General features: G+C 42.0%; 1 protein-coding gene across 1 annotated transcript; it reads right to left on the bottom strand.

Annotated features, from left to right (window-relative positions):
- Nucleotides 1–15832: 15832 nt before the first annotated feature.
- Nucleotides 15833–70372, bottom strand: AHNAK (AHNAK nucleoprotein). The gene is made up of 6 exons (XM_073658478.1): nucleotides 70217–70372; nucleotides 44548–44625; nucleotides 39468–39618; nucleotides 33402–33589; nucleotides 25052–32719; nucleotides 15833–24877 (listed from the first exon to the last, which is right to left on the bottom strand). The coding sequence occupies exons 3-6, from the start codon at nucleotides 39616–39618 to the stop codon at nucleotides 16709–16711; spliced, it is 16176 nt and encodes a 5391-aa protein (XP_073514579.1). The 5' UTR covers nucleotides 44548–44625; nucleotides 70217–70372; the 3' UTR covers nucleotides 15833–16708.
- Nucleotides 70373–72089: the final 1717 nt, after the last annotated feature.

Raw genomic sequence — 72089 nt, 5'->3', positions numbered from 1 at the left:
GCAGACCGGAGAGGTCCTTTGCTGGGGACAGGACTGCCATAAGACCTGTCTGGTTCCCGTCCATCCCGTCCGTCCTTCTCCTACCCCAGCTAATCTACCTGGACTTCCGATTCCTTATTGGTCTTATGCTGATGTCTTTAATAAAAAGGAGGCAGAGACACTACCCCCTAATAGACCATACGACTGCCCCATCGACCTGTTACCCGGTACTACTCCTCCTCGTGGGCGTATTTATCCATTATCCGCTGCTGAGACCCGGTCGATGTCCGAATATATTGAGGAGAATCTGGCCAGGGGATTCATCCGGAAATCTACCTCCCCGGCGGGAGCAGGCTTCTTTTTCGTCAAAAAGAAGGACGGCTCTCTCCGTCCCTGTATAGACTATAGAGGCCTTAACCAGATCACGGTGAAGAATAAGTACCCCCTTCCGCTCATTCCGGAGTTATTTGATCGTCTGAGGGGGGCTAGAATCTTCACCAAACTGGACCTCCGTGGGGCGTACAACCTGGTTCGTATCCGTCAGGGGGATGAATGGAAGACGGCATTCAACACCCGGGACGGCCACTATGAATATCTGGTAATGCCCTTTGGTCTCTGTAACGCTCCTGCCGTCTTTCAAGAGTTGGTCAATGACATCTTCCGGGACCTTCTCTACTCCTGCGTAGTGGTGTACCTGGACGACATCTTGGTCTTCTCTCCGGATCTCCAGACTCACCGGAGGGACGTTCGTCAGGTCCTGCTCAGGCTCAGGCAGAATCACCTCTTCGCTAAATACGAGAAGTGCCTCATTGAGCAGACCTCGCTTCCGTTTTTGGGCTACATTATTTCTCAGACCGGCCTACGAATGGATCCAGAGAAACTGTCTGCCATCGAGAAATGGCCTCGACCGGAGGGGTTGAAGGCCATTCAGCGGTTCCTGGGCTTCGCCAACTACTACCGCCTCTTCATACCACACTTCTCTTCCCGGACTGCCCCAATTTCCGCGCTCACCCGTAAGGGTACTAATCCCAAAGAGTGGCCGCCCGAAGCAGAGGAGGCCTTTCTTTCCTTAAAACAGGCCTTCTCTTCCGCCCCGGTGCTGCATCGCCCGGACGGCAACAAGCAGTTCTTCCTGGAAGTTGACGCCTCCTCCTCTGGAGCCGGAGCGGTACTTACTCAAAAATCATCTTCCGGATGATGGTAACTTGCGGCTTCTTCTCTAAACTCTTCTCCTCCTCAGAGCGCAATTATTCCATAGGAGACCGAGAGTTATTGGCCATCAAACTGGCATTGGAGGAGTGGCGTTACCTGCTCGAGGGGGCTCTTCACCCGGTAATAATCTACACTGACCACAAGAACTTGGCTTACCTCCAGCATGCCCAGAGACTTAACCCGCGCCAAGCCCGGTGGTCCTTGTTTTTTGCTCGCTTTGATTTTGTTCTTCATTTTCGCCCGGCTGACAAAAACGTCAAGGCGGACGCCTTGTCTCGATCCTTTCTGGTGTCTGATCTCGAGGAAGATCCGAAACACATCATCGATCCCGCCAGAGTAATGCAGGTGGCTCCCGTGAGTCTAAATCGTCTCCCTCCCGGAAAGACGTTCGTATCAGTACCTGATCGGGAGAAGATCCTTCACTGGGGTCACTCGTCTAAACTGGCTGGCCATGCCGGTCAGAAAAAGACCCTCCAGCTTATTACCCGGCACTACTCGTGGCCTACCCTGCACAAGGATGTAATAGACTTTGTTTCTGCCTGTGTGTCCTGCGCCCGCAACAAGGTTCCGAGACATCTGCCAGCCGGTCGCCTCCTTCCGCTTTCTGTACCTGCTGCCCCCTGGCAGCATATAGCAATGGACTTTATAACTGACCTCCCAGTCTCTGCCGGTTGTACGGTCATTTGGGTGGTCGCTGACCGCTTCTCCAAGATGGCTCATTTCGTTCCCCTGCCAGGCCTCCCGTCTGCACCCGAGCTAGCTAAAGACTTTATTCGTCACATCTTTCGTCTTCATGGCCTGCCCCGCCACATCGTGTCGGATCGTGGGGTACAGTTCACCTCACGCTTCTGGAGAGCCACTTGTAAACTGCTAGACGTCACCCTGGACTTCTCTTCCGCTTACCACCCACAGTCCAATGGTCAAGTGGAGCGGATCAATCAGAACCTGACCAGTTACCTCCGGCACTTCGTTAATTCCCATCATTCAGACTGGGTGGATCTCCTACCATGGGCCGAGTTCTCTTATAACAATCACGAGAGCGAATCCTCCTCCAAATCCCCGTTTTTTGTAGTCTTCGGTCAGCATCCTCGGATTCCTTTTCCTGTCTCCACCTCTGTGGACAACCCGGCTGCGGAATCTCTCGTTAGCAAATTTTCCTCCATTTGGGAGAGTACCCGATCCGCACTCCTTCAGTCGTCCGAACGGATGAAAAGACACGCTGACAAAAAACGCCTGGATCCTCCACATTTTCGTCCTGGAGATAAAGTCTGGCTCTCATCTAAATATGTCCGACTCAAGATACCTTCTTACAAGTTAGGGCCTCGGTTCATCGGTCCTCTGGAGGTCATCAGTCAGATCAACCCGGTGGCCTATAAATTGAAACACCCGGCCAACTTACGGATCCCTAACTCCTTCCATGTATCTCTCCTCAAACCTGTGGTACTTAACTCTTTTTCCAAGTCTACAGGTACGCCTCCTGCTCCGGTTTCTGCTGAGGACGAGTTTGAGGTAGAGAACATTCTTGCCACCAAAAGGGTAAGAGGAAAGACCTTTTTTCTAGTAGATTGGAAGGGGTTTGGTCCTGAGGAGAGAACGTGGGAGCCCCGGGAGAACATCCATGCCCCTCTTATCCTTGCTAAATTTCTGTCTGGCCTAAAAAAGGGGGGGCCTAAAGGGGGGGGTACTGTAGCGCCGGCGTCCCTGCCCTCTGCTAGGCAGGGACGCTGTTCCCCTCACCTCTCTGCTCCGTGCCCGGCGTCCTCCTCCCGCTCTGCTGGCAGCGCGCGCTCCTTCCCGGCCACTGTGCTTAGGGCGCGCGCGCTCTCCCTCCCTCTTAAAGGGGCCGCGCGCGCCGTCCTAAGGAGTCCCCGGCCAATGGCCGGAGGACTTCACCATATATAAGGCACCTCCTCCAAAATGGAGGTGCCCGAGCAATGTTGTTGCACTGTTCACTACTCTGCTTCAGCCCTCAGGTCCCGTTGCCAGTTACCTGCCAGATACCTGCCAGATTCCTGCCAGCTTGCTGTCTTATTCCTGCCTGATATTCTGCTACCTGCCTGCTAGCCTGAGGTCCGACGGTCTGCCTTACAACTCCTGTCAGTCTGTCTAAGGACCAGCTTGCCCGCTCACCTGGGAGCGCACATCAGCTACCTGCCTGCTTGCCTGAGGTCCGACGGTCTGCCTTCCAACTCCTGTCAGTCTGTCTATGGACCAGCTTGCCCGCTCACCTGAGAGCGCACATCTGCTACCTGCCTGCTAGCCTACCTGGAGGCTCCGCCGTCACGTGCTGTGACCACCTGCCTGTCCAGTGACTCCTGCCCGCTCACCTGGGAGCGCTCATCTGCTGCCTGTCTCCTAGCCTACCTGGAGGCTCTGCCGTCACGTGCTGTGACCACCCGCCTGTCCAGAGACTTCTGCCCGCTCACCTGGGAGCGCTCATCTGCCGCCTGTCTGTTGGTCTTCCTGGAGGCTCCGCCGTCACATGCCGTGACCACCCGTTTATCCAGAGACTCTCACCTGCTCACCTGGGAGCTCACGTCTACCATCAGCCACCACAGGTCGTACTAACCCTTTACCCAGAGACTGCCCCGGTCACTTGCCGTGACCATCTGCCTGTTCATCCAGAGACTGCCCCGGTCACTTGCCGTGACCATCTGCTCGTTGATCCAGAGACTGCCCCGGTCACTTGCCGTGACCATCTGCCCGTTCATCCAGAGACTGACCCGGTCACTTGCCGTGACCATCTGCCCGTTCATCCAGAGACTGCCCCGGTCACTTGCCGTGACCTCCTGCCCGTTCTTCCAGAGACTGTCCCGGTCACCTGCTGTGACTGCCTGCCTGGTCGCCACCCGCTCCCTTACAAGGACCGCCCCCTTGTATAGTAGCTCAGAGGTTCCGCCTCCCAGACCCGTTACAACTAGGTTGCAAAGAAAAGGCCCACTCCTGAGGCTCTTTGCGCAAAAGTGACATTATGAACCCTATGCGCTGGGATTCATCCCCAGAGGACTTGGGTCTCAAACGAAAATACAATAAGCAAGCATTTTTAAATGAAAAAAATTCTCGGTGTTCACCAAAAAATAAATCCGGCAAACGTACCTTAGGCTCCAAGAAATGTGCTCCAGGACAGTTACTCACGTGCTGACGGAGCTCGGCCACCTCCAGAGAGAGTCCCTGCAGGCGTTTAGCCAAATCCAGAACCGACACCATGATGGAACAGAAAAATCTTTCCTTAGAGAATTTGCAGGCTGGACTTACTGTTATGTTCTGCTACCAGAGCTAAGGAAAGAGAGGAGATCTGTCCCTACGATAAAACTCAGCTTAATCCCTACGATGTAACAGGGGACCTGATCCTGCGATCAGACCTGCTAAAGTCCTAAGCTAGTCTGTACGGAGACCTATAGATGTGGGGAAGGAATCCCTACAAGTACTAAGGACTGGGAGGAAAAAGGGACACCTCCTAACAGAAATAGTAGCAGACAGACGAACAAACAAAATATATAGAACATAGAGGTCCGTAGACCAAGCAAACTAACAGAGTTAGATACAGAGCACAGGCTAGCTAGAAAGTAGTTATGCAATGAAGTCCAGCAAAGCCAGAAGGGCGGAGCAGGACTAAATAGGCCAAACAAGGTCATGTGACCAGCAATAGAAAAAACCTAAGAGCAAGGTTCTAACAATATCTCTGTACTTGGCCGCATTCATGTTTCCTTTAATTGCAACCAGTCGTCCTGTCCCTGCAGCTGAAAAACACTCCCATAGCATGATGCTGCCACCACCATGTTTCACTGTTGGGATTCTATTGGGCAGATGATGAGCAGTGCCTGGTTTTCTCCACACATACCGCTTAGAATTATCACCAAAAAGTTCTATCTTCATCTCATCAGACCAGAGAATCTTATTTCTCATAGTCTGGGAGTCCTTCATGTGTTTTTGAGCAAACTCTATGCGGGCTTTCATATGTCTTGCACTGAGGAGAGGCTTTCGTTGGGTCACTCTGCCATTAAGGCCCGACTGGTGGAGGGCTGCAGTGATAGTTGACTTTGTGGAACTTTCCGCCATATCCCTACTACATCTCTGGAGCTCAACCACAGTGATCTTGGGGTTCCTCTTTACCTCTCTCACCAAGGTTCTTCTCCCACGATTGCTCAGTTTGGTTGGACGGCGAGGTCTAGGAAGACTTCTGGTGGTCCCAATCTTCTTCCATTTAAGGATTATGGAGGTCACTGTGCTCTTGAGTACTGCAGAAATTCTTTTGTAACCTTGGCCAGATCTGTGCCTTGCCACAATTCTGTCTCTGAGCTCCTTGGGCAGTTCCTTTGAGCTCATGATTCTCATTTGGTCTGACATGCACTGTGAGCTGTGAGGTCTTATATAGACAGGTATGTGCCTTTCCAAATCAAGTCCTATTAGTTCAATTAAACACAGCTGGACTCCAATGAAGGACTAGAATCATCTCAAGGAGGATCACAAGGAAATGGACAGCATGTGACTTAAATATGAGTGTCTGAGTAAAGGGTCTGAATACTTATGACCATGTGATATTTCAGTTTTTCTTTTTTTAATAAATTTGCAAAAATTTCTACATTTCTGTTTTTTTTCAGTGAAGATGGGGTGCAGAGCGTACTTCAATGAGAAAAAAAATGAACTTTTTACAATTTACCAAATGGCTGCAATGAAACAAAGAGTGCAAAATTTAAAGGGGTCTGAATACTTTCTGTACCCACTCTCTCTCTCTGATTTAAGGGCATGAAAATTAAAATTTTGAAAATTGTGAAATGTTCAAAATTTTTGCCAAATTTCCGATTTTTTTTTCACAAATAAACGCAAGACATATCGAAGAAATTTTACCACTATCATGAAGTACAATATGTCTCAAAAAAACAATCTCAGAATCAGCGGGATCCGTTGAAGCGTTCCAGAGTAATTACCTCATAAAGTGACAGTGGTCAGAATTGTAAAAATTGGCCTGTTCATTAACGTGCAAACCACCCTGGGGGGTAAAGGGGTTGTGATAGGTCATCAATGTCTGATCAGCCGGGGGTCTGACACCCAGCCCCCCCCCCCTCCCCCGATGAGCTGTTATCGATGGCAAGAAGTACTAGAGGAGCTGGCCATCTACTTGTAGAGGCTGCAGCTGGGTACTACACATCCGCCTCCTATTCAAGTTAAAAAATTCACTTCACTTCGTCAAAAAATGTCAACATATATAGGTGGATAACACTAATGCATAAATTAGCTAGAAGGATGATCACACTGTACCCGCACCTATCAGTGAGAATTGTAGTTTTTCTCAAGGGTAATGTCTGGCACTCTCATTGACCCTTTTATAGCTGTACTAATTATTATAATTATTTATTACAAATGCAGATCCTAGGATATACCATACACCCTCCACCTAACAAGCGATGTACAGCTTTTATTGCCTATTAGAGCCAGGCTGGAACAAGTGCACTAAGGGCACTAATCTGCATATATGAATTTAAATTCAGATATACCTTTAAAGGGAATCTCTTAATGATTTTTTTTACCCCATCTGAGAGCTGCATGATGTAGGGGTAAAGAACCTGATTCCAACGATGTGTCACTTATTGGGCTGCTTGCTGTCATTTTGATAAAATTACTGTTTTCTCTGCTGCAGATCTAGCAGCTCTCTGAATGCTCAGCTGTGTATAACTCCGCCCACGCCACTGATTGGTAGCTTTCTGTGTACACTGTGCATAGGCAGAAAGCTGCCCATCAGTGATGAGGGTGTGGATGGACAACCTGGCAGCAGATTTACTAGTCCTGTAATGATAATCTCAGTTGATGAAACTGCGATTTAATCAAAACTACACTAAGCCGGCCCATTGAGTGACACATTGCTGGTATCAGGGTCTCTGTCTCTACATTATGTTGCTCTCAGATTAGGTGCCTAATGAGTGGTACCTTTTTTTTTCTAGAGATCCAATGTGCCAGTCATGAGAAATCTAGAATAAAAGATATGGAAATCAGGATGGAAGTGCTCTCGGGCGTGTCAGAGCACTTGGAAGGAAGATGTTTGTAAATGCAGCATGAGCAACAACCAAAACTTTAATGTGTTTGAATAATAAAGTACTAACTTGTCTTCTCTACATGTTCCCTTGTCAGCAGATAGTCTGTGCCTGCCGCTCCACAGATAGAATACAGGCTCTTGTAAACAGCACATACTGTATCTTAGTGTTGAGCAACAGCTGGGAATCTGAAATCTCTGCAACGTGCAAGCTTAAAAAGAAAGAACAAGCCCACAGGATGGAATTGTGATTAAAGCAATTCTCCAATATATTAGCTGCCAATTTTCATCTTTGCCCTTTGTTGTTTTTTTTCCTCTTCTTCTTCCAAGAGCCATAACTTTTTTTTTTTTTTAAATTTCATAGACCTAGCCATACGAGGGCTTCTGTTTTAGGGGATGAGTTGTAATTTAGAATTACACCATTTACTTTACCATATTAGAAAAAAATTCCAAGTGGGGTGAAAAGGTGAAAAAAATGCTATTTCTCTATTTTTTTTTTTTTAGGTTTTCTTTTTACATTGTTATTTGTGCAGTATTCTTCTGGGTCTGTATGACTATACCTATACTAAGCTTGTATATTTTGGTAATTCTGAAATTTGGGGGGAAAAAAAATTAGTTTGCATCCTCATTTTCCAAGAACTAGAACCTTTTTATTTTGTTGATAGAGCTGCCTGAGAACTTTTTTTTTGTGTGGCTTACCGTAGTTTTTTATTTTGACGTAAGTATGACTTTTTGATAGTTTTGGGAGGTAATGGGAATATGACAAGTCAAGTTTTTTTTTTTATCTAATTATGACCTTTATTTTAGAGGTTAAATTATTTTATATTTTGATAAATTGGAATTTTACAGAAGCAGCAATACCTAATATACATTTTTATTTCTAATTTATTAATTTTTCTTTTTATTAATTTTCACTTTATTTTTTCAACCCCCTAGGTAACTTGAACTTACTATCATTTGGTTGGACTATATATTGCACTACTGAATGGTCTATGGTCACAGTTTCCTTAAATATGACGATGATGATGATGATTACTGTCTGCATCTACACAGAGAAGGCAGGTAGGGTGTCTGGTCAGCAATGGTATATGATAGCACCGCACGGTTCCATTTTGCTGTGCTTTAGTGCATCTGAGAATCACATGTATGACAGCTTCGGAGAGAGCCTGCCAATATAGAGATAGCCCATCCGGAAAGGAACTGTGTGTTGTTGCCAAGTGGCCCAAGGCAATTTCCATTGGAACTGTTCCCAGCTGCAAGGGGAGGTCAAACCTCCATGATGCACTTATGATCACGATGATGCACTCATGATCCCCATGAAGCATACTTGACCAGAGGGAACGTGGTAGATTGTACCACTGCCATTCTGGTGCCTGAACTCTGTTGCCATGTGTTAACTATAACCGGCAAGCTTTTTGCTAGAGATTGTAACCACCAAGCCATGTGCCATAAACTAACTGCCAAACTGTGCCAAAGGCTATACGTGTGTATTCAATCAGTGTATGGGACCTTCTTTGTCTGAGTATTGTGTGGGGAGCAAAAAAGGTCCGACAGGGAAAGTCGCATACACTGAATGTTTGAATATAGTGTACAGATTTTTCCTAAGCAGCAGATGAAAGCAGCTTCTAAAGAAGCAAACACTGGGAATTGAAGCAGCACTGCAGCATAGTGTTTGGGAGAGAAGGAAGAAAAAGAATTACAAAAATTCTTAACTTTGCAATGCTTAGAGGATAAAGTAAACATAAAAATGTAGTTACTCCTCAAAAGATTGGTGGGATAGGCGAGGGATCAGCCATCCAAGAAGCAAGAGGAATAATCGCACCAGATATGTTAGTAACTTGATGGCCAAGTGTGGAGAAGATTGTCACCCCACAGATGGCTAAGAAATTGGTGCCTGTGTGCTGTGACAACATTAGGCCACAAGTGTATGCAAAGTGTCTAGATAAGTTTCTTTGGAACATTGTTGCAAAGAAAGGTAATCAGTTTTGACAAGCATAGTGTGAGAGAGCGTGCGTGCTGAACTGTTGAGAGTGACAAAAAGACTGTTGCACAGTGAGGCCATGTGCCCACGATGCAGAAATGCTCCGGATTTTTTCCTGAGTGTTTCTTCATCTCCCTGGCAGAAAAAACGCATGCGGATTGTACATGCGGATTTTACATGCGGATTGTACATGCGTTTTCCTGCCAGGGACAAGCGGAAGTGAAGTGTTCTTCACATGCATGTCCGCATGCGGGTTGTCAACCGCTTTCCAAGCGATTTTAGCATCACTTGGAAAGTGCTTGTCAACTTGGTCACACTATATAAATCCATGCAACCAGCCTGGATTTATATAGTGTGACCCAAGAGAATTGTAAAAAATAAAAAAAATAAAAATATACTTACCCTCTGATGGCCCGCGCTGTCTTGTTTCCCTCCGTTCTCCCTTGCCGGCAGCGGTACACTGAAGGACCTGCCGACGTCAGCGTCACGTGACCCGTCACATGACTATGACGTCAGTCCATCGCGAACTGTCGGCATGCGAGGAGGAGCGCAGCGGGGGCCATCAGAAGGTAAGTATATATTTATTTTTTTATTTTATTCTTTTTTTACAGTTTTCTATGGTACCCAGGTCCGGAGGAGAGTCTCCTGTCCTCCACACCCGGGTACCATCCCCACATTAGAACACATGGAATGCGCATCTACATATACAGTGATGCGGATTCCATGCGGTCTAATGCAAGTCAATGGCGGCGAAAACGCAGCGCTTCCGCAAAATAATTGGTAGTGCTGCGTTTTTTTCCGCAGCGGAAATTTCCGCAGCATGTGCACAGCACATGCGGATTATCATTGGGGGACATGGCAGACCTTCTACCATGCGTTTTTTAAGCGTTTCTGCAGCGCTTTTGCCGCTGCGGAAACGCTTAAAAAACGCATCGTGGGCACACAGCTTAAAGGAGGTGCTGCTGAAGAGAATGCCAGCAGGCTGTCGTAAGTGTCAGCAGAAGACATGTTTTAACACAGCATAGTCAATTCCAATTGTCTACCTTGCTCAAGTAATGGAGAAATTTGCAATGAAAATAAAAAGGGTTTAGACGTTCCAAATAGTGTAATGTTGTCGTGACAACGCAGGCTTGAATGTATTCTGGTTAAAATAGACACGGCTGTTAAGGGAGCAATGTACTTCTGATACACTTTTCTCTGCGCCATTCTGCTTTTTTCTGCACTGATTATATCGAAGAGATCAAGAAAGCTGATCAGATACTTGTGAGCGTCCTCTGGTGGCGGATAGCCTTTTTTTTTTTTTGTCAGAGCAGGGCTTAACGAGCAAGGGTGCACGTGACACTCCTGATGGGGCCCTTTGACTTTGTGTAAATAGTACACTGCTCAAAAAATAAAGGGAACACTTAGACAACACAATGTGACTCCAAGTCAATAACACTTCTGTGAAATCTACCAGTCCAGTTATGAAGCAACACTGATTGACAATCAATTTCTCCTGCTGTTGTACAAATGGAACAGACAACCGGTAGAAAACGCAGCACTTCCGCAAAATAATTGGTGGTGCTGCGTTTTTTTTCGCAGCGGAAATTTCCGCAGCATGTGCACAGCACATGCGGATTATCATTGGGGGACATGGCAGGCCTTCTACCAAGCGTTTTTTAAGCGTTTCTGCAGCGAATAACAAGACACCCCCTATAAAGGAGTGGTTCTGCAGGTGGTGACCACAGACCATTTCTCTGTTCTCAACCTTTTTGGCTGTTGTTTTGGTCACTTTTGCATTTTCTCATTGCTCTTACCCCTAAAGGTACAGGAGCATGAGGCGGTGTCTACAACCCATAGAAGTTGCTCAGGTAGTGCAGTTCATCCAGGATGGCACATCAATGCCAGCTGTGGCAAGAAGTGTAGCTGTGTCCGTCAGCACAGTGTCCAGAGCATGGAGCAGGTACCAGGAGACAGGCCAGTACACCAAGAGACATGGATGGTGCTGTAGGAGGGCAACAGCCCAGCAGCAGGGCCGTTACCTCCTCCTCTGTGCAAGGAGGAACAGGAGGAGCAGTGCCAGAGCCCTGCAAAATGGTCCAAATTAAATAAAATAAAAAAGCGGTCTATAGGGCGCTAAAAGAATGAACACTAGAGGTGAAAATTTTTTTTTTTAGGGCTAAAAAATTAATTTAATGAGCCCTTTCCAAAATGCGTTTCGATAGTGAACTATCTTCCTCAGGTGGTACAGTCACGTGATCTGTGGGCGGACACGTGGCCTGCAATTTTGGAACCTGGAAGCAGTGAGCACGAGCGGCGGTCGGCAGCACACGGCACGTGGTGTGCCAAACTACCAGTACCTTGCGGTAAGATGTGCCTGCTCCTTCCATCCTCACACCAACACCGGAGTTGTGCAGGGGTGCACAACTCCAATCGGTGAGTGGCCTTTTGGCTGTTTCCGTCACATCTACCTATCAGGTCCTTCACATAGCGCGCTTTTTCTCCCTTTCTCTTCCAGAGCCCTGCAAAATGACCTCCAGCAGGCCACTAACATCCATGTATCTGCTCATCAAACTGTCAGAAACAGACTCCATGAGGGTGGTATGAGGGCCCAGTGTCCACAAGTGGGTGTTGCGCTTACAGCCCAACAGCGTGCAGGGTGATTGGCATTTGTCAGAGAACACCAAGATTGGAAAATTCGACATTGGCGCCCTGTGCTCTTCACGGATGAGAGCAGGTTCACATTGAGCACATGTGACAGTCTGAAGACACCATGGAGAACGGTCTGCTGCCTGCAACGTCCTTCAGCATGACCGGTTTGACAGTGGGTCAGTAATGGTGTGGGGAGGCATTTCTTTGGAGGGCCACAAAGCCCTCCATGTTCTAGCCAGAGGTACTCAACCGCCATTAGGTCCCGGGAAGAGATCCTCAGACCCATTGTGAGACCATATGCTGGAGCGATTGGCCCTGGGTTCCTCCTAATGCAGGACAATGCCAGACCTCATGTGGCTGGAGTGTGTCAGCAATTCCTGGATGATGAAGGCTTTGAAGCTATGGACTGGCACGCCCGCTCCCCAGACCTGAATCCGATTGAGCACATCTGGGACATCATGTCTCGCTCCATCCACCAACGTCACGTTGCACCACAGACTGTCCAGGAGTTGGTGGATGCTTTAGTCCAGGTCTGGGAGGAGATCCCACAGGGGACCATCCGCAACCTCATCAGGAGCATGCCCAGGCGTTGTAGGGAGGTCATACAGGCACGTGAAGGTCACACACTGAGCATCATTTCCTTGTCTTGTGGCATTTCCACTGAAGTTGGATAAGCCTGTAATTTGATTTTCCACTTTGATTTTGAGTATCATTCCAAATCCAGACCTCCATAGGATATTCAGTTTGATTTACATTAATTATTTTTATGTTTTATTATTCTCAACGCATTTCACTATGTAATGAATAAAGATTTGCAACTGGAATATTTCATTCAGTGATATCTAGGATGTGGTATTTTAGTGTTCCCTTTGTTTTTTGAGCAGTGTATTTTAAACAACTTAAAGGGTTTCTTCACCACTGAACAACTTTTTTTTTAAATGCTGAAGTGCCTCAGATAAAATAATCCTGGCATAACACAATATGATGCTTGCCTGGATTGTCCCTTTTAACTCATTGAGGATGAAGGGACATATTTACATATTTGTCCCAAAGCTTTAAACTGCCCCCAATGCAGTTATGGTTCTTGAAGTTTTTTTTTTTTTTTTTTTAACTACTGGACAACCCCGTATTACATGCTACAGCGTGCCCGAGATAAAATAATAATAAAAAAAAACACTCACCTTCCAGACCGGTGCCGTTCCAGCCATGCCAGTGCAGTTATATCACAGGACCACTGCAGCTAATCAGTGCCTGCCGATTGGTTGCAGCCTTCACATTTCCATTTAACGGAACTGCTGGTCAAAACTACAGCAAGCAGGTCGGAGAGCGACATTGCTGGAATCATGGCCTCCGCCCCTACATTCTGCTGCTCTCAGATTAGGTGGAAAAGACTTTATGACAGATTCTCTTTATGGTGCCAAGCACTCTGGTGTTCTTCATAAGAGTGCTGCCTTCTTTCCCAGACTTCATTGTCAGGAGGCCCCCATACACATTAGACCTTTGGCCAATCTCCCTGATATTGGCAGGTTCTGCTGACTGTAGTATAATATATATGGGGGCCTTCAGTATTTATTCAAAAATATAAGCTCCTCTCCTCATCGTGCACAGCGACCTCTGCACTTAAAGCATTTTATGATTGTTTTACCAAATCCACATATATGCAAGAAACAATCTAGATCTTTGTGCACCATTTTCTATGCTCTGAAATATGCACAAAAAGTTTCACATGTGTTTCCCATCTGTAGACATTTCTGGCCAGCAGTCGAGGCTTTGGCAGATGATGATTGAGGCATTATTCTGCATGTGTTCTTCTACTGATGAATTATTCCCTGTTTTTGCTAAAAGCCTTCAGAATTACTCAGATGTGGTATCCTACACATATGTGGTGCATGTTTGGCACACACTGGTGGGTTTTGTGGCTGTTACATCATTCATGTGTGCAAAACTTAGCTGCAAATTAGGATTTTTGTGTTTCCTTTGAAATTGGTTTTGGACCCAATTTCAAACTTGATAGACTTTGCTGGAATGTCTGGGAGGCTCCTAGAAAGAGGGGAGACTTCCCGGACTTCCATGGTGCCTCTGAATCCTTCCGGAAAGCAGTGCTTTTGAAGAGTTATAGTGCGTGATTCCAGGATGATCGGTTATCTGGAGCCCCAAGTTTGGGAGCTCCAAGAGCTCAGATTCTTGGATCCGCTGGAAGTGGTATAAACATAGATCCCAACTTTTACAGAATAGAAAGAAATACAAACTATGTTGAGCACATCTCGGCAAACTTTATCCACGCTTCTAGCCACACCCATTTGTAATTTCTTTCTACCCTGCAGGATGAGATTAGAAGGAGTGCTAGCAGTGAGGAACATTCAACAGATGCCTGAGACTGCAGGGTGTCGATTCAAATCCGGGACTATCCCGCTCTATCCGGGACAGTTGGGACTTGAGATGAGCAGTTTGATTCATGGGATTCCGATCCAGCATCCACGACAGTGGTAATGGCGGGTGGTCGGGAATCTCTTACCTTTCAGTATGTTTGGCTCAGGTTTGATTAGTCAGGGCTGACGCATTGTCTTCTGTAGTGTGATCTGCATTGGTGATGTCTTGTAGACAGCTCAAATTACCACTGCAGCCAATCACCAAGTGTGATGGCTCGTGCCATCTAAATCAGCAAATACTATCACTATAACTTATTAGGAAACTATGGCATTAAAGGTAACTTTTGCTGACATAAATGTATGTTCACTGCTCACATTGCAGTGCATTAATATGCAGACATTTGTCAGCTGATTATCTCTCATTGAATAAAGGATTGAGCATACTGAAATCAAGCATACCTGATTCTTCTGTCCCCTAAAATCTGCTGCTTAGGAACGGTTGACCTATGCCATATTGGTCGTATTAAGTCCCCCTTCACATTAGGCTAAAGTTGGCCAGGCCCGGCTATACTGTTCTGATCAGCCAACAGTCTAATATCAACAGTTGATGTTGAATTCAAACGGTCGATCCCTTTATTCTCCCTGGAGACAAAAGCTGCTGCCAGATGAGGTGGCAGAGGCTCTCTCAGAGAGAACACAAGGAGTGCTTGCTGAGCGTTTGTCTCTATGGGGAGTCAGTAGAGATAGCTGTCAGATGAACAGTCATTTGGCCGACAACTTTCCAACATGTATGGGAGAAGAGGGGACTTTAGAATAATCCCACTGTGTTTTGTCAGCTTTAAGGCAGGGGCAGACGACCATATATTCTCCATCCAAGAAAATGGGTCCAATTATGTTACTCACACTAACAGTGATCAGAGTCATCAGATTTTCTCGGAGGTGGAGGAAAAAAAAAAAGTTTCTTCATCTTCTCCATAAAAATCGTTCTGCACTCAGATTTCATCCAAGTGTGGTCCGATGTTTTCCACTGACCCATAGACATGAATGGGTGAATGCCATCCGATTATCAGAGGAAAATTGTGGATGCAGTGAATTTTTTCATCAAACCACTCTATCCGAGGGAAAAAAGACATATTCACAGTCTCATTGAATAACATTGGTCCGAGTGCGAGCCGATGTTTCGTCGGATGACACTCGGACCGAAATGACGGTCATCTGCACAAGCCCTTAGGCTTCATGCAGTTGCAATCTAAGAATGTAACCTCTGCAGTCAACCAATGATTGACTGCAGTGGTCACCTAGCAATACAGCAGAGGATCAGCTACATGGAAGTATGGGGGACTAGAGGGGAACGAGAAATGTTGGAAGCGAAGTAGCCGACGCTTAGTGTGGTTGGATGAATTCAGACTTAGTCGTAAACATTCTAGAACCAACACAGCCAACGGTAAGAAGAAGCAGCCGACTTATTCACTTTGCTTTTTTTGAAGGTGGCAGTTGACAAATAGTGATAATAACATTAACTGCACCCCTAAAGTATCAATAGTCACTGATGCTCCTCATACTAGAACAGAATGTATGTGTGCCAGTGCTTGTGTAAGGACAGGACATTTTGCAACAGAGCACGGACACAGGTTATTTTTATAAAGGTTAGAAGCTTTATTTTTGACTTGAACAATCCACCATAAAACACATTTCTTAATGAAGTGCTTACAGATTTCTGAAGTTAAACTGTTTATTTGAATCATATATTTGCTAGAAATAAAAGCAAATCTTGTTTATGTCCAACAAAATACAAGCGGCAGTTTAGGTATGACAATAAAAAGAAAATCATATAATACAGATGGAAAAAAAAAATAAAGCATTGAACCACTGGCTGCTAAAAACAAGGATGACAAGATGATGAAGTTCAATGTAATCTTTAAATAATGACTGATTTATAACGAATTATATTCACAATTTGGACAAAATACCAATTTTATAAACAGGACGTTTAGAAACCTTTGTTATTTTTGCATGATTTTAAAAAAGGTAAAGAAAAAAAAAATATATATATATAATTGCTATGGAGTTTATATGATCACTTTGCATTCCCTGAAATTCAGCTGACCTTTTGGTTCAATGCAATTTACAGTGTTTCTTTTCTCAATAAATCTGTTTGCATCTATCTGTAAAGCCCCACAAAAGAAAACAGACTGTAAAAGCGAGTTAAAAAAATAATATGGAAAAATATATTTCCATGTACAAATTCTTATACACCCAACAGACCATTAAACCATTCACTGCCAGTCATGTATGCATGTAAAATGGGTTAGGTAGTGAAAGGGTTAATGCGTGTATGGAATTTAATTGACAACCGAGACATTTTTGTCCGTTTTTAGTTTAAATCACTTTTTTTTTTGTGTATCTCTACTTTTTCACTTAAAGAATCATTATATAAAGGCTGCAAAATGTATGTACAAACACACAGATATATATATTTATATACATGCTAAGTTTAAAAGAGAAGTTTCATTCTTTCTTTTTAGCAACGGTGAGTTCCACTTTAGGAAGACGGACACCTGCTTTTGTTGCACTATCGTTGCTTGAGGATGAAGACACTCTGGACTTACGAGAAGCTCCACTTTCTTGGACGTTTTCATCATCGCTTAATGTGACCTCATAAGAACCCTTTGATTTAGATCCCAAGCCACCAAACGTGCCAAATTTGATCTTAGAATGCTTTCCCTTCTTTTTCCCACCCTCTACTGCCAAGGATCCTTCTGCTTCTAATGTGCCACTGGGTGACGAGTGTGTCGATTCATCCTTCTCCTCACTTAAAGAGGAAGACCTGTGTCTCGTCTTTTTGCTAGTAAACAATGAAAACTCATACTTTGCAGTCTTCTCCACGTCAACTGTAGCAGACCCTAAACCTCCTTCAGCAGAGCCTAAACTGGCCTTTGAACTTTGAAGCTCGACCTTTGGCCCAGACACTGAAACATCTGGTAGATTAGCATCACTTTTTGCTTTGGATTTAAAGTTCAACTTGGGCATTTTTATTTTGGACTTTTTAATTTTTATGTCGCTTTCGTCTAAACCCACATGTGCCTGACCAGACTTTGCAAACTGTACATCCGCAGAAGGAAAGTCCACATCAACCCCCATCTCTCTTCCAGACAGCTCCGGTCCAGAAGCTGTAAATTTTGGCATCATAAGTCTGGGAAAGGTAATTTTACCAGCTGAACTTTCTAGATTAAAATCTGGTGTTTTCACATTCCAGCCCCCTTCAACTGTAGGACCAGTCAGATCACCCTCTACTTTTGTTCCTCCTATTCTTAGACCTTCTGGTCCTTTTAAAGATCCTGACAAATCTCCCTTCAAATCTATACTTTGCCCACCAACATTAATTCCTGGAACAGAATATTTACTTCCAGATGATGTTTGAAAGAAAGGTCCTTTGATATTAAAGTCTGAAACGCCAGCTTTGCCAGAAATCTCAGCTTCTGGTTTAGCTACAGAAAATTCCCCACTGGGTAACTTGAGTTGGGGACCAGACAATCCTACCTGAGTGTCAATACCTTTCATATTCATACCTGGTAAATCAAGCCCAGCAGAACTTCCAAAATCTCCTTCAATCTTTGGTCCTTTTAAACTCATATCAAAGCCTGACCCAGATACTTTTGGAAAAGAAACGTCAGCTGCAGGCCCTTGGAGGCTGGCATCCAGCTTTGGGGTTTTGAATTTTGCATCAAAATTACCATCAGATGCACCTGTAGAGAAGCCCGAAATACCAAATTCTGGTATATTCATTTTGCCACTTGACCCAGAAATGTCAATGTTAGGAGGATTTACGTCAACATTTACAGAGCCCCCGGTTTTAACATTTGGTCCTTTCAAATTCACATCAACATCTGGAACAGAAATTTTTGGTGCTGAGGTGCTGACAGAAAGATTGGGTAACTCACCTTCAATATTCATTGCACCAGGTTTGACATCTAGTTTAGGGGCTTTCATATCAATTTTTGGGCCTGACAGATCTGCATCTGGTACTTCTACTTTTGGGCTTGACATACTGAAACCTGGAAGCTTAAATTTAGTTTTCTTCATCTTTAGATCTGGACCTTCAATGCTAACTCCTGATGCTGTTAAATCAGCTTCTGGCATCTTTACTCCACCAACATCTAAATCTGGAGTCTTTATATCTGCTTTAGGGCTTTGAAGAGAACCATCACCCTTTAATTTTGGAGACTTTATGTCAAACTCCACATCAGGAAAATTAATTTTTCCAAATAATGGTTTTCGAGTTTTAGGTGCTTTTAATCCAATCTCTGTCTTCATTCCAGCATCTCCACTTGACACATTTAAATCAACATCAGGGGCATTAAGATTTAGGTCACTGTCTATATCAGGTGCACTTACATCAAATCCACCCTTTTTGCCTTTTATTTTTGGACCACTCATGTGAATTTTTGGCATTTTAAATTTCCCCTTTTTCACTTTACCACTGACACTTACTTCAGGCCCTTCTGGACCAAAGTCTACCTCAGGAGCAGCAACCTCTACAGAAGGGGCTTTGATTTCCCCTTTAGGTGACTTAATGCCAAAACCAAACTTTGGTTTCTTAATCTTTGGTGCTTTCAAATTACCTTCAGGGATATCAACATCTATATTAAGTCCAGGGCCCTTTATCTCACCTTCTAAATTTGGTCCAGTAACATCAATATCTCCTTTTAGATTTGGGGCCTTAAGATTTAGATCTCCTCCTAGTTTTGGACCAGAAAAATCTCCATCCCCTTTTATTTTGGGTCCTTTCAAACCTATTTCTGGCATGGATACGTCTGGTAGATTCAGTGAAGGTATCTTAAATTTAGATCCTTTAATTTTACCATCAGGACCCTCAAATTCCATTTCTGGTACTGATGCTTCTATCTTAGGACTAGATAGGGCTAGATCTCCTGACATATGTCCTTTCGGTGGGCTAATATCTAGATCCACTCCTCCTTTTGGACCAGAGATATCAAATTTGGGCAGCTTAAATTTAGGCATTTTAAGCTTTCCTTCTGAGCCTTTCAAATGTACATCTGGTACCTGCAAGTCAACATCTAGAGCCTCGGCATCCAATTCTGGACCCTTAATGTTAATATTGGGACCTTTTACGTCTCCTTCAAGTTTAGGACCTTTCAGATTAAGATCAACATCAGGCATAGACATTTTTGGAAGCTGAACTGAAGGCAGTTTAAATTTGGAACCTTTAACCTTTCCATCAACATCAAATTCTGGTGTCTCAAGGCCAACTTCTGGGCCCTTTATGTCAATTTTGGGTCCTTTCAAATCTCCCTCAACTTTAGGACCTTTTAGATTTAGATCAACATCTGGCATGGACATTTTTGGAAGCTGCATTGATGGCAACTTGAATTTGGGACCTTTGACTTTACCATCAACATCTATGTCTGGGGGGTCAAGATCAACTTCTGGACCCTTGATATCAACTTTGGGTCCTTTTAAATCTCCCTCTACTTTTGGACCTTTCAGATTCAAGTCAAAATCAGGCATGGATACTTTTGGCAAATTGATATTCATTGATGGCATCTTAAAATTTGGACCCTTCAGCTTTCCCTCTGGGCCCTCAATATCAATCTCGGGTGCTTTTAGATCTACATCAGGACCAGAAATATCTGCATCTATATCTAGTCCTTCCATTTTTTGCCCTGATATACCGAATCTGGGCATTTTAAACTTGGGTATTTTAAACTTTCCTTCGGGTCCTTTCAAATTAACATCTGGTGTGTCTACTTCAAAGTTTGGACCTTCCACATCCAACTCAGGACCTTTAATGTCAATATTGGGACCTTTCAAACCTCCTTCAAGTTTAGGACCTTTCAGATTTAGATCAACATCAGGCATGGACATCTTTGGAAGGTGCATTGATGGCATCTTAAATTTGGGACCTTTCACTTTACCATCAACATCTATCTCTGGGGGGTCAAGATCAACTTCTGGACCCTTGATATCAACTTTGGGACCTTTCAAACCTCCTTCAAGTTTAGGACCTTTCAGATTTAGATCAACATCAGGCATGGACATCTTTGGAAGGTGCATTGATGGCATCTTAAATTTGGGACCTTTTACTTTACCATCAACATCTATGTCTGGGGGGTCAAGATCAACTTCTGGACCCTTGATATCAACTTTGGGTCCTTTTAAATCTCCCTCTACTTTTGGACCTTTCAGATTCAAGTCAAAATCAGGCATGGATACTTTTGGCAAATTGATATTCATTGATGGCATCTTAAAATTTGGACCCTTCAGCTTTCCCTCTGGGCCCTCAATATCAATCTCGGGTGCTTTTAGATCTACATCAGGACCAGAAATATCTGCATCTATATCTAGTCCTTCCATTTTTTGCCCTGATATACCGAATCTGGGCATTTTAAACTTGGGTATTTTAAACTTTCCTTCGGGTCCTTTCAAATTAACATCTGGTGTGTCTACTTCAAAGTTTGGACCTTCCACATCCAACTCAGGACCTTTAATGTCAATATTGGGACCTTTCAAACCTCCTTCAAGTTTAGGACCTTTCAGATTTAGATCAACATCAGGCATGGACATCTTTGGAAGGTGCATTGATGGCATCTTAAATTTGGGACCTTTCACTTTACCATCAACATCTATCTCTGGGGGGTCAAGATCAACTTCTGGACCCTTGATATCAACTTTGGGACCTTTCAAACCTCCTTCAAGTTTAGGACCTTTCAGATTTAGATCAACATCAGGCATGGACATCTTTGGAAGGTGCATTGATGGCATCTTAAATTTGGGACCTTTCACTTTACCATCAACATCTATGTCTGGGGGGTCAAGATCAACTTCTGGACCCTTGATATCAACTTTGGGTCCTTTTAAATCTCCCTCTACTTTTGGACCTTTCAGATTCAAGTCAAAATCAGGCATGGATACTTTTGGCAAATTGATATTCATTGATGGCATCTTAAAATTTGGACCCTTCAGCTTTCCCTCTGGGCCCTCAATATCAATCTCGGGTGCTTTTAGATCTACATCAGGACCAGAAATATCTGCATCTATATCTAGTCCTTCCATTTTTTGCCCTGATATACCGAATCTGGGCATTTTAAACTTGGGTATTTTAAACTTTCCTTCGGGTCCTTTCAAATTAACATCTGGTGTGTCTACTTCAAAGTTTGGACCTTCCACATCCAACTCAGGACCTTTAATGTCAATATTGGGACCTTTCAAACCTCCTTCAAGTTTAGGACCTTTCAGATTTAGATCAACATCAGGCATGGACATCTTTGGAAGGTGCATTGATGGCATCTTAAATTTGGGACCTTTCACTTTACCATCAACATCTATCTCTGGGGAGTCAAGATCAACTTCTGGACCCTTGATATCAACTTTGGGTCCTTTTAAATCTCCCTCTACTTTTGGACCTTTCAGATTTAAGTCAAAATCTGGCATGGACATCTTTGGAAGGTGCATTGATGGCATCTTAAATTTGGGACCTTTCACTTTACCATCAACATCTATCTCTGGGGGGTCAAGATCAACTTCTGGACCCTTGATATCAACTTTGGGTCCTTTTAAATCTCCCTCTACTTTTGGACCTTTCAGATTTAAGTCAAAATCTGGCATGGACATCTTTGGAAGGTGCATTGATGGCATCTTAAATTTGGGACCTTTCACTTTACCATCAACATCTATCTCTGGGGGGTCAAGATCAACTTCTGGACCCTTGATATCAACTTTGGGTCCTTTTAAATCTCCCTCTACTTTTGGACCTTTCAGATTTAAGTCAAAATCTGGCATGGACATCTTTGGAAGGTGCATTGATGGCATCTTAAATTTGGGACCTTTCACTTTACCATCAACATCTATCTCTGGGGGGTCAAGATCAACTTCTGGACCCTTGATATCAACTTTGGGTCCTTTTAAATCTCCCTCTACTTTTGGACCTTTCAGATTTAAGTCAAAATCTGGCATGGACATCTTTGGAAGGTGCATTGATGGCATCTTAAATTTGGGACCTTTCACTTTACCATCAACATCTATCTCTGGGGGGTCAAGATCAACTTCTGGACCCTTGATATCAACTTTGGGTCCTTTTAAATCTCCCTCTACTTTTGGACCTTTCAGATTTAAGTCAAAATCTGGCATGGACATCTTTGGAAGGTGCATTGATGGCATCTTAAATTTGGGACCTTTCACTTTACCATCAACATCTATCTCTGGGGGGTCAAGATCAACTTCTGGACCCTTGATATCAACTTTGGGTCCTTTTAAATCTCCCTCTACTTTTGGACCTTTCAGATTTAAGTCAAAATCTGGCATGGACATCTTTGGAAGGTGCATTGACGGCATCTTAAATTTGGGACCTTTCACTTTACCATCAACATCTATCTCTGGGGGGTCAAGATCAACTTCTGGACCCTTGATATCAACTTTGGGTCCTTTTAAATCTCCCTCAACTTTTGGACCTTTCAGATTCAAGTCAAAATCTGGCATGGATACTTTTGGCAAATTGATATTCATTGATGGCATCTTAAAATTTGGACCTTTCAGCTTTCCCTCTGGACCCTCAATATCAATCTCAGGTTCTTTTATATCGACATTGGGACCAGAAATAGTAACTTCTCCTTTGGGTAAGCTAGCATCTATATCTAGTCCTTCCATTTTTTGCCCAGATATACCAAATTTCGGCATTTTAAATTTGGGCATTTTAGACTTTCCTTCTGGGCCTTTCAAATTGACATCTGGTGTCTCTAATTCAATGTCCAGTCCTTCCAGATCCAACTTCGGACCCTTAACATCAATATTGGGACCTTTTAAACCTCCTTCAAGTTTAGGACCTTTCAGATTTAGATCAACATCAGGCATGGACATTTTTGGAAGCTGCATTGATGGCATCTTAAATTTGGGACCTTTAACTTTTCCATCAATATCTAGATCTGGTGGCTCCACATCAGGGCTGTTTATGTCAACTTTAGGCCCTTTCAAATCTCCTTCAAATTTAGGTCCTTTCAAATTTAATTCTACATCTGGTACTGAAACTTTAGGGCTTGTTATATTTAATGATGGCATTTTAAATTTTGGAGATTTTCCCTTTGCTTCCAAATTAGGAATTTCCACGTCTGGTCCTCGAACGTCAATGTCAGTTTTTGGAACCTTTATGTCAACACTTCCTGATTTACTACCTGAAAAGTTAAATTTTGGAAGTCTAAATTTGGATTTTTTAACTTTTGCCTCAGGTACATCAAGGTCTACTTCAGGTAACCCAACTCCCAATTCTGAGCCTTTGAGACTTCCTCCCTTTGCTGTAACATCTAGGTCACCTTTAACTTTTGGCCCTTTCAGATTAAGATCTACATCAGGCATGGATACACTTGGTTTTGAAAATCCCCATGACGGCAACTTAAATTTAGACCCTTTAACTTTACCCTCAGGTAATTCAGCAGAAAATGAAGGGCTTGGAATCTCTAAACCAGGGCTTTTAATTTCTATCTTTGGATCTTTTAAATCTGCTTCAATCTTTGCATCGGGTCCATCTAGTCCCCCTTTTAATTTGGGACCTTTTACATTCAGATCTATATCAGGCATAGAAACATGTGGCAGATTTAAGTTTACTGATGGCATTTTAATTTTGGGACCTTTAACTTTTCCTTCAGGGATTTCGCCTCCTATCTCTGGAGTTTTTAAATTCACTTTTGGGCTGGACAAGTCAACATCTATACCAGGTCCCTCTGCTGAGAGGCCAGAAAACCCAAATTTTGGCATTTTGAATTTTGGCATTTTTAATTTCCCTTCAGGTCCTTCTATATTACCACTGGGTAGTTCAAGGTCTACTTCTGGTGTTTTAATGTCCACATTAGGACCCTTCACATCCCCTTCTATCTTGGGTCCTTTCAAATTTAAATCGAAATCAGGCATGGTCATTTTTGGAAGATTGACGGAAGGCATCTTGAATTTTGGGCCTTTAATTTTGCCATCAAGATCTACATCTGGTACTTCTAGGTCTACTTCAGGTGCATTAATATCAACCCTGGGGCCTTTAACATCACCTTCTAACTTAGGGCCTCTCAAATTTAAGTCAACATCAGGTAGTGACATTTTTGGAAGATTGATGGAAGGCATCTTGAATTTTGGGCCTTTTACTTTGCCATCAAGATCTAGATCTACATCTGGCCCTTCAAGGTCTACATCTGGTGCCTTAATGTCAACTTTGGGGCCTTTTACATCTCCTCCTATCTTGGGGCCTTTCAAATTTAAATCAAAATCAGGCATGGACATTTTTGGAAGATTTACAGAAGGCATCTTGAATTTTGGGCCTTTTACCTTGCCATCAAGATCTAGATCTACATCTGGCCCTTCAAGGTCTACATCTGGTGCCTTAATGTCAACTTTGGGGCCTTTTATATCTCCTCCTATCTTGGGGCCTTTCAAATTTAAATCAGGCATGGACATTTTTGGAAGATTTACAGAAGGCATCTTGAATTTTGGCCCTTTTACTTTGCCATCAAGATCTAGATCTACATCTGGCCCTTCAAGGTCTACATCTGGTGCCTTAATGTCAACTTTGGGGCCTTTTATATCTCCTCCTATCTTGGGGCCTTTCAAATTTAAATCAAAATCAGGCATGGACATTTTTGGAAGATTTACAGAAGGCATCTTGAATTTTGGGCCTTTTACCTTACCATCAAGATCTAGATCTACATCTGGCCCTTCAAGGTCTACATCTGGTGCCTTAATGTCAACTTTGGGGCCTTTTATATCTCCTCCTATCTTGGGGCCTTTCAAATTTAAATCAGGCATGGACATTTTTGGAAGATTTACAGAAGGCATCTTGAATTTTGGCCCTTTTACTTTGCCATCAAGATCTAGATCTACATCTGGCCCTTCAAGGTCTACATCTGGTGCCTTAATGTCAACTTTGGGGCCTTTTATATCTCCTCCTATCTTGGGGCCTTTCAAATTTAAATCAAAATCAGGCATGGACATTTTTGGAAGATTTACAGAAGGCATCTTGAATTTTGGGCCTTTTACCTTGCCATCAAGATCTAGATCTACATCTGGCCCTTCAAGGTCTACATCTGGTGCCTTAATGTCAACTTTGGGGCCTTTTATATCTCCTCCTATCTTGGGGCCTTTCAAATTTAAATCAGGCATGGACATTTTTGGAAGATTTACAGAAGGCATCTTGAATTTTGGCCCTTTTACTTTGCCATCAAGATCTAGATCTACATCTGGCCCTTCAAGGTCTACATCTTGTGCCTTAATGTCAACTTTGGGGCCTTTTATATCTCCTCCTATCTTGGGGCCTTTCAAATTTAAATCAAAATCAGGCATGGACATTTTTGGAAGATTTACAGAAGGCATCTTGAATTTTGGCCCTTTTACTTTGCCATCAAGATCTAGATCTACATCTGGCCCTTCAAGGTCTACATCTGGTGCCTTAATGTCAACTTTGTGGCCTTTTACATCTCCTCCTATCTTGGGGCCTTTCAAATTTAAATCAAAATCAGGCATGGACATTTTTGGAAGATTTACAGAAGGCATCTTGAATTTTGGCCCTTTTACTTTGCCATCAAGATCTAGATCTACATCTGGCCCTTCAAGGTCTACATCTGGTGCCTTAATGTCAACTTTGGGGCCTTTTATATCTCCTCCTATCTTGGGGCCTTTCAAATTTAAATCAAAATCAGGCATGGACATTTTTGGAAGATTTACAGAAGGCATCTTGAATTTTGGCCCTTTTACTTTGCCATCAAGATCTAGATCTACATCTGGCCCTTCAAGGTCTACATCTGGTGCCTTAATGTCAACTTTGGGGCCTTTTACATCTCCTCCTATCTTGGGGCCTTTCAAATTTAAATCAAAATCAGGCATGGACATTTTTGGAAGATTTACAGAAGGCATCTTGAATTTTGGCCCTTTTACTTTGCCATCAAGGTCTAGATCTACATCTGGCCCTTCAAGGTCTACATCTGGTGCCTTAATGTCAACTTTGGGGCCTTTTATATCTCCTCCTATCTTGGGGCCTTTCAAATTTAAATCAAAATCAGGCATGGACATTTTTGGAAGATTTACAGAAGGCATCTTGAATTTTGGGCCTTTTACTTTGCCATCAAGATCTAGATCTACATCTGGCCCTTCAAGGTCTACATCTGGTGCCTTAATGTCAACTTTGGGGCCTTTTACATCTCCTCCTATCTTGGGACCTTTCAAATTTAAATCAAAATCAGGCATGGACATTTTTGGAAGATTTACAGAAGGCATCTTGAATTTTGGCCCTTTTACTTTGCCATCAAGATCTAGATCTACATCTGGCCCTTCAAGGTCTACATCTGGTGCCTTAATGTCAACTTTGGGGCCTTTTACATCTCCTCCTATCTTGGGGCCTTTCAAATTTAAATCAAAATCAGGCATGGACATTTTTGGAAGATTTACAGAAGGCATCTTGAATTTTGGGCCTTTTACTTTGCCACCAAGATCTAAATCTGGTGCTTCAAGGTCTACTTCTGGTCCTTTTAGATCAACCTTGGGGCCTTTCAGATCTCCTTCAACTTTAGGACCTTTTAGATTAATGTCAAAATCAGGCATGGACATTTTTGGAAGATTTACCGAAGGCATCTTGAATTTTGGGCCTTTTACTTTGCCATCAAGATCTAGATCTACATCTGGCCCTTCAAGGTCTACATCTGGTGCCTTAATGTCAACTTTGGGGCCTTTTACATCTCCTCCTATCTTGGGACCTTTCAAATTTAAATCAAAATCAGGCATGGACATTTTTGGAAGATTTACAGAAGGCATCTTGAATTTTGGGCCTTTTACTTTGCCATCAAGATCTAGATCTACATCTGGCCCTTCAAGGTCTACATCTGGTGCCTTAATGTCAACTTTGGGGCCTTTTATATCTCCTCCTATCTTGGAGCCTTTCAAATTTAAATCAGGCATGGACATTTTTGGAAGATTTACAGAAGGCATCTTGAATTTTGGCCCTTTCACTTTGCCATCAAGATCTAGATCTACATCTGGCCCTTCAAGGTCTACATCTGGTGCCTTAATGTCAACTTTGGGGCCTTTTACATCTCCTATCTTGGGACCTTTCAAATTTAAATCAAAATCAGGCATGGACATTTTTGGAAGATTTACAGAAGGCATCTTGAATTTTGGGCCTTTTACTTTGCCATCAAGATCTAGATCTACATCTGGCCCTTCAAGTTCTACATGTGGTGCCTTAATGTCAACTTTGGGGCCTTTTATATCTCCTCCTATCTTGGAGCCTTTCAAATTTAAATCAGGCATGGACATTTTTGGAAGATTTACAGAAGGCATCTTGAATTTTGGGCCTTTTACTTTGCCATCAAGATCTAGATCTACATCTGGCCCTTCAAGATCTACATCTGGTGCCTTAATATCAACCTTGGGACCTTTAATGTCACCTTCTAACTTAGGGCCTCTCAAATTTAAGTCAACATCAGGTAGTGACATTTTTGGAAGATTGATGGAAGGCATTTTGAATTTTGAGCCTTTCACTCTGCCATCAAGATCTACATCTGGTGCTTCAAGATCTACTTCTGGTCCTTTTAGGTCAACCTTGGGGCCTTTCAGATCTCCTTCAACTTTAGGACCTTTTAGATTAATGTCAAAATCAGGCATGGACATTTTTGGAAGATTTACAGAAGGCATCTTGAATTTTGGGCCTTTTACTTTGCCATCAAGATCTAGATCTACATCTGGTCCTTCAAGGTCTACATCTGGTGCCTTAATATCAACTTTAGGGCCTTTTACATCTCCTCCTATCTTGGGGCCTTTCATACTAAAGTCTGGCTTAGAAATTTTGGGTAGATTAAAATTCATTGATGGCATTTTAAATTTGGAGCCTTTTCCTTTAATGTCAGGGACAGCAACATCTAATTCTGGTCCAGATAAATCAAGGTCAGCTTTAGGAATATTAACATCTAATCCAGTAGATTCTCCACTGGGTTCTGAAAATCCAAACTTTGGCATTTTAAATTTGGGAATTTTCACTCTTCCATCTGAACCTTCTACATCAACACCTACATCAAACTCTGGGCCCTTTAAGCTAACATTAGGTCCCTCTATCTCACCTTCAACTTTGGGTAAGGAAACATCTGCCCCTCCTTTCCAATTTGGGCCTTTCATATTCAAATCAACATCAGGCATAGACACTTTTGGAAAATTAACTGAAGGCGTCTTAAATTTGGGGCCTTTTATTTTCCCATCCATATCTACTTCAGGAGCATTAAGGTCAACCTCGGGTCCCTTTACGTCAACTTTAGAACCTTGGATATCTCCTTCCAGCTTAGAGCCCTTTAAATTAATGTCAAAATCTGGCATAGACATTTTTGGTAGGGATACTGATGGCATTTTGAATTTTGGCCCTTTTACTTTACCATCAATATCTATATCACAAGCTTCAAGATCAACATCGGGAGCTTTAATGTCAATATTAGGGCCTTTTAAATCTCCTTCAATCGTGGGACCTTTCATGCTCAGATCAATTTCAGGCTTAGACATTTTCGGTAGATTAAAATTCATAGAAGGCATCTTAAATTTAGAACCCTTCACCTTAACTTCAGGAGTTTCAACATCTACATCTGGCCCAGTCAGGTCAAGGTCAGCCTTTGGAAGACTAATGTCACATTCAGGACCTTCACCATTTGGCCCTGAAAAGCCAAATTTTGGCATTTTAAATTTAGGCATTTTCAGTTTTCCTTCTGGACCTTCAATCTCCAAACCTGGAGCTCCAATATCAATCTCTGGTAACTTTATGTCAACATTACACCCCTCTAACTCGCCTTCTATTTTAGGCAAAGATCCTTCAGCACTTCCTTTCCAATTTGGGCCCTTCAAATTCAAATCAATATGAGGCATAGAGACATCTGGAAGATTCATTGATGGCATCTTAAACTTTGAACCTTTAACCTTCCCTTCAATATCTAGATGTGGGGCTTCTAGATTTACTTCAGGTGCCTTAATGTCAACTTTAGGTCCTTTCACATCTCCTTCCAACTTAGGACCTTTTAGATTCAAATCAACATCTGGCAATGACATTTTTGGAAGATTTACTGAGGGCATCTTAAATTTTGGACCTTTCACTTTGCCTTCAATATTTACATCAGGAGATTCAATATCCATTTCAGGTGCCTTCAAATCAGTTTTAATATCCAATTCCGGACCTTCTATTTTAGGGCCTAAAATATCGGCACCCCCTTTCCATTTGGGACCTTTCAAATTTAAATCAACATCAGGCATGGAAACTTTTGGCATATTAATATTCATTGATGGCATCTTAAATTTTGGACCTTTTATTTTACCCTCGGGTCCATGTATATCCACTTCTGGTGCCTCAACATTTGCATCCACACTTACTTCTCTTTCAATTTTTGGTACTGAAATACCAGCATCTACATTAGGACCACTTAACTCAATGTCACCTTTAGGCAGTTTAACTTCTGGACCTTCTGTTTTAAAACCAGAAAAGCCAAATTTTGGCATATGAAATTTGGGTGCTTTAACTTTAGTATTTCCCTCCAAATCAACATTTTGAGGATCAATTTGAACTTCTGGTATGTTAATGTCAATTTCAGGACCTTTTAAACTACCTTCACCTTTGGAACCAGACAAACCAAACTTGGGCATTTTAAATTTTGGCATCTTAAGCTTTCCTTCAGCACCTTTTAGATTGATATCCGGTGCTTCTAACTCAACTTCTGGAGGCTTAACATCTAAATCTGGGCACTTAATGTCACCTTTCAAATCTCCTCCAACTTTAGGACCTTTTAAATTAACGTCAAAATCAGGCAAAGACACTTTTGGAAGATTTACGGAAGGCATCTTGAATTTTGGACCTTTCACTTTCTCCTCAAGGTCTACATTTGGTGCTTCAAGGTCTACCTCTGGTGTGCGTATGTCAACTTTAGGGCCTTTTAGATCTCCTCCAACTTTAGGACCTTTTAAATTAACATCAAAATCGGGCATGGACATTTTCGGAAGATTTACGGAAGGCATCTTGAGTTTTGGGCCTTTCACTTTTCCATCCACATTTACATCTGGAGTCAGAAGGTCAATGTCTGGGGCTTTAATATCAATTTTAAGACCTTTCACATCACCTTCAAATTTAGGGCCTTTGATATCAAGGTCAACTTCAGGTGCAGATACTTTTGGTAATTTTACATTTGTTGATTTTTGATCAATGTTCACCACAGGACCAGCAAAATCTATATTTGGGCCTGCTATATCAATTTTTCCTGTGGAGAGACCTGCATCTACATCTGGTTTTTCTACCTTTGTCTTAGAAATTTCAAATTTAGGCATTTTGAATTTGGGCATTTGAAATTTTCCCTCCAAACCTCCAAGACTAATATCGGGTGCTTCCAGGTCAACCTCTGGACCCTCTACTGCTAGTTGTGGACCTCTTCGATCACCAGAAACCTTAGGTCCTTTCAGATCAAAATCAATATCTGCAGCTTTTAGGTCAACTTTTGGACTTTTTATGTCAAATGAAGGAGCTTTCATCTCTCCATCCACCTTAGGACCCTTAAGGCTGAGATCAACCTCAGCCACTTTTGATAAGCTGACATTTACAGACTGTGTATTAAATTTAGCCCCACCAACAGTCATATTCGTATTAATGGTACTGGCATCACCTTTGGGTAGGTTTACATCAACATGTGGACCTTCCAAGTTTGACTCAGAAATTCCAAACTTTGGCATTTTGAATTTTGGCATACTTAGTTTACCTTCTGGTGCATCCAAATCAATTTTTGGTGCTACAATGTCAACTTTTGGCATTTGAATACCGTAACTGAGACCTTCCAAATTCCTTTCTACTGTAGGGCCTTTGAAATCAGTTTCAGACTTTGGGAGTTGTGCTGATGGCACTTTAAATTTTACACCCTCAACTTGTCCACCAACATTTATATCTGTGCCTTCCATGTGAACTGTGGGACCTGTAATGTTTACTTTTGGCTTTGAAATATCTATTCCTTCAGATATTTTTGGCAAAGAGACACTAATAGATTGCTTAGAAAGATGACCTCCTTCAACATTGGGACCTTTCACATGGATGGCACCTTGACCTTCAATATTGGCTTGAGGGCCTGACAGATTAATTCCTCCTTCTGATCTTGATTCTGACACCCCAAATTTAGTCAAATTAAATGTTGGCATTTTCAGCCCTCCTTCTATGCCTTCGACATCTGTGAATTCTACATTTCTCTGCTGACCCTCAATGGAAACTTTCGAACCTTTAATTCCCACATCTTTAGACACAATGTTAACCTCTGGAATTTTACCACCAAGTTTTAAATCATGTTCAAGTTCAATACCTGAAATCCCAGTCTCCATCCTCCTACTAGACTTTTCAGTATCTATACTTACATTAGGCATAGAAATTTTGGGTACATTAACACCCCATGTCTCACTTTTACCCTCAAGTAAAGTTGATCCTTTAAGTTTTAAGTCAGATTGAGCGATCCCTTCATTTGTTTCTGATGAACCAAATTTTGGCATTTTAAACGAGGGTATGTTGATCTTCCCCGCAGAGTTTTCAAGCTCTATATCAGCTCCTTTGAAATCCACATTCTGTCCTGTTAAGGTTACTTTTGAAGTTTTCGATTTTCCTTCAAAGCCTGGGGTGATGTCCACATGAGCACCAGCAGTACCAAATCCATCATGACTAGACTGAATGAGCTTGAATTCACTGTCTATTTTTGGTCCCACATATCCAACTTTTGGCATCTTAATGTCCGCACCTGGCAGCACTATTTCTCCTGACCTACCACTTTCATCCTGACCGTATAGATTTATTTTTTGTCTTTGAATATCTCCATCTCCAGTGATATTAATAAACTGGGACTGTGTAGAGGAAATGTTGATGTCTGTTTCAGGTATTCGAACACTTGTGGTTGAGCTTCCACTTTTCAGACCATCAGGTCCTTTAAAACCAATTTCGTGTTCTCCTCCAAATCTGGACATTTTGACATCAATTTTCTTTTCATAACTCTGGAACTTTGGTCCAGAAACACTTATATCAGGCGCATGCATACCAGCAGATGCTTGTCTACTAACTTGAAAATCAGCAACATTTTCACCTTCTGGAAACTCAAACTGTGCACCACCCTGTCCTTTATATCTCACAGTGCTGGTGTGAACAGTTGAAGAATCTCCTGGCATGGAGAAACTGTATTCTCCGCTTGTCTGCAAGCTTTTCCCAGACACATCCATACCAGGAATTCTAATCATGGTTTTACCTTCTTCTGTCTCCACACTGGATTTTGAAATCTCTGTTATTTCATGACGTGGAATTTTGATTTTGTATTCAGGGCTACTTATATCAATCTCTTTTGAGTCTTTTGCTCCTGTCACATCCACAGTATAAGCAGTGACTTTCCTGGTAACAGTGATGGTCCTTGTCTGGGTCTCTGGTTCTAGACTCTCATCAGACTTCAGACGCGGCTTAATTTTTTTGGTGTAAATTCGTCTGTACTCTTCATCATCTCCACTCTGGAAAAAAATACATAGGTTATTTAATGGACTAACTAATAAAAGAAAGTTTTGACACACATGCATGCAAAACCATTTAGGTGGGTTCTTCACCCATATAAACAATTTCTGATGAAAAATGTGATATACCGAACATGGGAGATGTGGGTGGCTGAACTGTGCCTCAGCTCCAACTAAACATGAAGGATTCAAAGTGCTAAACTGTAATGAGGACCAAAATTTCTTTAGGCAAAACCAGCACTAACAACACAGGCTCGGACTGGACCACAGGGGAGTAGGTGAATCTCCCGGTGGGCCCCTGTGAAGCACCATTTATGAGCAGCAGTGCTAAAACACTTTATTCAATATGTATAAAAAAGGCATAATTTATAAAAGGCAAATGACCCATTTTAATATATAGAAGCTTAAGTAAATTTGTGTACTAGGGTCAGGTTATTTTTGCATGTAGCTAAACAGTGGAGCCCAATTTGAATGGTGGGCCACCGCTCCCCCTTTTGACACTGTAGTCATAGGTACTGCATATTTGGAATATTTAATTCTGATTTTGGTCTTTTATAATAAAGGCAAGGTTTAAGGCTCCTTATTTTAATTGTTTTTCAAGGAACTGTGCTTTTATTAAAAAAAAAATACAAGAACAAAAACCACAAACACATTTTCTTCCCAATATTCAGAGATCACTTACCAGAACAACATCAGGACTTTTCAGGCTGAAGACATCATGCGAGTAGGTCACACCAGGCAGAGGGGATCGGTCCCCTTTTCTCTGTAGTTTGAGGCCCACAGTGTGTTGCCCTACGTTAGCCAGAAGCTTTTCAATATCTTCTGATGACATGTTGTCAAAGTAGACAGTCGCACCTACAATCTGATCACCTAAACATAAATGCAACATATTAATTACACAGAAGGAATTTTCTTCCAAGTGACCTTTTATAAGTTTTTAGGCAAAGCTGGGGTATGTGCACAGGGTTTGAGCATTTTTTATCTAAAAGTGTCTCTGCTCCAGAAAATGCTTTTCTATGTTGTAAAGCCATAAAGCAATTTTGATGGCCATATACCCAGTCTTTTCAGCACTTTTTCCTGCTGAAAGGTTTGAAAAATGAGTGGCGGGAAATTTTTTTTTTTTTTTTTTTTTTAAGTATCTTCTAAAAAAATGCTCTAAGAAAGGCACTGTCCAATCAAAAGACTTCAAAATAAACTTTTTTTTTTTTTTTTTTTAGGACTTCAAAAACAAGTTTTCTAGTGGAAACCGCTTCTGGAAACAAACTTCCAAAAGCTCCTCAAAGCATAGAGTGTTTACTGAAGTGGTTTCCACTAGAAAACAGTTTTTGACCAACTTTTTTTACATTTTTTTTCAATAATAATAATAATAATTTGTTCAGATAGATTTTGTGCTGTGTTTTGGAGACAAAACCCAACAACTTTCCAAATCAAATCTTGTGGTTTTTGAACTTTTTTTTTTTTAATGGAACCTATCATGTTATTTGTATAAGTTAAACTGTCCCCAGGTTGTTGTTGTTAGTGATGCAATGTGCATCACTTAGATGCTTTTTCCATGATAATCACTGCTATAGTAATTTGCCAAAAGCACTTTATATACTTATAACTTACTTGCTCATTCAGTCATAGGGCTGTTCTTTGCGCGGGGGAGCGACACGGCCCACGCGCGGGGGAGCGACACGGCCCACGCGCGGGGGAGCGACACGGCCCACGCGCGGGGGAGCGACACGGCCCACGCGCGGGGGAGCGACACGGCCCACGCGCGGGGGAGCGACACGGCCCACGCGCGGGGGAGCGACACGGCCCACGCGCGGGGGAGCGACACGGCCCACGCGCGGGGGAGCGACACGGCCCACGCGCGGGGGAGCGACACGGCCCACGCGCGGGGGAGCGACACGGCCCACGCGCGGGGGAGCGACACGGCCCACGCGCGGGGGAGCGACACGGCCCACGCGCAAGTGCAGATCACTACCTTACACAATGCCTGCCACTGCACAATGTCACAAACACCCTAATCAAGCTGAAAAGTTCACAAGCGCAGAATTACAATTCAAATTGAGTGGGCAGTAACCAGCATGACTAAATACAGTAAAGAACACCCCTGACTGAATGAGCAAGTAAGTTATAAGTATATAAAGTGCTTTTGGCAAATTACTATAGCAGTGATTATCATGGAAAAAAGCATCTAAGTGATGCACATTGCATCACTAACAACAACAACCTGGGGACAGTTTAACTGATACAAATGACATGACAGGTTGCATTTAAAGTTATTGACAAAAAAAACTCAAATGCAAATACACACTATGCATTCTAAAAGGTATGTTCACAATCTTTTCGCTGAGGTTTTTGGAGAAAAAAAACACTTTTTTTTTTAAGAGTTTTAAATTTCTGAGGAGGATTTGGAGAGTTTTCGCTTTGTTGGGGGGAGGGGGGGCACATCATACTGTACAGAGGACCATGGGGAGGGTATGCGCATTGTACTGTACAGAGGACCATGGGGGGGGGTGCGCATTGTATTGTACAGAGGACCATGAGAGGGGGGTGCGCATTGTACTGTACAGAGGACCATGGGGGGGTTGCTTTTTATTGTATGGAAGATTATGGGGGGCACATTATACTATGTGGAAGATTATGGGAGGCAGTATGTGGGGGGGGGCATTATACTGTATGCAAGCAATTATACAGTGTGAAACTTTGTTTGCAGGGCTGTGTGAGGGCCATTATGCTCTTTGGAGGGCTAGTGTATGGTCATTATACTGTATGTAGGCCCATTATACTGTATGGAGGGCTGTGTGGGGGTCACAGTTGGGGGAATCACACTGTATTGGGGTCCCCATACTTTGCCTTGAGAGTTGAGGTGGGGTACAGTAGGGTCATTATACTGTGCATGTGTGGCACCCCAGGGGTCTGGTTTCCACAGTAACAGCAATGTTATGTCTGAGAGCAGGTGGGAGGTCTCTTGGTCAGGGATCCTATGCATGCCACACCTCCTGCCCAGTCCTGGGAGGGGAAGAACTTCCCCTATATAAACCTAGGGCTGAGGCAGGGTTAGTGTAGAGAAGAAGTAGAGACAGAGAAGAGAAGCAGATATAGGAAAGGAACATCAGGAGCTCTGTGGGAGCAGTGCTATAAAGAGTCAGGGGCTGGCAGCTGCAGAGCTCGCCCTGACTGGGAAGCTATCACCGGACCCGGAGTCCGAGGCTGTGGGGACTAATCTTTACCCAGCAGCAGAAACCGCCCGGCAGGGGATTTCAGGTCCTCTGGCCAAGAAACCCGAAGGCACGGTCACACGCGTGGGACCAGCACCGCCGTCGTGGAGCGGACGCCACTAGAAGGCCCCGAGTCACCGGCCATACGGGTGAGCACCACACGGTACACTCAGGGACGTGGGCTACTTATACCCGCCTCTAGCAAGGTAGCCAGAAGAGTACAGTCAGTTTGGGAGGCCTACAACTCCGCCTGGCCAGGGGAGATCCCATCTGCTCAAGGACTGACCAGGCCCCGATCGCTAGCCAGTACTCCGGGAGGGTCTATCTTTATCACCAGTAAAGACCCTGAACTACACCGCATCGTCTCTGAGTGATTCCTGCTCCCCCATCATCCACGTCGGCTGCCCTGAGGCCATACCCCTCCCGTTGGGGGTGATACTATCACGCTGCACAATCCTACCACCGGCCTCAGCGGTCTGCCCTGCAGCGGCAGCTCCTTCGCTGCATTCAACGGGTGGCGTAGTCGTCCAACACCTACCGCTAATACAACGCCACTTAGTCTGACTCCCTGGGCACGGACCGGGTCACCGCCACGAGACTACAACCCTCAACAGATCCGGCTCCGGGTAAGCTCCTGCATGCGCAACGCTGTGCGACACAGGTCCAGGGGTGCGTCACATGTATCATATGCATGGGGGAATCATACTGTGTTTGGGGGGCACTTTTGTTGCCATCATGGCAACAAAAGAGGAATCTGGGACTTCAGCAGGAGGAAAATTACTATGTAAAGGCCAGAAAGTTGTGAGATCTGCTCTTCTGTGACCCCGACAATTATTATTATTATTTTTTTGCGGGGGGGCAATTAGAACTTCTGCTACGGGGCCCCATGATTTCTAAGTACGCCCCTGATATATACACCGCAATGTCAGAAAGAATTGCTGTGCATGTATGCCATCTTTTTTTGCGAACCCGCGGCAAAAGACACCCAAAAGGAGTAGAGGACAGTCAAACACAACACTTCCAGAAAGTCTATGCAGGTGAGCCGGCATCCAAGAAGACATCATGTGCACATATCCTTAGTATTTGAGTATGAGACTTAACAGTTAAAAGTGCTTTTTTCTCACAGTATCACATTTGTGATTTGTTTCCCTCAACATATGCAATAATTATATCATAAAAGGAAACGTATAAAAAGGAATGACTTAGGCTGAGTTCACACGATGCGTTTTTCATGCGTTTCCGCGGCGTTTTTGCAGTTGCGTAAACGCCGCAGAAACGCATGAAAAACACATGGTAGAAGGGCAGCAATGTTCCCCAATTGAAATCCGCATGTGCTGTGCCCATGATGCGGATTTTTCCGCAGCGTAAACGCTGCGGTCAAAAATCCGCAGCATGTCAATTAATTTTGCGGAAACGTTGCTCTTTTGCCGCCATTGACTTGCATTAGACCGCATGGAATCCGCATCACTGTATATGTTGATGCGCTTTTCATGCGGTCTAATGTGCGGATGGTACCCGGGTGTGGATGAGAGGACTCTCATCCAGACCCAGGTACCATTAAAAAAAAAAAAGAATAAAATAAAAAATATATATATATTCTCACCTTCTGACGGCCCACGCAGCACTCCTGCTTGGTTCGCGGCACTTCGCGGTTGAATGAAGAAGGACCTTCGCTGACGTCAGAGTCATGTGACGGGTCACGTGACGCTGACGTCGGAAGGTCCTAAAGTCTTCACTGCCGGCAGCCGGGACCGAGCGAAGCCGGACACCGGGGGCCATCAGAGGGTAAAGTATATATTTCTTTTTTCTTTTTTGACATTCACACACTATATAAATCCATGCCGGTTGCATGGATTTATATAGTGTGAAGTTGACAAGCACTTTCCAAGTGATGCTAAAATCGCTTGGGAAGCGCTTGTCAACCTGCATGCGGAAATGAAAGTGAAGACCGCTTCATTTCCGCATGTCCCTGGCAGGAAACCGCATGTACAATCTGCATGCGTTTTTTCCTGCCAGAGAGATGCAGAAACGCTCAGGAAAAAATCCTGAGCATTTCTGCATCGTGTGCACATACCCTTATTCTCCCTCTCAGTTTTGAATCCAGTCCCAGATTTGACAAAAAAATACACATTCAAAAACTGTGCCAAAAATGGTTCATGGAGCCCAATCCTTTTGCAATCAGGGCTAAAAGACTGCATATTATTAGGCCGTTATAATCACTGACAAATGGCAGAATATTGGCTTCATACTAAAGTCAATGTGCACCAAACACGTGCCTATTCCATGATTAAAACTGAATTTCCATTTGTTTAAAGGGGTATTCGTGTTAAAACAAGAGATCACTTCTGAGAATTACAATATTGGTCAAGATCTGACTTAAGAGAACTCAACCAATCTCCAGAACAGGAGACTCGTGTCTACCGTTTCAAAAGAGATGTTGCCACGCAATTAAAGGAAGCCTGTGAGCACAGAAAAACTACAGGTACTCAGGGCACCCTTGGTGTGACCAAACATTTAGATGCACCTTAAACAGCCACAACTGTGGTTACAATGAAAAATAAAAGTGTGTGGACTTGGTCAACCTATTTGACCAAGTCAGATTTAGGAAAACCTGACCTGGGTTTTTATTTTTGGAGAGATTTGCAGGATGGCAGTGGGGCGGATCTCTCCCTCCACTCCAAGTCTTGGGAGTGGTCCAAGTCCAGGAAACCCATTTAAACTTCCAGTTGAGGTTTGGGTGTGTCCATGTTTGTTTTGCAAGCAGCAGAGAAGGAGACTCTGTTCAGACCCACACAGACCAGTCCTGCACATAGGTCAGAGGAAGAAAAGCCAATGAAGCACCCACGAATTTTACAGCAGCGGATGTATATGGACGTTCCAGCTACGTACCGGAGAATAAAAGTATTGAAAATAAAGACGTTTATGTTGAGCTTTCTTGGGTCACTGTCTAATTATTGCACGGACAAGAAAGCCACTTTATACAGCGAGACAACGACAGACGTAGATGTGAAAACAAGTAGGTGGGAAGGTGCACTTAAAATGTTTGGTCACGCCAAAAATGCACCAAGCGCCTGTGCTTTTTCTGAACAGTCATTCCTTTAAAATTCAAGGAATAGCACTACCATGACTTCATTCAAGTAGGGGACACTTGATCCATGTTTTGGCGATCGGAGTGGAGCTCAGTGGTCAGACCGCCACCAATTTGCTAGTTTACACATATCCTGTGGATAGGTGGTCACTTATACTACCTGTAATAACCCTTTAAATGTCTCATGCACATGGGACAGGTCTAAAACAACCTCCAGGTTGGTGGTCTTAAAATTTACGGGGCCCCCCCTTATTTCTTCATGCCTCCAATCTCATGGGGAGGCAGATCAGCTTTCTTCTATATGAACCATGGTGTTAATATAGCATCCATAGACTCTAATATTAGCAAAATGGCAAATGGGTAGCCAGGAGGTGCGGTGTTTAATGTGACGAGGAGGGGTAAATATCTATTATATATGGCAATGAAATATAAAAGCCTAGGAGGCACTCACCTTCTCGAACAACTCCTGTCTTGGCAGCTGGCGAATTCTGTACGAGCTGTTTAACGAAAACTCCTCCTTCATTTTGGTCAAGGGTGAGACCCATAGTCCCACTTCCTTGCCAGTTGGGAAGCAAAAGTTCCCTGGTATCCTCCTCCTCCATCTAAAAAAAATAAGTAATATAGTTCACTATTAAAATACAGTTATATGAAAAAGTTTGGGCACCCCTATTAATCTTAATGTTTTATAAAAATTGGTGTTTTTGCAACAGCTATTTCAGTTTGATATATATAATAACTGTTGGACACAGTAATGTTTCTGTCTTGAAATGAGGTTTATTGTACTAACAGAAAATGTGCAATCTGCATTCAAACAAAATTTGACAGGTGCATAAGTATGGGCACCCTTATCATTTTCTTGTTTTAAATACTCCTACCTACTTTTTACAGACTTACTAAAGCACTTTTTTTGGTTTTGTAACCTCATTGAGCTTTGAACTTCATAGCCAGGTGTATGCTATCATGAGAAAAGCTACTTAAAGTGGCCACTTGCAAGTTGTTCTCCTGTTTGAATCTCCTCTGAAGAGTGGCATCATGGGCTCCTCAAAACAACTGTCAAATGATCTGAAAACAAAGATTATTCAACATAGTTGTTCAGGGGAAGGATACAAAAAGCTGTCTCAGAGATTTAACCTGTCAGTTTCCACTGTGAGGAACATAGTAAGGAAATGGAAGAACACAGGGACAGTTCTTGTTAAGGCCAGAAGTGGCAGGCCAAGAAAAACATCAGAAAGGCAGAGCAGAAGAATGGTAAGATCAGTCAAGGACAATCCTCAGACCACCTCCAGAGAGCTGCAGCATCAACTTGCTGCAGATGGTGTCACTGTGCATCGGTCAACTATACAAATGCACTTTGCACAAGGAGAAGCTGTATGGGAGAGTGATGCGAAAGAAGCCGTTTCTGCAAGCACGCCACAAACAGTCGGCTGAGGTATGCAAAAGCACATTTGGAGAAGCTAATTTCTTTTTGGAAGAAGGTCCTGTGGACTGATGAAATCAAGATTGAGTTGTTTGGTCATACAAAAAGGCGTTATGCATGGCGGCAAAAAAACACAGCATTCCAAGAAAAACACTTGCTACCCACAGTAAAATTTGGTGGAGGTTCCATCATGCTTTGGGGCTGTGAAGCCAATGCCGGCACCGGGAATCTTGTTAAAGTTGAGGGACACATGGATTCCACTCAGTATCAGCAGATTCTTGACAATAATGTTCAAGAATCAGTGATAAAGTTGAAGTTACGCAGGGGATGGATCTTTCAGCAAGACAATGATCCAAAACACCGCTCCAAATCTACTCAGGCATTCATGCAGAGGAACAATTACAATGTTCTGGAATGGCCATCCCAGTCCCCAGACCTGAATATCATTGAACATCTGTGGGATCATTTGAAGAGGGCTGTCCATGCTCGGCGACCATCAAACTTAACTGAACTGGAATTGTTTTGTAAAGAGGAATGGTCAAAAATACCTTCATCCAGGATCCAGGAACTCATTAAAAGCTACAGGAAGCGACTAGAGGCTGTTATTTTTGCAAAAGGAGGATCTACTAAATATTAATGTCACTTTTCTGGTGAGGTGACCATACTTATGCACCTGTCAAATTTAGTTTGAATGCAGATTGCACATTTTCTGTTAGTACAATAAACCTCATTTCAAGGCAGAAACATTACTGTGTCCAACAGTTATTACATATATCAAACTGAAATAGCTGTTGCAAAAACACCAATTTTTTTAAAACATTAAGCTTAAGATTAATAGGGGTGCCCAAACTTTTTCATACAACCGTAAGTCATCTTACTGCCAGTTAAAGAAAAATACATTCTCCCCCCCCCCCCCCCCCCCAAGCACTAGGGTTCACTTAACTCAACCTCGACTTGTTTGGTCATAGGCTAAGGAGAACCTTGTGTCTAATCTATGTTCACACGCAACGGTTATTTCTGCATCCAAAACCTGCTTGCTTGGCGGTAAAACTAAAAAAAATAAAAAAATATGCAGGTTTTGCAGCTTTTTTTTTTTTCGCTGTGGATATATGTGTGATTTCTCTATAGTACATTGCTTTCTATGGGTGAAAAAATGCGGCAAAAGCGCTGAAAGAATAGACAAGCTTAAGGTTTTTGTTTCACATGTATTCATTAAAAATGACGATTTTTTTTCACATATATTGATCTTTATTATAAAGCAATGAGTAATCTTGCAATTTTCACAATAGCAACTTGGACTTTTTTTTTTTTTTAGACTTGTACTTATGTCCTCTTCAGGAAGAGTTTTCAGCAGGCTCATTATCATTGGAGGCAGGATTACAATGACAGTTAACACCTCTATAGATAACTAATAACCTAGGATCCACCAATGACAATAGGTGATGTCACAGCTCACCTCCTCCCCTCCCTTCACAGTGACATTTGCACAAGCTCATTGGATGCTTCAATACAAACTTTTGGTTCCGAGTCAGTCTATTGCTGCTAATGTACATGTGCATTTCATGAAACACAAAGTAAGAGCCTAAAAAAAAATCCCCAGTTGCCAGTGTGAAGATTGCAAGATTTTTACATTTTAACACAAAATTGTCATATGGGAAAAATACACATTGCCTTATTTTATTAAATGCATGTAAAAAAAAACCTAATAGCAGCTCATTTTCTGATAGCTTCCCTTTAAGTTATGTTCACCATAAAACCTCTCAATTTTTTCATCATGTATAACAAGTTAAGACTCAAAGTATCCAAAACTTCTAACACTTACTACTGCACCGCTATAATAACCACTATCTAGGTTTCTAAAGAAAAAAAAAAAAAAATTATAAAAATATATAATTAGATTCTCTCGCCCCTCTCTAAACTGGTTGTAAAGAAGAATATTTTTGCAGCTGTTTCCGTTTGTCAGAGAGGTCCAATAGAAAAACAATTACTGTACCTTTAAAAAAAAAAAAAAAAAGGCAGTACTCTATTCTACCAGCAGGGGGTGTGCTATGAGCATATATACCGCATGCTGATGAGCACATTTCGCGACTCATATACAAACTATTGAAGATCTAAAATGGAGGCTCGGCATCTGAGTCATACATACGAGTATGAAGCTAGGACTGTTGGTAAAGTTTTATAAAACTTCTTAAAATGTATGCCATTGTTAGGCAAGACGCTTACCCCTGCTTAACAGGCGAATGTTAGATTCATTACAAGTTTTCATTTTTATTTCATAAATCAATAGTACACATGAGAATAAGAAACTTTGCAATATATCTTATCAGAAAAATCTACTTCTTTCTCTCCAGGACTGATTATTCATGCTAAATTCATAGATAAAATATGCTAAAATCTGTCTTCAGCCGATTTAAATTTACTTTAAAGTAACTGTTGATTCAGGAAAACTTGCAACAGAATGTACGCGTCGGACTCTAGCATCTCCTCCCCCTCTCTATAGAACTTTATGAGCACCAACTGTCATCTCCTATCTCAGTAATGGGAAAAAAAAATCTGTATTCACTGAAGACCTATTTTACTCATGAATTGAATGTAGTGACGGACAGTCTGCTCTCCTCATCTACACATCTCATACGGGTAACACCCCCCCTTGTTTTATTTATTTAGGTCTGCTAGTCTGCAGTCACTCTAGACTTATAAATGCTCACGTCGTGCACCCTGCTCGCTGTTAGGATTCTCTGGTGGCGGCACTGGAAATGGACAGTCATGTGACAGCCAATATGCGATATGCCAGAATCCTACTAGTCTGTTTCCGGTCTCATTCAATACACTTGCATTGAGAGAGGCCTTGCATGCATATTGCATATTTGCGGTCACATGACCGCCCGTTCACGTTACTGGTACCGGAGAATCCTGACAGTGAGCATTGTGAAGATTCACAAGTCTGCAGTTACATAGCGTGACTGCAGACTTGTACTTTAAGACCGGACAACCCCTTTAAGAGAAGCTCTGGGGGCAGAGTTGGACTTTAATATTGTGAAAAGATATATTCTGATATAGGTGATAAATGTTTCCAATAGGAATACCCATCGCAAGAAACATGTAACAATGTTTAAAGTCAGTCTATCACCACAAAATAACTATTCAAACCAAGCACAGTTGGTGTGGCCGAACAGTTCAGTCCACCTTCCCACCTACTATCTCTGCCATCCTTTGGCTCCTTGTAAAAAGTCAGAGCTGTCAATGAAGAAAGAACGCGAAGATAGATTGGAAACAAGAAAGTGGGAATTTACACCGAGTTGCTGAGCCAAGCCAAGGGTGCACAGAGCTTGGTTTGAACAGTTGTTTTTTGCAGATAGACTGCTTTTAAATAAAGAAAATATATAAATTTCTAAAGAACAACAAATTTCCTTTTTATACAGGAAGCAGCTTGCAATAAGCTACTATTTACAAATTACCCTTATTTCAGTCTTTATATTCTTGTGAATTTAATGTCCCAGGAGATTTAGGGCGCGCCCAAATGCCCTGGTTTAAAAAAAAAAAAAACACACACAAATACCGCATCTGTAAATGCAGATATGCCATAGATTGCTGCAGCAATTCTTCCAGGTGCGTTTTTTTTTAATTACAACTTATTAAAACTGGGAAAAGAAGAAGAGGAGTTGTCTATAAACAGCCAATCAGATTCCCTTAAAAGGGATTGTCCAGTCTAAAACTACAAGTCTGTGTGACTGCAGACATGTGAATCCTCACTTTGCACTCACTGTGCGATATGCATATCCCCGGCCACATTCCGACTAGACGCAAGTGTATTAAGTGACTCCGGAAACAGTCTAGTCAGAATGTGACCGGGGGTATGCATACTTGCAGTCACATGACCACCGGTACCAGAGAATCCTGACAGTGTGGGCAATGTGAGGATTCACAAGTCTGCAGTCACAGAGTTTTAAACTGGACAATCCCTTTAAATTACTTTTTAGAAATTGTATGTAGCAATCTGATGGATGGCTCCATCGTTAAAAAACTTTCCCCAGTACAAAATGAGGCATTGGGCTGCAATAGTTGGTTATAACAATATTAGATTATGTTCCAGTAAAGGAGGAGGACGACTTACCTTGATATTTTGAGTCGGTTACCTTCTACTAGACCTTGCTGGCTCTGTCTGCACGGTTGTTTGCATGAGGACTTCAGGCTGTTGGGACAGAAAGAAAAGAAAAAAAAACTGCATTAAAAACACCATAAGATATTCTTCCCCATTATAAAAATATAGGTTTTGGGAATATGCATGTATATTAGATACAGACAGGGCAGGGTGCGGAGTATTATAAAAACGAGGATATCCATAAAAGCCATGTGACGTTAAACAAACCTCCTTGTGTAAATATTGTATAATGAGTCCACGATAGTCCCCTCTCCAATGATTCTGGCCATATATAAACAGACCATAGGTCCCAAATTAACTAGACACTGGGGCTCTGTATAAAGCCAGGCTGGGTCCACCCTCTTCTACCCCCAGCACTAATGGATTAATGCCTGATGTGCACAAGGCTGTCACCAGTTCAACAAGTAAAGAGAAGAAAAAGGTTTAAAGTTTGTTTAGGAAACAATGTATCTCATTCTCACCATTGAAATCAAAAGGCACCTGCTTTCATGGGATGGAGCGATACCGATACTAATAGACAAGTACACGTTACAATCTAGGTATCGAGCACATTTTTTGAGCGGGGGTCTTTTGAAGCTTGTTTGTTCCAAGAGACGCATAAAATTAGCAAAATTAGCACAAAAGGCAGCTGAAAGAATATTCATTTCTATTGTAAAACCACTCTGCTGCTCATATGTTCAATGTTTTAAAAGAGTTTTTCTTCCACTTTAGGTTTTTTAGAAGTCCCTGTGGCAGAAAGTGCACGTCACCTCTTAGAAGAAACTCCAGATACAAAAGGTTTTAAACTAGGCTGCAAAAACGTATCAGGGAAAAAAAAAAAACCTTCAAAAAGGCAAAAAAGAACTCCAAAAATTTGCCAAAGAAGGAGAAAACTTAGTTTGTGACTGCTTCAAAAATGTGGTGCACATACTGTCAGAGGGTGTTCACACTGAGCTTTTGGAGTAGAAGCGCTCCAAAAAAAAAAAAAAAAAAGACAAGTTTTGATTAGAGAGGTTTTGCTCTGAAAACTCAGCAAAAAAACTCACACCCTATAGGTGCCTATAAAAACTTTAATGCTTGTTTGGAGAACCCCATACTTAAGCCTGATTGGTTTGGACAAGGGTTCATGTTTTTTAATGGGGAGAAGGGAGGAAGCCGCCGCCAAACACCTCTGGAGGTGGCTTATTTCTCATGAGAAGAAAAGGATGTGCAGTTGAAATTCAATATGCCCGATCCTTCTTTTCTTCGCCCAACATCTGCTAAGGGAGAGTCAAGTGGCCCCCATACATAATAGAGGGTTGGCCGTTCCAGCCAAGATAGATTCAATGTGTATGGGACCTTAGGACTCTGAAGCCGGCCAAACACATGATATAGTTGTTTGGCCAACTATCTCCTGACTCCAGCAGATACACGCCTGAGTGTTCACGTGCTTTCATGAGACAGAGAGAACACTGTCAATCATTTTCACTGAAAACAAAAAAAAGGTGCCTGATAGTCATCTCCCCCGATATTATCTTCTGGGGATAGAGACAGAAGGTCCTCATACACATCAGATGGTTTCCAGGCTTGTCCGACTTTCATCTAATGCGCAAGTAGGCCTTAAGGCTTGTTGTCAACCAATACTACCCAACTGGTCAGACAGGCCTTCTACTGTATCTTACCTAGACAGCCTGCCAGAAGCCCCATTAGCACTCAATGATGTAAACAGGCTGGAGGCTTTGGGAACCATCACAGATCATTCCAAGTGCTGGAGGCCCCATAAATGCTCAGCACCTGCAAGATTCTGTTAGACCAGGCGAACCAGGAGATCACATTTCTGTTGGCAGCCGGTTTTTGCTTTTTACTAAGATATGGTCAGTGTATACTTGTGAGTCAATATTGTTACGAGATTTCTATCCCTTATCAACTGGATGACATACAACAGCCTTCACTCTTCTCAAAAGGTATCAAAGACCACCACCAGATCATTATGCAAAATAATTTTATTCACATTAGAGACTGGACAACCAAAACTAATGTATATCATTTGGAAAATCTTTAAGATTGTGAGAAGAGCCAAGAACTTCTTCACTGGAATCTAAAGATAGTCATGGTAGAGGAGTAATATGTTGGGACATGGGGCTCCTACAATTGCTACTGGCATCAGGGACACCCAGGAATTAGAAGCTCATTACCTATCCTGTGTGGTTCCAAGAAAACCCCTATATAAATATTCTGTGTATATTTACACACCTTATGCAGTTGTATAGGGCCAACGGCCAGACGAATGCTATGGGGCCTGTGAGCTTGGTGCTACACTCTATTGTATCCATTTATCTGTAGAGCAGGGGCGAGGAATATTTTTTTTTTTCTACAGCCATTTGGATATTTCTATCATCCATCCTTCAGGGGCCGTACAAATTGTGTGCCAACTCCACCCACAAAGAACATCCTGATGCTGGCACTGGTATCAGGACGTAATCTTTCATTGCACGTATCTCAGAGTTCAGTAGTGGATACTGTGCTCGCAGAACAAGAAAAAATTAATGGGCCGGCAAAATATAGCTGCAGTCCCAAGCACTGCCGTCCCCGGGAATCTGCTCGGGGGCTGGATAAAAGGTCATCGAGGGTCGTAAATAAATAAATAAAATTATATATATTTATAAAAAATTATTATATATGGGGTGGACTTACTCACTGAGCCAGCTCCATATCACGTGGGTGCCAGCTGTTTCACACAGCAAACAACCACCTGTAACTACTGTGGTTGTAGCTAGCTTTGAATAGTGGCACCTAGATGGTTAGACAAGGGGGCCCCTACCACCCTCATGGGTCCTCCGCTTCGCGATTAAGATGAACAAATGGGTTGTTTATCTCAGGAGCAAAAAAAAAAGAAGTAATAATGCCATTGTTTACAATAGGACATTTATACCATGTTAAAAAAATATATAAAAATTACAGAGGACCTGCCACCATGTCAAAAATGGCCATTTTTTATATTATTTTATGCTAGCTGCTGCCCTGAGTATTCAGTTTAAGTATTTTTTAATCCGTCGTACGCTTTCAGATATGGAGCTTTTTATTTAGTGCTAATTGTTAATGTTTACAAAGTGGGCGTGGCTCACAGAATCCTCTAGGGCGTGTCTGTACGCTGCTTTGCATAATTACCCTGTGAGCCCCGCCCCCTTAGTACAAATCATAAATATCAACACTAAATAAAAAAGGTCCACATCTCTGGAACAGTATGGCGGATTTTAAAGAAACAAAAACTGGGATACTCAGGGGAGCAGCGAGAATAAAACTGCCCCATTGTGCTAAGAGATGGCAATTCCATTACATGCAAAACTTTTTTTTTTTTTTTTTTTTTTTGCTGTTCCCATCTGTCTTGTACCTATTCACAAGTTTATTTATCCAGATAAAACAAACTTATTATTTTAAAAGAAGAATCACATAATCTGATTTCTGATCAGACATGACTGAGGAGGGGCCGAGACGTGCAGAGACAGAGCAAGGGAAAAATCTGTTTGGCAGAAATTCTACTTTAAAAAAAAATATATATATGGGGTTATTAAAATAAAAAAAAAATATGGAGAAGACTGGGTTTAGAAACAAAGCAAGATTGTTGTGTTCTGAGAACAGAGAGGCTTTGAGGTACAGGAATGCAGGGAGGCCATGCAGAGACATGCAGGGGAGGCTGTAGGATCTAGCAGAGCTGGTTTATCCATGTATAATGCCACATATACCTCTCCAATTACAGAGAGGGAGAGGAGGGAATCTGCCCTCAGTACATGTCTACAACATCTGCAGCTGATAAACTCCCTGCCCCCATAGGCTCTAATGGAAGGAAAATATTTCTCAGATTAGAAATCCCCTTTATATCCCACATTCTTAGAATTATTAATGGCCAACGGTCTTGCAAACCACGCTTCCTTACATGAGATATTTTCTGTAGGATAGTTACCATGGTATTACTTATGGCTTATTCCGACAGTAATGCAATAGTCACAATTTCCATTGAGATTATGCTAATATTCTAAACAGCAGGAAAAGATTATCTTTACATAAAAATAAGATTTTTTTTTCTTCCCACACAAGCAAAATTCTCTGTTTGAATTAAATTGATCGTCTCACTTTAAATCTTCAGGAGCACACCGCTCCTCTGCCCCTCGGCTACCTGATTCCTAGGAGAGTAGTGCGCTCCTGATTGACTATTTGGGCTGGCAGCACGGTCACATTGCTGATCCAAAGACTTTCCATACTGCTGGCAGAGGAAGCTTTGCTTCTGCAGCCTCGGAGGAGCACAAAAACACTGAAGCTGGTCATGGTCACTTTCAGAGAAGCAGATGAAAGTCCTCGCTCCTTGCCAGGAAACCGTTCACCTCTGAGAACAGAGAGCTAAAATTGCAAAGTTATCTGTTTCTGCAATTTGACCAATTTGATAAAAAGTGGAAAAAAATTGGATTCCGTAGAAGAGAAAATTATAGGATTCCAAAATGCCATTCTGGAGCAGTGTGTCCTCTCTCGGTTACTCCTCTAGGAACTCTATGAATAAATTGACAACTTGCAAGGAGGTATGTGTCCTTGCATATTCTATTGAAAAGAATAAAAAGGGGTTAACTGCACTGCTGGTGAAAAAAAACGAATGAAGATTCCAGGAGACAGGATAAATTGCTGTGCGGTTTATCATCAACGCGTTTCGAAGTCATCCAACTCCTTCATCAGGACAAACCACAAATACTTGGTACAGCAATTTATCCTGTCTCCTGGAATCTTCATTTGGTTTTTCCATCAGCAGTGTAGATAACCCATTTTTATCCTTTTCAATTATTTATCCGGTTTTTATCTGTGGGTCTGCACCACCTGACAGGGGCGTAATGATCGTAGTTGCAGAGGTTGCGATCGTGACTGCGCTGGAGGGAGGCGACATATATACCAGGATAGGTGCAGGATGAGCAACATATGTACCAGGCAGGATGGGGAACACACAACAGGATGGGGAACACATGGGGGACATTACTACATATTGGGGCAGGGGGTGGAAATATGCATGTCCTTTTAGGATTTAAAATGCTACAGGGGCTCATACATCTCATCTGACCAACATGCAGAGAGGAAGGAGGGGGTAGGTCCAAATTTTGCAACGAGGCCCATCGAACTCTAGTTACGCCACTGGCAGCTAACACTCTGAGCTACATCAGTCGTTGTGTATCACACAACCTCATCAAGTGAGCGCCCTCTCACACTGCATAAAACCCTATTGTGCTTTTGGTTTCTCCAGACTTTTCTATATCCTTGCATATTTTGACACTGCCAATTCTGATTGGACAATATCAGAATGTGCAGGGACAAAACCTCAACACCCAGTTGGCAATTTATGCAAATGCTTCTAGGAGGAATAACAGAGGAACTGTTCATGATGAATGCAATTTAAAATATTATATATATATATATATATATATATATATACTCTAGACATGCCAGGAGAGATGGCGGATCCTCTTTATAGGATACTGTTTGAGTTGTTTTGTCAATCTTTCCCGGATTGTTTTAATATATATCAAGTTGAGAAAATGGTCATGAACCGCTGCATGGTTATTAAAAAGCCGTACTTATGACTCTGCAAATTTTACTGTGAGAACTGCCGAGCTGAAATGGTTGGCACAATTAGACAACCACAAAAGACCAAGCCGTTCCAAAATAAAGGAGTGTTCTAACGACACTGATGTAGTACATCCTATCACGCCAAATGCCCCAAGGCTGGCGCATCAAGTTTACTGTAGAAACATAGCGCCGGGAGTTCATACACATATGCTGCCGTCCTCAGCTTTGCTAAATGTAGCTATACACTGACCTCCTTTTCATATTGTGGCCTGAAGAAGTCAATTGTGTGGCACCCACGTAAAGACATTGTGCCAAACATATATAATGCATTCACTTACTATTCCATTTTAGGATTTATATATTTAAAAAAATAGCACGAGAAGTGGGGCATCTAAAACTTTAAAAAAATTTAATAAAATAAAAATGTAGCCTCCTACAAGAAAAGTCATAATTTCCAGAAACCTCACCACTACACACTATTCCAAAAAGGAGCCTAAGTATTCAGAACTTGGCATTCAGTTCCAACCTCCATGTGCTTCTCAGTCATGGGTACTTGTATATCAAGTTTCAATGGTAGGAGAGAGAACTGAAAAAAAAGCACTATTCTGAGGGGGGTCTGTCAGCACATAATGACTGGTCAAACCAAGCACAGACAGTCAGAGCACCTTTGGTGTGGCTGAGCAGTTTAGTGCATTTTCTCACCTACTTGTTTTCCCCATCTTGCTCTATCCTCCTATGGCTCTTTTAAAGCTAGAGCTGTCAATCAAGAGGATGGGGGATATGGTTGGAAAACAAGTAGATGGGAAGATGCAATGAGCTACGCAACCACGCCAAGGATGCCCTAAGCACCTGTACTTGGTTTGAACAGTCATTTTTTGCTGACAGACTGCCTTTAACATAAGTTTAACCTTACATCGAGTCTTCACTAGAACACAGCTATCCATATTCATAGCAGGTTTATTACATTAAATATGCTCCTGTTGGGGCCACATGTTTTAAAGACAACCAGTGGCCACAAAAGGACCGGTTACAAAACAGAGATCCAACAATGATCCATTGTTAAAAAAAAAAAAGAAGAAGAAAGGGCAAATAAGATTTGCTCAACACCAGAAGGAAGAAAAGTCCATACCCATACATGGCATTAGAGTTAAGGCCACCTTACACAGACTAATGTTGGTTGAACTCGCTTGATATTGACGGCTTTGAGTGACCGACTAACGTGTATGGTGGCGACAGTCAACAGATGGTCGGGGGAAGAAGTCTATGGCAAGTCTGATTTCAGACTGCCGACTGCATTGTTCTGAGAGAAAATCCACCGGCAGCGCTCCTGTGTGTGGGAGAGTCGGCTGAGATGGCTGTTGACCAAACTATTGGCTAACGCATCGATATGCCGATCCGATAGCCATCTAATGTGTATGGCCAACTTAAGACCTGGAGTTGTCAGTATGCAAATTAGTTCTCCCCCAGAAGGAAACAGATTTTCCCTAGTGCTACTTGTAAGTCAACGTCCAATCCATACAAAGCCTTGAACATGACTAGGGATACTTGCCAAACCAAATATCTTTAGAGAACTTTGTTGAAGTTCTCGCCCCTCTTTACTACAGGCTAGGATCAGATGCCTTTAAAAGGGATCTAAAAGGGGGAGATCCAGGTAGTGTAGTGAGTTTAAGTTTAGCCCCCCCATATACACTAGACAGCCATTTCTACTAACCATCCAGCCTTCTCGGTGTGGCCAAGCACGCCTGTGTTCTCTATGAAAGAGCCGCTGTCAGACTCCTCTGGCCATAGATTATCTTCAGGATGACTAAAGGATCGGCCAATGAAATTCAGCAAGACGGAGATTTCCACCAGACCAATTTTGGAGGGGGAAGAGTCAAAGGGCCACCCCCATACATAAGCCTCATCCAGCAGATATCTGTAGGTTTGGTTGACTTTAATCAAATGGTTCCTTTATGGGTTGCAGACTGACCTCCCGATATCACTAGAGAAAGTTTTCTTCCTTCTTGGCAAGAGCTAATTTGTATACATTGGAATCTAGCAGCCATACCGACCACTCCAGGTCCAAGTAAGTCCACATTCTCCAAAGTGTCAGAAAAAGTTCCCCTTAAAGTGTAATTAGAAGAGTTTTATGACCATGATCTTGGTGCGAGATGAAAGGGGGTAGTTGAAGTGGAGTGGATTGTGTAAGAGCCGCGCTCTGTCGTTGCTGGATTCCAGGTAACGCGAGAGGCGGAATGCTCCGTGGAATGTTTTGACGCTATTTTCATCTTAGTCACATGTTTTAGGGCACAGGGGGCAGCGGGATTGTATGACCACGAGACATTCAAGGGACATTAAGTGTCACACACACAAGATGTCTCTCTCGGTCAGTCAGCATCGCCTTTACTAGAAAGGGGGCTTTAGTACCACTAGATCCAAGGTCTACGAGACGACATTTCCCTGAAATCAGTCACTAAATGAACTGTTACCTGTACTTTATTAATTCCCAGGAAAGTGCATCTAATCTGAGCACTCTTCCTGATCACAGCATGCTGTGTGTAAGTCACCGGCAAATAAAGCCTCTGACTACGATCGACTCATTTCCTCGTAGCTACATCATTATCTTGAAATTGTCGAGCTTCCTGAGTACTTACTGTATGTCCTCAGCCACCTGGGAGAAAACAGAACAGTCTGCTGCCTGTCTAGGAAGCCAAGTCCAGTGATTATCTATTATCTGATTATCCTTTCTGGTTGAAGGTATTAAAATAGCAATATATGAGTATTTTCTAATTTATTCATTTATTTCTTTTAAAAAGAGTTGACGGAATGTGTTGTACATCGAGAACTAACTACTTTCTTGCAGCAGTATGAAAGAGGTTGGCCACTACTCTGATTAACATCTGTCAACATGGGGCACCTCTGATCAGCTATCACGTGCCGGAAGCTCTCAGGTGCTGCCGGAAGTTCTCAAATGCTCCTTGAACTCCGCATCTCCATTAAAACTCTAGTGGCCACGGCCAGGTACTACAGATCCACCCCCTATTCATTTGAATGAGGATGGATCTGCAGTACCCGGCCGCGGCTACTATAGAAACGACGGAGCTTCTGCATTTCGACAGCATCTGGAAATTCCATCAAAGGCCAACAACAGCTGATCGGCCAGAGTACCGGCTGTCACACACTCATGATCAGAGGTTCATGGCCATCAAAAAAAAAAAAAGTAGTGGCCAACCTCTTTAATGGCTCAAAATCATGGGAAAGTCACAAGTGCTTCCACATTAATCATGGTAACCTAATACTTCATACATACCCAACAGGAGTAAAGTTTTACGTCTGAAACCTGTTGGCTAATGCGGTGATTTTTTTTTCTGTCTCACTCATCATACGAATCTTGTTTTCTGGAAATGTAATAGTGATGAAGTTTTTAGTGGTACCGATTGGACTATATGCTGTGCAAGACTAGATCTCAAGAAAAAAAATTGCAAAGACCGAAGTCAACGAGTGATGTATGGTCATCCCGAGACTTCTAGAAAGAAACGTGGTCTATGTTCTCACTTGGAGATGGCCATAGACTTGAGATTTTGGATGGGAGGAAAAAAAAGGGCAGATTTAAGCCAAGTCCACACATGTGTAATGATCTATGCTTGAGCACCTTGTCACGGTTTTCATCATAATCGCTGAAAAACAGGATTCCGACAAAAACCTCGATTGAGCCATTATGAGGCATACGGAGTTAATTTGGACTCTTTCTGCTCTCTATCCTAGCAATGTTCATCTTTTATTAGACATGCACAAAACATAAGTCTTCCAAACTTTAGTGCAAGACTGAAATAGAGGTACATTGCCGGAACGAAGGCCAGCAAGTGTCCAAAGTGATCCAGTCGGCCTCATAATAGTGAAGAGCTCTGGTTGGGGTTTATGGTTGGAATCCCCAATAAGCAATGCACATGCGGGAACCAAGCCTTACATGGTTTTCTTCCGACTTATTTGGGGACGTGAACGGGCATCACAGATGTCATCTAATATTTGCCGAGTTGATCTAACAGTTTGGATTTTTTTTTTTTGCAGCAATTGTTGAAAATCCATTCATGCCGAACAGATCAGTATGCCGTTAATGGAATCCCAAACTACTCCAGAGATCAAACAAGAGATCAATCAGTGATCTGTCATCTTAATTGATGGAATTATCGTCAAAAGATGAAATACGGGTAACCATTTTGGAGAACAGTCATCTGAAATGCCAAACTTGAATGAAAAAAAAATAAAATAAAAAATAGGATCTCATTCTTAAATAGACATTACATGGTGAACAAATGTAAGTGACTGTCTGCCTCATTAGAGTAGGGTTACGCCCAAACCCTGGTTGTACTCAGTGTCGAAAAGACCTAGTTTTAGTAGAGGTTGTCATAAGACATATGATACTAATGGTCCATCATGATGCAACCGTGGTAGAAGGTGAACTCTCAATGGCCACTAATGCTCCTTAGATGGAGCTGCCGTTGGCACCATAACAAGTATATAGTATACATGCCTGGGTAGAATCCACCCTCGGCCTCTCCGCAGTGTTACATTTCTCTTGCAGCTGCTGTTTAACTACTAGGGAGTGTGTACTTGTGAGTGTGTCTCTGACACCCAACCGGCCTGGATAAAGGACTTTCTTAAACTTTACAGCATTCATATAATAGTCTACTTGAGATGACCCACAGAGGTCAGGAGCAGTAGGGCGGGTTTTTTCCTACAATACACACAGTCCTCATACGATTAATAGGCAAGTCGTTTGCAAAGGCTGGCAGTTCACACGTCTTCCAACAAAAAAATACAAACTACGTGATCGGTGCATGCCCAAAATGACCCTCCTATAGCATGGTAGCGGAGTATTTAGCCCTGGAGGAAACTTCTCCTCTGAGCCAGGTAAACCACATTCCTGAACTTGTGCTAGTCAAAGACCAGCTCTAAGGCAGAAAAGGATAGCAAGGGTCAGAACCCACCCCTTTACCATGGCATACTAAAAGGGCAAGCTGGGGCACGTAGCTACCTCAAACAAAAGCTAAATACACACGAATATACAAAAGTCAAAATTATACCTGTAATTAATGCTAAGTATTACATAACAGGCTACAGGGGCATTGTAGTCAGAGTCTGCGGAGAGATTGTGCCCATTTTAGTTTCAGAGGTAAGAAATACCTTGTGGGTTCGGCAATCCCGCAACAGGAGCGTCGGAACAAATCTGAAAGTCTGGGGTCTCCTACGACTAAACATTTATTTTGGCTTCTGTACCGTAAAGTTATAATGCATCAATGTAATCAGTGATCTCACAGCTTATGTAGTGGCATCCATACACACGACAAAAGGCAGCCGAACCGGCATACATCTGCAGGACTGAGAAGTACGGGGACTTCCCGACTCTTCCCTGACGAAGAGAAGAATCCGGCAGTTTGGATTTGAAGATTAACTAAACTATCACGAAACTTATTTTTTGGTATATTTGACAGGCACTTAAAATTGCCTTCACATCAATGAAAATCTTAAGAAAAAGCCCATGCTTTCTATCGAATCGGTGCCCCACTCTGTATACACCCTTGTATCCTGGGCAGTGCACTGTTCGGGGGTCTATTGAGCGATTGTTGGGAGAGGAGGAGGGGGGGGGGGGGTCGAAAGATCCAGATCACTACCGATCTGCAGGCAATTAAAGTGCCTGCCAAATATAAAAACTTCCTGAAAGTTCCTGATCCCCGTGTTATCGGGGAAGATAAGATGCTCCTAAAGATGGCTTTTTCTTCTCTTCCCATCCTCTCAACAGCAATTGATAAGCACACACATATACATCTTGAGCATAGAGTAAGTAGGCCAGAATGCACATAAAAGTAGAACAAAACCACCCCTTGACGAAGCTAGGTGCGAAACGCGCGTCGGTGCAGGTCTTTCATGAACTGGTGAGAGCCTTCTTAGCCACTGTGCCTGCTTACATCTCCTACTTATGGGTTTTACACCTTTGTTATTTCATGATACCTCATCTAATTTATTATGCATTAACATTTTTTCACGATACTCTCTATACATTGGTATCCGAGCTTAATATTAGGACTAGATATTGAGTAGTATAATATTGCGCTTACTATTGTACTTTGTTCATTCACTTACTCCGAAAAGCTGTATCAAGATGTCTATTTTCCATGTCCTCTCATCAGCTATGACTATCTTATGTCTTAAATGTTATCTAATTTTTTTTTATTTCTAAATAAAAATGTAATTTTATTCCTACATCTCTGTGCCTTGCACTCATTCTCTATAGGTTTGGCTCAACAGCAGTTGTTACAACTCCAACTGGGACTTTTAGTGGACATATATTGTATGGGAAAGATGGAGTATGACCGCAGGGCCAAGCAAAACAGAGCTTGTTTGTATACTGTAACTATGGAGAAATATATAGTTTTGCATGGCATTTGTACACAGAAAAAAAGTAGGATACTAATAAAGACTATCGACAGAGCTGTTGTTTTTTATCTTAGCTTTATCTTGTGAACAAGTTTTGTCTTTTGCTACAATGCTTTTAATTTTACCTGGAGACACCTGAAAGGGATTTGGTCTTTTTTTCCTAAAGTTTTTGGAGCAGAAACTCCCAAGTTTTTGAGGAGTTTTAAGATTTGGAGGAGGATTTATGCTCCAAAAAACACTCCATGAGCACATAACCAGACTTAGCTGGCTCTGTCTAAAAACAGCCCACTATTGCAAAAGCAATCTCATTGCAGTGCTACCAAGGCTGTCACCATGGTAAACTCTAAAATTGCATAGAATTGTAAAATTAACACTGCAAATTACAATGTATCACCTCTTGGCATTGCATACTTTTTTTTTTAGCTGGATTAGATAGCCATTTAATGTGTACTGGGGGTCGCCAGACAAAATAGGACATGGTTTGAAAGCACTGGCAATGTTGAATTTCCAATAAAATGGTTTTTTTTTCTCCTTAAAAACGGAAAATAAGCCTCTACTAGAGGTGTCTGGCAGCAGTTCATTCTGTGCACCTCATTAAAAACACATGCACATTCAAGGAAGCTGAGTGCGCATGTGTATGGAGGAGCCAGGAGGTATAGTCGAGCGCCGAACGAGCATTTGAGAGCCATCTAATAGTGTCTGGCCAGATATATACTTGTTAGAATATATTTTCTGAAGGAGAGAAGAAATTGGGGGACAGGGTTAGAGTTGTTCACGATGGTAACAGATGAATCGGTTGCAGCGGTTAGAAACCAGTGGGTGCCGAACCTGCTGGTGATTGCAGCTGATAGAGAAAAACGAGGGTAGTTTTCGGCACAACCGACTGGATAAAAAGCATAAAGTTTATTGAATAAAGTTAAAAGTCCATTAAAAGTTAAAAAACCTCAAACACCTGATGTTGAGTTTTTTAACTTGATTCAATACACTTATAATTTTTATCCAAAGTTGATTGAATCAAGTTAAAAACATCATCGGGTGTTTGAGGTTTTTAACTTTTAAAATTTATTCAATAAACTTATACCTTTTTATTCAGTCGAATTTGCCGGAAACTAAGCTCGTTTTTCTCTATATAATTTTCTCATGGAGAAAGCTCCTTCATTACATACACAATCTGTTTATAATAGATTTACAGTCACTTCCGCATGTAGCAAGGTCACACATGGTGACAACAAAAGGTGTATAGCCTAAGGGGGACACGCCTGGAGACACACAAAGAAAGATAGGTTCACTAATACACAGATACACAGCTCTACGCTATAAAATAGACACGTACAATTCTACAAATACAGAACGAGATACACCCATAGATTTCCAAAGCCAGGCGCACCCAAAAAGGCGAAAGCACAGAACGGTTCTGTGTGCACAACATGGACCCATGCATCATAGCAGCTCCGAGCAAGGGAGGGTTTCCTGGCCCCCCGCTGTGTAAGATAATGGGGAAGGGGCTTGTTTGTGACCTGGACCAAAATCATTTCCAGATGTTATCAGAAGAAAGCACAATTTCCTGATAACAGATACACTGAGCGTGTACAAAGCACAATACCCCTGCTAGAAAAGAAGAAGAGCGAGCAAGTTTACAATACACTGGATACATTGTAGTGTCATGCGGATACAAAGAAATAGCAACACTATCATACAACATCTGTACTGGAGGTCGAATGGATCATCTGCCATCAACATTATAAAAAACAGAAATTCAATAAAAGTATTTCTTCCTGAGACCGCACCCATGCACGAGGCAGCGTAGAACGGCCTGGGCAGCTGAGCGACACATGGTGCGCCGTCTCTGCCAGCTCATTTATAAGAGACCACAGATAATTATCATCGATTCCATTTCAGGGAACCCCAGAGAGACGCACCGCAGCTCCCATAACAAATTACTGTCTGTCTTCAAGTCAACAAACTAAAGTTTTGGTGACCGCACCGCTGCTGATGTTCTTGATCACACTGTCAGTGACTCCATCGATTAAAATGATTTACTGGCGGACTTGATATCAAAAGGCCAAATTGTACTTATACTACCGATGTTACCATACGATCAGCTCACATATAAATCTAAGCAAACAGAAGTGATGAAGTTATCACACCAAATCCCTCCATTAAGCAGTTGTTCAGACGTCCGTTTTTCACGGCCGTGTTCTGTGGTTTCTAAGGATATGATTATGCTAATCACACACTGATCAAACCCAGATAAAAATGTGATCCAATTTTCTCGGATAAGGAGAAAAAAAAAAAAAATTGGACTGCACTCATATGTCATCAGAGTGCAGTCAGATTTTTTTTCCTAGGTCCCATAGATATGAATGGTCAAGTGTGATCCGATAATCGGATGCAACTCTGGCATGCTGCGATTTTTTTCCTTGGAAAGACTCGGTCCGAGAAAAAAAAAAAAAAAATGAACATGTGCGTGGCCCTGTAGAATAATTGGTCTGAGTGTGATCTGATGTTTTGTCAGATCACACTCGGACCGAAAATACGGTCGTCTGCAAGAGTCCTTATAGTGTACGAAAAAAAAAAAAAAAAAAAAAAAAAGGAGGCATTAAAGCCGGACTCTACTGCTGGTAATAAGAGGTTGGGTAGGGCTAGGCAAAAAAAAAAAAAAAAAAAAAATCACAGAATTCCTAAACTTCTGAAATCAGCTGGATTATATTGACTTTCGAAAGAAAAAAATGGGGGGAGGTGGCAGAAAAAAAAAACAAAAAAAAAAAACAATGGCTCTCCTTCCCCTCCCTGCCTTACCACACACAGTCACCTTCCTGAGTGATGGCAGCGCAGATTGTTGGAATTGCAGCGGAGGGTGTGTATCATAGAGCAGAGAGCAGTATGCAGGGTCAGCCATGTTTACCTAGGTCTGTGGACGAGCTTAAGAAATGCGTCGCTTTGAACACTGGATGTTTATCGTTTATGCTTGGAGAATAATTATTCCTACAATGTAATCTACTGTCAATATAACGATTGTAAATGCACCTTATACAGCTTTTTTACACTTGCTGATAGTCGGGTTTGGCGTTCCTAAGAGAGCTCGTTTCCCAGTTATCGATCTAAACAATCTGCCAATGAACAAGCAATACGCTCGTTACTCTGGGCAAATGATTTTTAAGCTTTTTTAAAAAAAAAAAAAAAATAATAAATTAAAATAAATCATGGTCTTCGCCAGCACATTGTCCTGGGTAAACAAGGTGTGCAGCTGACAACAATGATATTTTATGCACACAGAAGGATCATGTTAATGATCATTCTGTGCACATGAGAGTACTGTCGACCTGTATAAGCAGGATAATAAATGGATGCCCTTCAGCTTCTATTTGGATATTATTAAATTCAACATGTCGGCTACACTTTAAAGGGGTTGTCTGGTCTTCGGCTTCAAGTCTGTAGTCACTATCACATACACTGCGAGAATTCTACCCAGGTGCCTGACCGCAAGCATGTGATTTGCATACATGTGGTCACATGCCAACTAGACTTGTACAGTCTAACTCAATGCAAGTGTATTGAGCCAGGCCTGACACATCTAGTAGGAATGTGGCTGGAAGTACGCAAATGACATACTTTCAATCAAATGACCGCCCACTCCCAGAGAATCCTCACAGCTCACACATAGAGTGACTGCAGACTTTTAGCCAAGGGCCAACCCCTTTAAGCAACCATAGTGTAAGAATACATTTAAAGTGACCCTCCAGTTCTGGATAAACTTTTCCCATGACGGTGGCAATGCAAGGTTAAAGTACCTGGTGTCTTCGTTTCCTTCCTTTGTGAATGTGCCGACTCTTGGTTCCCTCTATAATGACCTCCAGGATCTCAGACAACCTTGTGTATAAAGGTTTGGCAGTCGGAAACACTTTCCTTTCTTTTCGAATTGGCCAGCACTATGGTCATTAGCATTGGTGGTCAATCAGAGTAGGAAGGAAAGTCTCCAGCTACCAAAGAAAACCACTGGCGGCCATTGTAGATAAATGCAAAGGAGACCTGGAATCAGTAGCCCAGCAAGGGAAAGCAGCAAAACAAGGACACCAGGTACTTTATGCATTTCCTCTCTTCCCTGGAGTCTTTATCCTGGACCGGAGGGTCACTTTAATCAAGGGAACAAGGGTTTCCAGTACAAACAAACATGAGAAAGGAGTTCCTGAGCGCATTACAGCCTCCATGTCTGCTGTGTATTTTCCTCCTACGAGTATACAGTAGTGGACTGCTAAATACTGGTATATCAGAATGGAGTCGATGAGGAAGACGAGATGATCTATATGTATCGGGTCCCAACATGGGGTCAAAGAGAAAAGAACAAAGCTGTGTTTGTAATGCACTGGGTACTAATTTGATTTTGTCAATGCAATTATAATATGCACTTAAGATTTTTTTTTTTTAAAGATTTTTGGATTTAAGGTCAGACCAAAACATGATGATAATGAATAATATTATTAATAAATATTTTTTTTAGACTTTTAAAAGGTCAGCCCAAAACATGATAATATTATAGACTTATCTGCAATGATTTGATCATATATATAAATTACAGAGACATGCAAAAGTGTACAGAGCACACAGACAGGAAGGGTATGAGTAAGCCGGGTGTCAAAAGGGTGTGCTGTTATTTGCACAAGTCAGTAATACACACAATTAGAGAGATAGGCTATCAAGCACATTTATCAGCACTCCCGCTGTACACACAGCTCTAACCCATGATCTTTCACACTTCTAATAACTTTGTTCTCAGCCAAACATTTGAATAACACTTTATAAGTATCTATCACAACGAATACAGAATACTGAATATTTATAATGCTCGGTAATACACATTAGATTGTGGACAGGATCAACCAACATTGTATCTAAAATATACAGTTGCAGCCAAGGTGTCCCAAATAATCTGCAGTCTGGGTGATGAATTTTAAGATTATTATTTTTTTATTTTTTTGCTCAGAAAGATAAGTCCTAACCTATTTTCAGGTGATGTCTTTTTTTTTTTTTGCTATGAATAATTGAATTCACATTAATTCAAGAACAACCCCTACGAAAAAAAAAAAAAGAAAGAAAATGTAATCATGTCATCACACACACAGTGCACATACCAGTCTAGTTCCTCTAGAGTCCCACAGTTAAAAAGGACCTTTGGTACTATCATGGTCACATCCTGTGATGTCACCAAAGGTCCTTAAGCAGTTTTAACCTCAGAATCAAAACGCTGGGGTCCCCTAAGAGTGGTGACTCGGGGCAATTGCCCAGTCTACCTCCCCCCAACACCAACCCTGACTAACTATGGCTTATTCTTTGAGTAGGGCTTATATTTCAAGCATAATCCAAATATCCTGGAAAATAATGCTAGGGCTTATTTTTGGGATAGGTCTTATTTTCGGGGAAGCACGGTACTTATCCCTCTATGTCCGTAGCAATAAACATGCAAACTTGGTGAGTACAAGTGCACATTTATAGCGAGTCCCTCTATCATCCAGCCAACCATGTTTTAAAATAGCACCCGATATCAAGCCATCTTAATGGAGATTGAAAAATAATATTTTCAAATATTTCAGTCCATCAAGCTCAGTTAATTTCCTTTCACGCTCTGCTTGACACTTATGGCCCACATACAAATTCGACTAATGTCAGACGAGCAGTCTACTGTGCATGGGGGTCTCCGAAATCTTTCCCAACAGATCATGTTGAAGGGAGAGAAGGATCCAGCAACTTTTGTTCTCTCAGAAATAGCTGCTGCCAGAAGAATCTGGCAGTGGCCCTTTCATAGAGAACACAGGAGCACTCGACTGGGTCAATGTGTGGAATAGTCGGAAGAGATAGCAGTCGGCCACACAATGGCTTGGCCAACTGTTATGGGGTGTTTTTAGGAAGTTAATTTGATTTCAATGATCCAAAGAAGCAGAAGAAAAAATGTAAATGGGCGCCCACTGGATCCAGAGGTAGAAGTCGTCATCGGGGTCACACCATCACGTAGGTTCCTATAGGTAGACAAAGCACTTCCATGGCTCACCACTTATTTTCGTCAGGTCATAAGAGAACATCCACGATACCCATATTGAATCGTGCCATACAGAAAAACTTTGGGTCTACGGTTATCAGTAACATAGGAAAGATGTCAAAGTGTTTGGAAAACTGATATCGTTAAATTACTCCATATTCGTACAGTTATTGACTCGTTAAAAAAAAAAAAAAAAAAAAAAAAATACTAAAAGCAAAACACAATGGCAAATACTGTTGAATATTCAACCAATCCAACCCAAGTGATTAATAAGATAACAGTCATCAAGATAATGGTAATTCAATATATCTAGAAGATTCTCAATATAAAAAAATAAAATAAATTATGTTATATATAAAGTTTATTTTGAACCAAACAGACACACATATTGCCACCAGTGATGGAAGGTCTGGTGTATGTTTTCCCAATATTGCCCTTTCTATGACCCTTGAACCTATAGCTGGCAGTTAGATTTATGGTTATTCTCCAGTGATAACATTGCTCTACAAGCCTCTGTTTTTTGTAATCTAAACATATTAAGTGTTGCTCCTGAGGATCAGTCCAGCTATCTCTTAAAGGGGTTGTCCACTACTTGAACACCCCTTCTCAAATAGGTATGTTTCCCCCTTTTTAAAATAACACTTATCCTCACCGGCAGTGCCAATGCCGTTTCAGTGGTGTCGGCACAATCTCTCCCGGGCATTGCCTAACAATGTGATGTCACGCAAACCCTGTGGCCAATCAGCGTTGGCTTTTCTTTCCCCACCTTCGGACGAATCACATACATCTGAAGGAAGAGAGCAGCGGCAGCGCTCACGTCCTTCGGATGCAAGCGATTTGTCCTAAGGCAGGGGGAGTTAATCGGCTCTGATTGGCAGCAGGGTTCACGTGATGTCACACTATTATGCAATCCCCGGGAGAGAATGAAGACACCACCGGAAAGGCACCAGCACCGGAAGTGAGTATAGGAGGTGTTATTTTAAAAAGGGGAAACATACGAATTTAGAAGGGGTTGTCAAGAATAGTGGACAACCCCCTTTAATAGTTTACTTTTCTCTACTACAGTGATTCTTTATCTTAATGACCCCCATGTACATTAGTAGTCAGCTGGCTGCCATCTATCTCCTCCATACATAAGAGTGCTTGGTTCAAATGAGCGCTCCTGTATTCTCTAAGAGAAAGCCATTGCCAAACTCCTGACGGCATCTTCTCAACGACCAGTCATTGGAATTGCAACACACCAATCCTTCTTTTCTCCCGACATCTGTTGGGGGAAGAGTCGGAAGGCCCCCATACACATTAGACCGCCAACCGATCCTGACATTAATCGGCAGGTTCAAACGACTTTAGTCTAATCTTTACAGGGGCCTTAAGACAGTGTATGGGAACCAATTTCAATGTCCGTCACACGGGACAAAATAGATCATATAAATCACGATATGCTGAGTATTGGGAGCGATCAATGATCAGTTTCTAAGCCGGTGAGCAATCTCACTATAAGGGCACAGTCACACAGCCATATACCTCGGACTATAATTCACGAACTGGTTGGTGGGTCTCCCAACCAGAGCGTGACCACTTCATATATTCCTATGCAGCTGTCAAGCTTGGGTGGGTAGAGCTGCCGGCCAGTCCGAGCATTGTAGTTCCATCTCGTCCCGATTTATAAGACCGTCTTGACTGCACCCTAAGGCTACAAACATGTTGCATTGGAAAGATGACAGTCTCTGATTTAACCTAACGTGAGCACATATGGAATAAGAGGTATTATAGATACTGTAAAAGACTTCAGAATTTACGATTTGTAACAACTTAGAAAGTGTTTCTCAACTTACAAAAGCGTTTCTCAAACACCATAGACCCTTGAGGGGCCTCAAGGTATGGCCGAGCTGCACCCAGTCAGTGGAATTCACTACAACATACTGACTTTCTAACATTCTCTTTTCCAAGAAACATATCCTATGCCAAAATTCAGCCCCACCTAAAATGTGAGAAAGCCCCATCAAGTTTTTAAGCATTTGCTCCAGATCCCGGAGTACATTGATATCTCGTTGCATATTTAAACATTAGAAGTCCTGAGATTATATCCCTCAAAGAAAACATTTGAAAGTGTTCATCGACGTTAGAAATTATGCACGAGCCCTTCAAAATATTGGACAACAAAGTATAGGACATGACTTGTCTAGATCTTCTGATTTCAGAAGAAAAGGCTTCATTTCTGGCCAAAGTACTAGAGAATTGCAAATGGTAGTAAAACAGGTATATATTAACAAGCAGGTGAAACAAAAAGTGTCTTTGTGATGCACAAAGCTGTAAATATTATGTTACTAAGGAAAAAAAAAAAAAAGTGTTCACCATTCTACATACAAACATAAAAAAGGAACAGTAAAACACAAGGCGGTAGTTAAAAATAATTATTAACGGATCAGAGAGAAAGAGAATAAAAAAAAAAAAATGGGTTTATTGTAGAAGAAGAAAAATAGCCTGAAACCAAAAGCTGCAGAAGTTTTCCTGCCATTAGTATTTAAAGTAGATTCTTCATAGAATTATTATTTTTTTAAACCAATCTTGGACAATAGTATCCCATGTATAATACAGAGCGCACACAGCGGAACTAGATTTTACCGCTATGGGCAAAAAAGGCACTTTTTCTTCTTTTCAAACTGTTTTGATATGTGCGCTGCTTAATTCATTGGAAAATAAAGATTGAACTGAATAGAAATCTGGAAGACTGGTAACAAGAACATAAATCATGCTATAAGAATCCTGGAAATCCAAGAGACATGACATTCTGGAAAGACACCATTCATGGATCTTACGGGTTTCCTGTGTGTAATCACATTGAAGTACTTTTTTTTTTTTTGTCAATGAAAGCTCACATTGAACTGTATTTAAAGTCTCTTCCAGGTTACATTCCCACGTTGAGCTTTTGATGTTGCAGATTTTCTGCACCCATTAAGTAAAATAAGTTACTTGCATAAAAAAATTTCACCCAAAACTCAAGAGAAACTTATCCTAAAGGGGTTTTCCTAAAATTGCAAGTGATCAATAACTTGCCGATAGCGGAGAGTTTGACCAATGGAACACCCAGCAATCTAGAGAACAGGTACTGGGGTTCTGGATGGGGCAGATGTACGCATGCTCAATCTCCATTCAACTCCTTGTTTACGGGACTACTCAAGAAAGCCAATTACAGAGCTCCCAGAAGTTGGATGCACAGTAATTAGCAAAATATCCCTTATCCTATAGATTAGGAAAACGCTTTTTTTTTTTTTTTATCACCTAAATCCTAAATTAATAATCTAAGCCATGAATTTTTTGCAGTTAATTTCATGAATGAATGTTACATATAGCTGCACTGTAATCTTTGTAGGGAACCAAGAACATTGCATCTTTGCAACCTGACCTCACTTGCCGTATGCTATATAGTATTTATTTCATTGTAATTCTGGAATATATATAATAAAAAAATCAAGTAGCTTGAGGCCAAAGACAATGAGCCATTATGATTGCAGAGTTGTGCAATTTTTTTATCCACAAATCAGGAGATCTTAAGTGTTTAGCAAGAGGCGTTCTGCACAGACTTTTTTTTTTCACCATGTGACCAAACGTCTTTCGAAGCGTCCTTTGCCAGTCAACCTGTACTAGGGTGTCTCACACTAGTTATAAATAAAAAACGGATCAGAGTTTAATCCAAGTGGCATCAGTTTTTCTCGTATGGGGAAAAAAAAAAAAAAAAGGAAGAAGTTTCTCCATCTTCTCCTTTCTATCAGTCTGTGAAAATCGGATCGCACTCGAATGTCACCCGAGTGAGGTCCGATTTTTTTCACGGACCCCTAGACTCGCATTGCCGATTTTGAGTCAATTCCTCGGATCAAAATCAGACATGTGTTCAGTTTTTTCCATGGACCACTCTGTCATGTGCACAGCCCCATAGCACTCGTACCTATGAGATTCTATCCGTGAAAACCACGGATTGCACTCGTGTGAAAAATCAGGCATGTGCACGAGCCCTAAGGAGTTTTAACTAGTCTCAATCGTAGTTTAGAGAATAGAAGTCACCAGCTGCATGTGAAAAGCATAACTGTGGTCATACAAGCCATGGATGTCAGATGATAATGGTACTCGTGTCCAGTTACTGCACAACCTCTAAGGCCAGCCGTATAGTTGAATCATACTTACGGAATAAAGATTGTTGCAGCCAGACTTTTATACTAGAGTTGGCCGTAATATACAGAAAGGATTTATTGAATCATGGAAAAATCATTCAAATACTTCAATATGAAGTTCTACTTGTCAACACACACAAACCTTTCTAAGATTTCTCAATTTAGGGTCAAGGGGAGACAAACACCGATAAGTAACCGATTTGAAGAAGAGAAACAATGAGGCATTTTCCCATATCTTAAGTGTGTATTCCAAATAAGAACTGTTGCATTATGGTTTATCAGATAAGAGAGGCTTGCTACATGAACCATCCTGCAAACAAGCACTGAACGATTTAAGAAAAAGATATGGATTAGGCAATACGAGTTATTGTATTTACCCAGGGCGAGGTAGAACAATGCTCAAATTAAGGCTCCATTCACTCTTGCAGAGTGACTCATTGCTATAGATAATCATACAAGGTTTTACATTGAAACTTTGCAGTTTTATACATTAGTAATATAGTTTTTATAGCCTTGTACTACAGCCAATTCATGAACAGTAGTGTCTCATCAATTAAAGAAAAAACAAACCACAGGATACTGTATCAAGCTACACGCTGATGCTAAAGCAGAAGTTTACTCAATTAACTTCATGGGAGCTTATAAAAGTTTTGTGATGCGGGAGCAGATATTACATTAGACTTCATTATATCATATATTGGATGTATTTAGAGTCTGAGTAACGTCCAGCAGGATGACTTTATGACTCCATTCACTCGGCCAAATGGAATATCCCATTAGACATGTACTTGTAACGTGAGATTTTTAACTCACGATGTTACTCATCTCTAGTTTAGCTATTGGCAGAACCACACCCTGAATCTTTCTTTTCCCCTTCTTCAGGATTATCAGATTAGGATAGAGAAGTTACGCGTCACTGGGTGCTCCGTTTTGAAAGTACATACTTCTGCAAAAGTTTTCAGTGCCAACATCTTATATTTGACCTGAATTATAAGTTTGAGGGTGCCAGTCATTGTATTCTTTTTTGAGCAGCATGGTGGCTCAGTGGTTACCACTGTTGGTCCTAGGTTCAAATCCCACCAAGGACAACATCTACAAGTTGCTTGCATGTTCTCCCTGTGTTTGTGTGGGTTTCTTCTGGGTTCTTCGGTTTCCTCCCACACTCCAAATATATACTGATAGGGAATCTAGATTGTGAGCCCCAATGGGTACAGTGCCCATAATGTATGTATAGCGCTGCGGTATATGATATCGCTATATAAGCAATGCTAAAAGAATATTCTTAAAAAAAAAAAAAAAGTGAATTACGGGAACAGTTCTACACCTATTTTTTGGGGAGTGGAGTAGTGGCCACATACCATGTATATTACATAGCATATTATACAATAAATTAATGTTAAAGAAGTTGTATTTTTTCCTGAACAAAACTGGTGGCACTTTTTTTTTTTTTTTTAAACCATGGGATACCTGTATGAATAGAGTATATACATCTATTATTTAGAGAATACAAGTACACCACACCTTTAAGGGTTTTTGAAAAGCACTTTAAATTCTTGTACAGGAAAAGATAAGGCAAGATAACTGAGCTTCTTCAAATTCTTACGCATTGACTTATGGTCACCCTTAAAGGCAGGGTAGAAAACAGATGCAGCTATATATTTACACCTATACTGACATACACGTGTGCAGCCCCAGAGTGGGTTCCCCATGTGAATTCCTGCCGCCCCTCCTCCTCTTCTCCCTCATACCCCCTCCCTTCTCTTCTCAGACTACAGAACTGCTGTGAGTCACTCTGCTCCCAAACCAACATTCCTGAAGGATTCTGGACAGGGGCCAGTACTTCCAGACACACCCAGAGCACTGCAAAATACAGAAGAGAGCCATAATATACAGAGCAGTGAGGAAACCAATACTCACTGAGCTTTTAGTCACATCTTGACTACAGAAATATACAGACTAAAATTTCTTTTAGCCTGAACCTTCCCCCTCTTTTAGCACACCCCTATTTCCACCAGAGCACCAGTTGCCAAGTTTTATGAGGGTGAAGGAATGTTTTCAGTGCTAATGCATCCCTTCTCAAGCTTATCAACAACTGAAACCCTCAACAGACCCAATTTAGGAGGCCAAAAAGGATTCAAAATAACTTCAAAAAAGTTATAATAAATTTTTTTATCGAACACATTGTAGCCCCCCTAGTTATAGAAGCTTTTCCACCACCTTCCCACAAAACATTAACTCAATAAAAAGTTGTTAAAACTTTTTTGAACACATTAGAGCCCCCATAGTTGTAGAAACACTTGCTTTTCCACAAAACGTTAACTCTTTAATTCATGTGTTAAACACAGAAGCTCTGAACTCCAAACCTAAACTTTACCTTCCACATTTACAGCCCACACAGACTTCATTTACCACCAGAAAACTTCCTACATCACTTCTTTTGATCAAGGTGGAAGAAGAAGAAATAAAACTTCCACTTTCTCAGTAGGTACCACACCTTTTTTTCCCCTCCTTTGATTACAGCTCTCATGGCATTCACACCCCAAATTTTGAGGGATAGGATTCTGCCAATCAGAATCCAGAAGGTGAACCCCTCCCTTCCAAAAAGGGAACATGCTGGGCACTTTAGGTGCACATCAGCAATCAACAATATTATTGTAACTGCCATTTAATGAATTATTAATTACACTTAACATACTATAGGTCTGTAAAGAGCCTTTCAGTAAAGTACAGGAGAAAGTATACAAAAGCAGCATAAATTTATTCTAACGCTTATTAAACAAGTCACATCCCACAGAAATTATATCAAAGTTTTGGAACAGAAAACAAAGATATACAGTGTGCATTTTATAAGGGTATTTCTACATAGTCCACTAACTCCCCCCTTCTTCATTCCAAAATCTCCACCAGGGGAGGGTGTGGTGCCTCAAACTTCTGTGTTGTAATAGCCACAGAATACAGTCCAAAGCAAACATGGCCAATAATGCAAAGGCAGAGACTAGCTTTATCTTGCATACAATAGAAGATGTAGGGGTGATATAGTCACAGCTATACAGTTTTGGGTACAGGAAAGTAAGGAAATCCCCCAAACTTCTTCACTTATCCCCTGCGCACTGGATTGCGCACAGAGAATTGCGCACAAGTTTCAGCGCATAGAAAGAAAGGTGCATACGTGTATTACATTCCCAACAGTGGGGAAAACTGATACTTTTACTACAATAAATAAACAAACAGTTGTTCAGATCCTCTATATACAGTAGCATCATATATTCCATCCTCTAGAAAAGCAGAGATAATACACTAAATAAAAGCACAAGGTTAAAAAAAAAAAAAGTCCTGCAACTTGAGCAAAAAAACTTTAGAAGAAGGAAAGCAAAAGCAGAGAGTTCCTTAGCTGTAGAGAATCCTGTAAGGGACTGTACACACAGAGAAGAGCATGCAGTCTGGTTACCTGTGTGGTCCTTGGCTGGTACAATACGTGCAGGGAGCCAGCGGCTCTAGTCTGCCTTGGGTAAGCAGAGCTAAGTGATGAGTGCAAGCAGGGCAGGGCTGCTATACTGCACAGTATGGGTGTGTCTGTGTCCAATCCTGGAGAGTAGGCTGAGCCTGCCCTGCCCAGGGCTATAAGCCTGCTGCCTGTAAGTGCACACACTGAGCCTCTCACTGTGGTGTACTAACTTGTGGTGCTCACACCTATGGAGCAGAACTAGGCACCATGTGAATGTATTCTAGTTTTTTTGCAGAACAGAACAGAGCTTCCCACTCTAGAAAAAGTTTTCTAAACAGTTGTAACAACTTTTAATACACCAGACATGGAAAACAAATTGTGGCACTAGCCACTTTTGGAAGCTAAGTGCCACAACTCTGTGCTAAAAATGATTGAATACGTAATGCATTGTGTTTTAGATGCTTTTTTTTTTTTTTGCATCTACCTAAACAATTTTCGAAGTTGTCTAGGAAACAGGATGTGGCTGAGAAGAGCTGTAAAAAAAGGTGCCAAATGTAATAACAAGCTGTACTAGTTTAAATTCTGGTGCACAGAAATGTATGCCAACCATGAGGTGGTGAAAAGAAGAGCAACGCGTTCAACCTACCCTTGTACCAAATTTATTGTGCCATGTGCAAACTTTTGATACAGTTTGCACAGTTTCCATCTCTTAGGCTGCGTGCCCACAATCCATAACAGCAGCGTTTTGGACACAACTCACCTGTGCTGCGTCCAAAACACTGCGTCCTACGTTAAAAGCACAGTGGATGGGATTTATAGAAATACCATGCCCACTGTGCTTCTATTTGACACCGCGTAAACTCACGCACGGCGCGGCTTTATGAGCCATAGAATGTCAATTTCTGTTGCGGAGACACAACAGAAATTTCCCTCATTAGAATGTATTGGATGCGGTAACTCCGCAAGTGTTCATTGAACATATATGGATTTACCTGTGTGATCGGACGCTGCGAAAATAAGCTGCGTCCAAAGCTCTAGTATAGCCTGATCGTGGGCACATACCCTTACACATTTTTGTGCCAACCTCAAAAAGGGAGACACTGACGAAAATTAGATCAGACAGAGCACAAAATAACCACTTACGGTAAATAAAGGACATCTGTCAGTAGGATCAGTCCTTCCAAGCCAGCTATATGGACATGCAGAGAAATCCATGTTTTGTTAATATGTAAATGAGCTGTTAAGATCTATGGGCCAGACAGAGATCTCCCTAACAATCTGCTTCAAGAGATCATTTTAAATGAAAGGGGGCATTACCAGTGTGAGACATGTAATGACTGACAGTCTGCTCTCTTGATCTGCATTCCCACACTGGTAACGCCCACGTTAATTTAAAATTGGACCTGTCCATAGATTAACAGCTCATTTACATGTTAAGAAAAACTTAGATTTCTCTGGGATAAGACATCGGATCGTAGATATCAGGGTGTCATTTTATTCAGCTTTCTATGACCTACATGCCCATATAGACGGCTTAGGAGGACTGATCCTACTGACAGATTCCCATTAAAGTCAATTACTCAGTCAGCGGATAATCCTGAATTTTTAGGTCTTCAGACGGAGGCCCCAAAAGAGCACTGACGTGTGGCTAAAATGTGATGGCCATTTCGCTGACAACTTACTCTCCCAACTCCACAATACACATGAACGTTAGGGTTGGCCGAGCATTCATGTGTTTTCAGTAGGAAAAAGTTGCAAGAAAACAAAAAGGATTTGGTATTTGAATTCACACTGCATGATGTTTTTTGCCCTTAATTAACATTATCTGTCATGGGGGGAATCATTCACATTAGGAATTTGGCCAGCTTTATTGTGT

This window comes from Phyllobates terribilis, unplaced genomic scaffold (genome assembly GCF_046119375.1).
Source record: "Phyllobates terribilis strain yellow unplaced genomic scaffold, ASM4611937v1 Scaffold_13__5_contigs__length_258822181, whole genome shotgun sequence".
Classification (NCBI taxonomy): domain Eukaryota; kingdom Metazoa; phylum Chordata; class Amphibia; order Anura; family Dendrobatidae; genus Phyllobates; species Phyllobates terribilis.
This window is presented reverse-complemented; position numbering and strand designations above follow the sequence as displayed.

Excerpts from the sequence above, each read along its gene's own strand:
- AHNAK (XM_073658478.1), bottom strand. The coding sequence starts at position 39,618 with ATGGAGGAGGAGGATACCAGGGAACTTTTGCTTCCCAACTGGCAAGGA. Across the intron at positions 32,720-33,401 it reads AAAGTCCTGATGTTGTTCTG|AGTGGAGATGATGAAGAGTA; the intron begins GTAAGTGATCTC and ends ATTTTTTTCCAG. Across the intron at positions 24,878-25,051 it reads ATCTAGATCTTGATGGCAAA|GTAAAAGGCCCAAAATTCAA; the intron begins GTAAAAGGGCCA and ends CTTGATGGTAAG.